At 43.0% G+C, this 51,933-nt stretch overlaps 1 protein-coding gene across 1 annotated transcript; it reads right to left on the bottom strand.

Moving 5' to 3' along the window:
• Positions 1-3,468: 3,468 nt before the first annotated feature.
• LOC310993876 (chloride channel protein 1-like) lies at positions 3,469-46,283 on the bottom strand. The gene is made up of 25 exons (XM_083982359.1): positions 46,089-46,283; positions 35,863-36,157; positions 35,648-35,779; positions 34,766-34,894; positions 34,349-34,482; positions 34,135-34,212; positions 33,882-33,960; positions 33,474-33,599; positions 32,310-32,394; positions 31,835-31,936; positions 31,478-31,562; positions 27,601-27,756; positions 21,984-22,053; positions 20,067-20,177; positions 18,779-18,992; positions 18,083-18,216; positions 17,899-17,990; positions 17,659-17,751; positions 17,428-17,515; positions 15,240-15,322; positions 13,020-13,064; positions 11,187-11,291; positions 7,344-7,430; positions 6,226-6,396; positions 3,469-6,108 (listed from the first exon to the last, which is right to left on the bottom strand). The coding sequence occupies exons 1-25, from the start codon at positions 46,194-46,196 to the stop codon at positions 5,839-5,841; spliced, it is 3,072 nt and encodes a 1,023-aa protein (XP_083838485.1). The 5' UTR covers positions 46,197-46,283; the 3' UTR covers positions 3,469-5,838.
• Positions 46,284-51,933: the final 5,650 nt, after the last annotated feature.

Genomic DNA, 51,933 nt, shown 5'->3' with positions numbered 1-51,933 from the left:
ACAACATTTCCTCTGCGCGCACCGCGGTCTCCGGTCGGTCTGAGCTCCGGTCGGTCCGGTGGACGGCGCCGCCTCGGCAGCTGTTCTCACGGATGAACGTGAACGGAGGAGACTTCAGGCCGTCCTGGCTAGCTGAGCTGCCCGGCTCGTTGACGGAAGCTGCCGTAGCAGAAGAGTTGGTAGCCTAACGTTAACTAGAGTGAAGAAATTACCTATTTTCGGTATAACTTCCTGTGTTTCTGATGTCCTTCTCCTTTTTTAATTTCCGTTCAGCGCTCCCACTTAGTTTCTCCATCTTTGCATTTTTTTGAGTTGCTTGACACTCCCCGCTCAGTGCACGTTGATTTGCGTCACCTTTGACCAGCCTTCACGGGCTGACCAATGAGGAGAGGGTCTCAGCCGTCTCAGCTCATGTCACAGACACAGTCACAGGCAGGTGCAGGGTTTTCTGTGCGGTGCATAGACGGTGCAGCGCAGCGGCTCCGGCGGACAATTTAACAAATAAGCGAGAGATAATCAGATATTTTGCTTATGCCCTCACTGCCCTGGGCCCTTCAGAGGTCGCGGACCCCTGGGCAATTGCCCAATTGGTTAATCCGGCCTTGGCTCCGGTAGCACAGCAGGACGCTGTGCAGCTTCTTCATTAAATCCAAACAGTCCGACACAGCGACGACAGTGTGGCGGCGTTTGGCCTCAGACCGATAATATAATCCATGCCTCAGTGTCTCGGACTTCCAGAGCAGCTACAGCGCAGCGTTGTGACCTCAACCATGGTTGATGAGAGCAGAAATGTTGTTGTTGTTGTTGTGAAAATGGGCGGGCTCGTGAAGACGCGAATTTACACAAAATGGTCACGAGTCAAAACGAGCGTTAAATCGCGTATCTCGCGTTTGGTCGCGCGTCAGAACTCGAGCGAAAAAAAAGCGTTCCTCAAACACGATGAAATAGACGAAGACGCGAGGGTCCCGTCGCCCCAAAAGAATCTTGAAAGAATCGCGTGTATTGCGTCGCAAAAAAAAAAAAGTCGCGTCTACCGCGTCTCGCGCCTAATCGCGTCTTTGCGTCACGGCCTTTTACACCGCGGACGTAACGAATAAACGGTGACGGTGTGAACCAACAACATAGAACAGGACCAGACGTGGCGTTGTTTCCTCTTTTCACCGACAGCTCCACTCTCCCTTACTTACACTAACTACTGTTATTGTTGAGGCCAGAGAATTGTGGGATTTGTAGTTTTTGACCAATCGCAGGTTGTGCTCTTTTTGTGATTTTCCCCGTTCACACATGTTTGTTTTTTTTAGGGGCAAATGCGAGTGAAATGCTCGCCCATGGTGGGCATAAGAAAATGTAAGACCTGTCTAAAATTATTTAAGACTTGAACACAATAATTCAACAAATTTAAGACATTTTAAGACCTAAAATTTAGATTTTCACATTTTAGACTTTTTAAGACCCCGCGGATACCCTGTTATTTCATATAAAAGTTTAAGTGCATACATATTTTATGATGCTGTGTATTATATATTTAAGACCATCTTAGAATTTTCTAATAAATTTAATACTTTTTAAGCCTTAATTTTAGATACATTACACATACATACGAATTTAAGACTTTTTAAGGATCCGCGGATACCCTGAGAAGTTGTGCGCTCGCAGCAGGACAGATAATCAGATGGATAATCGGTAAAGTTAATAATTTCACTTAATGTGGCCATGAATAAATTAATTTCGATGTTTCGCCTAGGTCTCCGCTGTTTTCACATTTAAAAAGGTCTTTGTTGTCTTTGTAGAGACAATATGAGATTTGCTTGTAGCCACAGCACTTAAAAAACCCACTGTAACCTATTTTCATAGGCACACCAGCCTCGCTTTCAATAAAACACACACTCGCGTTCCATAATTCAGTGAAATATATGAAAACAATAAAATACAATTTAAAAATTAGAGAAAAAAATCCAAATTCGACATATTTAAACTTAAAAAAAAGAAAGAAAAAGTAACTTTCCCTGGTAACTAGTTATTATTATAGTGAAGTAGTGGAGTTACTAACTCAGTTACTTTTTGGGAGAAGTAATTAGTAACTATAACTAATTACTTTTTTAAAGTAACGTTCCCAACACTGGTTACGGTTCACTCATAAGATAGTCAGCCAATCAGAACAGCGGCTCAGAGTCTACTATCTTCTGATTGGCTGATACCAACCTTATGTTACAGGAACTTCAGAGAGAGGCTGAGAGAAGTTAGTTTAAAAGGGAACCATGCAAGTTCGGTCACACTCTGTCTTGCTAACCCTCCTCTCGGCCATGTGCATTTGTTTACAATGAAGCTGGCGAGAAATCAATTAATTGAGCACCACATAACGTTATATATCGTAAACGATGTTACGATGTGTATATTTGTGTAGTCTTATCTGTCATAAACAAGAGATTATGGGTTACAGGGCGCATTTGTGTCACGGTGTCGCAGAGACGAGAGCTGGGACACCAGGTCAGAGGCTCTGATCTTGCAAGATGGTTTTCAGCCAAGAGACGCTAGGTGGAAGGCAGAGAGCCTCCATTCTCCCTGGAACAAGTTATTTAACCACCACAGTTACTCCGCAACTGTTTAATATAGTAAGTAAATATCTTGCATAGTTCCTCTGGTTTCCCTGAACTCCAGATTAAGTCAGAGACCCCCCAATCTGAAATCTAAATATCAAACATATTTGGTATTTGCAAAACTTACCTTATATTTGTGGGCTCCAACGATGTGAAACTGATTTGAGCCGAGATAAAGACTGGAAATCTAAAGGATTTCTTTATGTTTCTTTTTTTTTCATTCACCCTGTAACAAGTTACAAGCAATTTATTAAACCAGCACTAGGACTCTGAAGCTGTTTAATTAAGGTACAAATGTAGCGTAGCTAAGCTAAAAATCCTGCATAGATCCTTTTTAAATCTTATTGACGATAATACCCAATATAAAACATCAGAAGTGTAAATATCAAATATACTAAAATGTGTATACTGTACCTGAGTCTCTGAGTTAGTTTATATCAAAAAGTTAAGGTGAAATGAAATAATAAAATCTTTTTATACTGTGTTATTGCCATCTGTGGAAAAATCCTGCAATATTTCTGATGCAAAAATCAATATCTCTACCGTACCTTGACTGAGTTCAGCTCTTGGTCCAAGACGTTGAGTAAAAGAGAAACTGTTCCTCGTGCTGCCTGTAGTTACAGTAAAATGTGCTGCCTGCCTCCTGTCCTGGTCTCTGGCCTCTACATAAAAACATGAGGACGGACAATTCAAGCATTTCACTTAATAAACTTTATTTAACTACACTGTTCACAGTTTTAGAAATTTTTTCGAGATAACATTTGAGGCTACTAAAAGATGAATAAATAAATACATTAACCACAACCACGGACGGACAAAAGAAATCAACATAGACCCTCTCCCCCCCGCCCCCCACACACGCACCCTTTAAGAAAAGACACACATTTTAATTCACCCAGACACAGGAGAAAAAAAAAAAGCTTTTTGTTAAATCTGCAGGTTTAAAGACTTTCAAGGCAGCACCTGAGAAACTGAGTCCAGAAGATGAGGAGGAGATAAGAGTGTAAGAGGAGATGGAGCGATAAAGGGAAAAAAAAAGGACGAGTGCACCACAAAGAGAAAAGTTCAACAACGTATAAATGCAGTTATTAAGATAGAAGATTTAACACGAAGACGCACAGTCTGATCAGCAGTAACCGACTTTAAGAGGGTGGGAAATTTTCTGTTCATTAAATCTGTAGAAAAAAAAAAAAATCAAGAGGACAATCCACTAAAAGTTAAGACATAAACATTAACCAGTCCAGGATGACAGATATCGCATTCAGTGTAAATTATCTAAAATACTCCTAAGTGGTTTTCTTGTTAAATCTGGGAGGCATCCTTGTTGTCAAGGAGACTAAAAAAAACAAAACAAAAAAACAACCACACATACACACCAGATTTCTGCAGTGGGGGTTTGGCTGTCGTCAGCCGCCTTTAGCTTCACCATCTATCAACTTAACCGTGATGAGATGAGCTCTGAGGCTGCATCCACAAGGTCACCACACAATTTGGAGGTCGTTTTGGGGCTTTGGCCAATCTTCCACAGTGGACTGAGCAGCTCCATTAGTCTACCGCTATCCAGATGGTCTGTTGCCAGTTTAAAAAAAAAAAAAAAAAAAAAGAAGAGGAAGAAGAAGAAGAAAAAGAAAATCAATAGCTCCTGCTCTCATCCGATAAAAACCTTTTTTTAAAGACACGTAAACGATCAGGTAATGCAGGAGTGCTGTGCAGGGACACACTGGGTTCACCTGGCTGCTCAGGTCTGTGTGTTACTCCTCCACATAATGTATCACACCAATAAAAACACAAATGATGCAGCCTGTTTACTACTGGAGAGCAGTGAGAGATGGGTCCAATTCACCCAAATCCAAGGAGGAACAACACAAATCAGTGTTATAATCTAAAGTCTGTCCTCAATGTGAAAGGAACACTAGGGCTGGGTTTAGAAAATCGTTTAAAAGATCTGATATTGATTCATAAAGTCCTTAGATTGATCTTTTAACGTATGCCATTTCTTGTTTCCTCTGTTAGATCTGTGCCACCCACAACTGTAGTGAAGAGTTGCACTGTTGAATTCTGTAGTGGTTCACATTAAATAAATGTGCATTAACGTTAACTGCTTTTGGGCCAATTCTTTATGTAAACATTGATATTTTTGATAATGCACCAGGTTAGAGAGTTTCATCTTTCTTAGTTCTGTGCAAATCTCCTTCATAACTGAGCAAAATTGATATAAAACTGAAATATCTCTAAATGAATCAATATCCAATCAGACCTGAAATTGAATTGTATCGGAAGTTTGTGAATCTGAATCAAATTGATATATAAATATAGAGCCACTAGTCTTACATAACAAGACCTCATGTCCACAGTGCTGCGTTAGTGCTGGAGAATGGTCTGGCTGCTTCCATTATCATTCGCTATTTGGGAAAAATTGCCTCGGCTTGCTTGCATTTCTGCAGACCAATCACAATCATATTGCAGTGACCATGATGCTGCGGCAAAATAGCATCAGAGGGGAAATAATTTTGTCATAAAAACAGCGAAGGAAAGGGGAAAAAAAGCAAAAAAAACAGCACATACTACGTGGGTCAGTTGTGTGATTGCACGCCTCAAAATATTTCATTTTCACAGAGTAAGCTGCGGTTGTTTCCTGTATTGGATGGGATGTTGAAACCAGCACCAGACAGGGGAAGTAGAAAGTGAAAACACCAACTAGAAAATAGGCGTTAAAACCTACAGTACAGCCCACATCCGACTTGAGCCACTAACAATGAGATGATTTATTTCAGGTTTCAGCGGCGAGGCTGTTGTTGTCTTTAAGCTGTCTGGGCTGCTCTAACAAGAAGGTAATCCTGGAGTAAACAGTAAATTCTTTGGCCTGAAGATTAAGAAGAGTTTGTGTTTAACCCAAAGTGACTGAACCTGTGAGACTGTACGTGTGGGACTAAAAAAAACAAAACAATGAGAAGCGGAGAGAATGAGGGAGAAAGTGTCGCAAGGACGAGTATGGAGAAATGTACAGATAGAGAGAGCTCATTAAAGAAACAGAGAGGTCGAGGGAGGAGAAAGGTCTGTGACAGGAGGAGCAGACAGAATCAGCAGCGGTGGGATAACGAGGTAAAATGTCCAAAAGACCAGAGCAACAAATTAAAAACAGAAGGAAAAACTCACACCATTAAAAAAGTTTTCATTATAAAAAAAAAAGAAAAAAAAAAGAAAAGAAAACACGACCGTCGCTCTTTTTCATCTGCTCTAACTAAACCATTGGCTCGTCGTCGCTGTCCTCGCCCCCGTCCAGGAGTTGCCTGAGGGTGGAGAGGGGGATGGAGGTAGAGGAGGGAGAAGGAGGTGGAGGTGGAGTGGAGGAAGAAGGTACAGGGGGAGGAGTGGAGGAGGGAGGGAGGTTAAGGTTGCTGTTGTAGCTGCAGCTCCGACTGGCCGAGCCTTCATCCGAGCTGCTGCTGCTGCTGCTGCTGGTGGTGGTCTCCCCCGCCTCCCTCGGCCCGCCCTCGATCCACACCTCCATCTCACTCATGTGGGGATGGGGGTGGTGGTGGTGGTGGTGGTCATGGTGGTGATGGAGGTGAGGAGGAGAGGAGGAGGAGGAGGGGGCAGTGGTGGCGGGTGGTGGCAGCGGAGCAGCCGAGGCCGAAGGAGCAGGGGAGAGGGAGGAGGTGGGGGAGGAGGGAGCAGAGGGAGCAGAGGGAGGAGAAGTGGGCGGAGGAGGTTTGTGGTTGCTGATGTCGCGGAAGCTGGCGAGAGGAGGACGCAGCCGCACGCCGGAGCGGGTGGAGCCCTCGATGGCCTTCTGGAGCTGGAGGAGGAGGAGGAGGAGGAAGAGGAGGAGGAGGGGGAGGAGGAAGAGGAGGAGGAGGAGGAAGAAGAGGAGGAGAGGAGGAGGAGGAGGAGGAGGAGGAGGGGGAGGAGGAAGAAGAGGAGGAGGAGGAGGAGGAGGAGGAGGAGGAGGAGGAAGAGGAGGAGGAGGAGGAAGAAGAGGAGGGGGAGGAGGAGGAGGAGGAGGAGGAGGAGGAGGAGGAGGGGGAGGAGGAGGAAGATGAGGAGGAGGAGGAGGAGGAGGAGGAAGAGGAGGAGGAGGAGGAAGAAGAGGAGGAGGAGGAGGAGGAAGAAGAGGAGGAGAAGGAGAAAGAAGAGGAGGAGAAGGAGAAAGAAGAGGAGGAGGAGGACGAAGAGGAGGAAGAAGAGGAGGAGAAGGAGAAAGAAGAGGAGGAAGAGGAGGGGAAAGAGAAAGAAGAGGAAGAAGAGGGGGAGGAGGAGGAAGAAATAAACGGAGGAAAAGTTGGTTATCATGAAAGTACAGGGACAGGAAGTTTAGATGTTTAGATGAGAGGAGGTAGGAAAGGAAGGAAGGAAGGAAGGAAGGAAGGAAGGAAGGAAGGAAGGAAGGAAGGAAGGAAGGAAGGAAGGAAGGAAGGAAGGAAGGAAGGAAGGAAGGAAGGAAGGAAAGGAGGTTTCAGGGATGATGGAGTGACACAAGAGAAGGAGACAGAGACAGAAACACACAGGTTATTGATCACGTTAACAAACACTCACACACATAATTCAAAAACCAAATTAGGAGCAAAAACTGGATTTTTTACATTTATTTAATTAGAGGGAAGACCTCTGTGTTGAAAATGGAAGAAAAAAAAAAAAAAAAAGCTTTTTTGGCCTCAGATCAATGAGAACGTAATTTATTTACAGCTTAGCTTTTGGTTCTTAGTGACCTCCATTAGACGACAACAACAAATAAAAGTTTCTTACCTCTTTCAGCGCCACCACCCCCACCAGTTTGCCGATACTGGTTACATAAGCATGACTTAGCCCCAGCAGGGAGAATAAGGTGTGAGTCTGTGGAGACAAGAGTGGAAAAAGGTCACGGGCGCGAATGACGATCAACTCCCGCCTCTCTGAACACGACGGGACTCTGTGCTGCTCTGTCTAGATGCAGTGTCACGCGGACGGAGAGAGATGAAAGCCGCCGGGCTGCTGCAGGTGAACCGACCGCACAAAGAACGAGTCCTTGAGTGGGTTTTCCATGCACAAAGTAAATTCTGGTTCATATTGAGGCTGAGGTCACTTTGGATGAGCTCTCTGTATGCACCAGCACACACCTCAATCACCAGGCTCCGCTTTGAGCACATGAATAAGCAGAATATTCTGGATATTATTACCATGAGAATAAAATCACACCGATGATGAGGGAACAAAACAAACAAAAAAAAAAAGAAGAAAAGGAAAAACAACAATAACGGTGAAAAGGAGTTTGCACAGACGTGTGGAAAACCTGGATTCACACGTGTCATAAACAGGCAGAAGGGAGTCACACTGAGGTTAAAATAGAAAAGGAAAGAGTTAATTGCACAAACATGTTGTGTGTTATTATTGATCACAAGCTGTAAACCACACAATACATGGAAGAAAAATCTGTTGCGACTGAGACGCTGCTGTGTCGAGGCTTTGGAGAAATACATTTAACATTTGTGAAAATCAATATTTTCTACCCAACAGAGCTGGAAGAATCATCAACACATGTTCTCGTTTACTCAAACCTCAGATGTTGAATAATCTTACTATAAAACATCTGAGATTTATTCTGAGACTCAGAGGAAATTCAATCTTAAAGGGTCTTTTATGTTGAAATGAAATTGTGAAACAGTTGTATTTCTGGAACAATCTTCAATGAACTAATGTGTAAAACAAACATTGTTTAACCCTTAGAGGTCTGAGACTGTTTTGGTCGCTTTTGAATACTTTTGATTTTGCCTTTATAGACGACATACTTTTTCTTTTTTTACCATGTTCGGTATCTTTTTTCAGGACAACTTCACCTATATGATCAGATTTTTTCACTTAAACCTACTTCATTAACATATTGAGCCCAAAAATACATAAAAATCCATCAGTATTATCGGTAGATTCCACCACTTTTTTTCCTTTTTTGTAAAAAGACACATAAAAATAAGAAAACACAACGCCTGCCCCATCTCAACCAAACCTCTAATATCTCCAATTTTACATGGTCTATCGACATCAAATAAAAACTGACTGAGAGTTTCAAATCTGCACTTTCAAGTGAAGTCGACAGCAGCGCTTCAGGTGACCTAGTTTTTTTTTTTTTTTTATGGCGCTTTGAAAACGTTACGCCGTGATCTGATCCCGACATCGACCCGTGACACTGGTAGAATAACATGTTCTTAATGACGATGATGTAAATGAATGAAAACTTTCTTCATCTGCACTCAACAGAGGACACTCCCACTCCCACACACACACACACACAGACCTGATGACCAGTCCACCCACTCACTACAGTCAATCAGATTCTGTTCTGAGCAGCAGCATCGTTGCCGTGTCTGTCTCCATTTAGTCAGACGACAGTGTGAATAAATCGTCGTCCCCACAGAGTGTTTTTCATGTGCCATTACCCCTCTGTCAAGGTTATCCACATCCCCGGCTGAATGAGATGTTACAGAAGTAAACAACTTAAAGAGGCCGGTGTAGGAACATCAACAAAAGACCTGACAGCAGCTGGAGGCGCTGAACTCCATCTACTCACCTCTCTGCTTGTATAATACAAATACAAATCTGTGACCAAAAAAACATAAAGCTCTTGACCGCGGTGAGTTCACACTTTGTATTAAAAACCGGCTGCAGACCATCCACTCCAGTAATTTCATGCAATTTGTGAAGTAATGAAAAATCATCCTGAGCGAAAATGGAAGAAATCGACAATATTTCTCAGCATCTGAGTCTGTTTTTATGTTCACTTGAGATATTCAGCTTTTTAAATGAAGTCATTTGCAACAAAAGGTGATGGGGATGCTTTGGATGAATGAGAATGAATTGGTTCAGCCTCATATAAAAAGCTGCTGTAATGGTGCACGATGCTTGAAGGAAGACGAGCTTGGAGTCGGTGATTATCGGAGCAGTAACTTTATGCAGCTGGTGCTGGTGAGCGTGCAACAGGTTTTTAAAACGAACAGGTTCAACAACATCTTTACAAACATCACATATTGTATAAAGGTAGATTTCTATGTCTTGTTTTAAGCGATCAGATCCTCCTCTACTGTTTGGCTTATTGACCTGCTTCCACTTTATTATTATGGATCAACACTGGCCTGCACGATATGAGCAAAATCGATGTGTGTGATGACACTGCTGAATATTGCAATGAAGATATGACTTGCAATAAATAAGAAAATATTTAAGTGTGTATATTAACCATACAGTTCCTGAGTCTTTCTGCTTTAATAGCTACCCTGAAACACTGAACAAAACAATAGAAGGAAAGATTTTCACTTGCTATCCATCAATTTAACAGCACATTAATTTAACCCTCTCCTGCCTCCTCTCTTTATTTATAGGCAACCGTTTGCGATGTGTTGATCGTGCATGTTCGTATCACACATGACAAGGAAAATAAGATTAATCGTTCAGTCCTAGTGCACAATATGGGACTTTTAAAGGTTTAGCAAAAAGGCCTGAAATGAAGTCTGCAGCAGGCCGGGTGCTGAGGTGTCTGGTGTGGGTCTGAGGCAGTGACCGTTTCATACACTAAAACATAAATCAATACTAATTTCAGCAGCAAATTCATTAAAGTGACACAAAGGCCGCTGCACACGCCCTGAGAGATTACATCAACCATCAGGTCAATAAGAAAAAATGGGGAGAAAGTACATCTCCAACTTATTGGGATTTTTCCAATTTGACAAACTGCTTTAACGATGAATGATCAAATCTATGAGGAAAAAAAAAGAAAAGAAAAATTAAATCGTTTCTGTGGTGAAAGAATTTGAATCTGTGGATCCCATAATGTTCATCATAATGACTTCATTCCCTGAGTGGACATTAAAGAGGCAATCTCAAAGATTTTCATTTAAATAAGTGTCCTTTAAGTCACTTTCTATCATCAGATGACGTCACACAGCGGTGATGGACCCTGTGACCCGCTGATGGAAACATACAGACGCCCTTTACTTGTATTTTACAGTTTTATGAGTTTGGTGCATCTAACGTATAAAAATGACAATGAACTCAAGTCACTAACAAACCTGCAACTACCACGTTCAGCCATAGGTGGTGCTACAGGTGGCAAAGTGATGAATTTTGATGATTTGTTGCTCTATTAAGAAAAAGAAAGTTTTTATTTTTGTGTAGGAAGCTGAAACACACGCAGGCTGAGTCAACACATACTGTAACAGTGAGTCAGCAAAAAGCGTGATAATAGAGCCTGGTGTAAACAAGGCTATCTTTGTAGTAAGAGCTGTTTCATGGGGAAAAGAAATGCACTCGGCACAAGTCTGAGGGCCTTTTAGTGAGAAACGCTGAATCTAAACAAAAGTCTGAAAGCTCAACGGAGTAAGTTTAAATCGTCGACCACTTAAACTGTCGACCGGTTTCACCATCAAATGAAAAGTGCTTTTCTCGAGCCGCCGGATTCATAAATACAAATAAACCTGAATTCTAAAACGAGCCCTCGTCCTTATCTCACCTGGAAACGTTTCCATCGCAGAATATAAATTACAGTAAGGCAGCAAAGCGTTGCCGTGGGATTTATCTGCCGTCCTCTGTGACGCCTGTTTATCTTTGTCTCTCTGCACTCACCTTGTGTAACGACGTTCTCTCAACCAGCTGGAAAGGGGAAGGGTCCACTCGTATCTCATCGATTTCCATCGGCTTGTCCATCTCTGCCTCTTCCCACGCTTTGATCTGCGGCGGCAAATGAGAAGCAAGGTCACGGAGGTGAACAGGCTGACGTTAGCTCAGAGTCGCTTTCCCCTGAGTTGAGCCAGAGGGGAAACACTTGGGTTTTCATGAGTCGTAACATAAAGAGCGAATCATTAAATATATTTGAGACCAGAAGATTTTACAATTACATAAGTAATGGATACACTGTGCAGTGAGTTTTTGGGTCAAACTGCAGGTGCAAGTGTTTATACACCACAGTCTGTGTGTGGCTGCAGGTGATAGATGGTCGTTAGCCTCCACTAAGGAGAGCTGTGCAGCTGTGAGAAACCTTGAATCCCTGTGTTGCTGCGTCCTTGCGTGTCAGCGAACTCCCCTCGGAGATTTAGGATGTCTGACACCTTTTAGCCTCTCTATGGATTCTACCTGCGAGCCTCGGCCCGCCGTGACAGGGGCAGCAGTCTTGTAGGATTTACAGGGCGAGGTTATGGGGCGTTTTGGTGCGGTGCCAGGGAGAGCAGCGACACGGCAGCCGACAGAACGGGGCTGCAGGCACAATATTGTTTCGGAGCTCTTAACAAGAAAGATGTCTCATTTAAAATTCTGTGTCACCTTGTGGTTTTGAAAAAGTGCCCCAGTTCTGAATCTTCCACCGAAAATGTGGCACGCATCTCAAACACCTGTGACCTACATGTGACAGGGATCTGAATGCAAACACTGAGCTCTGACAACTTCAGCTCCATAGTAAGTGAAGCTTAAAGCGTTCATTTGGATCTGTTTTTACAGGTTTGTTTCTACAGAGCAGAAGTCAAACATGTTGATATCATTATGTGTTTGGTTGATACAGATCAGGTCAAAACTAAGCAGGTTGTGTTGGAACCAAAATGTGCTTGAATCTGCTGAAAAAAAAGAAATTCTAAAGACTTAAAATCTCAACTTAACCTTCATTTATCATCATTGATCACTTGGTAGATGACAAATCAGAATAACAAGAATATATGGACTAATTAGAACTAGCACTGCAAACAAACAAGAACGACATATTTAGGATTTATACTCATAATATAAAAATGTTAAATAGTCTGGGCTGAAATAAAAGGAAATTGTCTGAGATGGAAACAAAAGTTCTGCGGTTGTTAGACGAGGTGTGTCGGAGAATTTATTATCACTCCTGCAGATAATGAAGACACAGCAAATAACATAGGAGACGGATTCATTTTTCTTGTTTGTCTGCAGCTCTGACAGATGCAGAAAAAAAAAAGAAAAAAGAAAATGTGGCACGACATCTTAGAAAATGTTCAAATGAAAATACCAGACGAACAATCCTCTTAATTATACAGCTTCATCATTATAATTATTATTATTACAGAGGTGTTCTCGGCTCTGTTAAAGTCAAAAGAAGATTGCTTAATATTTTTCAGTCTCAAGTTTGAAAAATCAACTTTTAACTTGAGTCTAAAATGTTAAAGAGTTGGTTAAATACAGGTCTGGTATGTAAGAGTTGTGTCACACAGGTAAAATTGAATTCTGATTGCGGTGTGACTTTGTTATCAGCTTCTCATGAGGATAATTTCTGAAGCAGAAAGTGGATCTAACTCGGTCTTGGGCGCCGAGGACGTTGAGACTGAACGTGGACTCAAGGTTTGGAGGCTCAGCACAGGCGTGAAAGTATTTCATCACCATGTTATAAATAATGAAGTAGACATTTCTGCAAAACCTTTTAAATCCATCATTGCTCCATCGTTGCCTTACCTCCTCTGGTGTCATTGTGTCGGACAGGGGCGGAGGACTGGGCTCCTGGAGACAGACCAGAGACGAGACATGTGTGTGAATGATTTAATAAAAAAACACTTGTGTCACCTCCCTCCCTCTGAACCGTGGCTGGACATCACCTCTAAATCTGTCACACCTGCTCTGAATGTTAAACGTAGGGAGTCCTCTGTCTAGGATAATGTGTATAACAAGACAATATTGTATAATGTAGTTAGAATTTTACAAAATACAACAAGTGATTCATCTTTAAAGGGACAGTTCAACATTCTGGCAAATTAGCCCATTGCTATAATACCTATAGTCATAGCAGTAGGTTTGTTACCTTTAATTGTCGGTGCAAGCTATTTTTAGAACGGCAGAGCAGAGCTGCGAGCTGCTCAGAGCTACGCTACGGAGATAGTGGGATTCCTCCAAAAACACTCTGGTGGACAAGTTGTGACCTGCACATTCACCACGCTACGGGATAATAACGGAACAATACGAGACAGAGTTGTTTTTGAGGTAAATTCATGGAAAACCGCTGATGCAGTGTTCCCGTCGGGGGCAGTTTTTCAGCAAGCAGTCTCTGCATTTGCCTCGAAAACAACTCTGTCTGGTAACGTTCTGTTATTATCTCATAGCGTGGTGAATGTGCAGGTCACAACTTGTCCACCAGAGCGTTTTGGAGTTGTTGGATTGTGTATTTGATGAGTTTGATGAGGGAAACCAAGAAATCCCATGAGCCTCCGTAGCGTAGCTCTGAGCAGCTTGTGGCTCTGCTCTGCCGTTCAAAAAATAGCTTGCACCAACAAATAAAGGTAACAAATTTACTGCTAAAACTATAGGGATTATGGGCCAATTTGCCAAAATGTCGAACTTTCCCTTTAAATTAATCTAGAAGTATCTCAAACTGACTTTCGGTCCCTTTCCCAGTTGTTGTGTCACACAGCAGTGACACCTGTCCTGTAGTCACGTTCCTGTCGTCCAGTTCCTCCTGCTCATCTCTCACCTCCAGCGGCTCTGAGGCTCAACTGGATGCAGGTGGAGGTGAAATCCAGGCCAACACCTGCTGTGACCTGTTTTGTGAAGCGAAGCCTCCCTCGTTCATCCGTGCCCTCGCTCTCCGAGCAGGTTCGGCTGCCTCTTGCTCTCGGAGTCACAAAAATATTGTCGACTTCCTAACAGAGATCAACAGGTGTGAGGTTCCTCTGTCTGTCGCAGCGGGCGGCCAACTCGGTTCTGAGCGATTTGTATAGGTCTTATTGTTCTTATTCTTTTTCTCACCTGTTTAAATGATCTTATTTCTTATCACGGTAATTAGACTAAAGTGAGAATGAACAAGATGTTGACACTGTTATTCCAGCCCGATGATACTCTAAAGGTCAGTGTTTGGTTTCCTGCCATCACTCGCTGTTAAGTAGACAAACACCTGATTGTTGGTGGCAATTTCCCCCATTGTGTTTCCATTTGATATCCAAGGTTGCAGCATTGTGGCTCGTAGCCCCCCCCACCCACCCACCCACCCATTGCAGGAGTAGGATCGGGTCCAAAACCATAATAGAGAATCAGACTGGTAATTCACAAGCCGCAGCGGTGGGCACGACAGAAATCAAATTCTAATCTTGCAAAGCTTACAAGCATATGCTTATTTTCAGTGCTGTTTCCATTCCTGCTTGTATAAACAGATGACATGTATTGCTTTCCCTGTGAGCCAGGCTCACCGCCAAGCAGAATAATAACTCTACCTCCGGTCTCTGGCTTCCCCCAATTTCCATATGAGACAAGGTTGAAAGAAAGATGCTCGACTTCGGGGAGTTTGTCTGAGGACGGCGGGGCGGCGGCGTATTCATGTGCCTCTGTCAATCTGATAAGTGTGTACCTCCCCGAATAGAAAGCAAAACCCTCATAATGATAAATTCACTCCACAAAAAAAGAGAAAAGAATAAATATTTATATGCTAGCAGTGCCAGTTTAAACACGGGGGTTTGGGATTGGCATCGCCAAAAAATGATGGGCTGTTATTTGCATTTCAATGGTTGGTAACACAGAGGGGAAATTTCTTGGCGACTGAGTCCGTCCCCAACACCTCGAAATAGTTAGACACAAAGACACAAAGAGGTGGTGATATAATATCACTAACACGACACACAGAGGTGTAAGATAATGCATGTTCACTGTCGACATGAACACACACACTCACACTCACACACAGACACACACCTGTGACTGTCCCTCCATCTGTCTGTTCTTGGGGGTGAAGAGACTCCTGAGTGTTTTCCTCACGGACTGCAGAGGACCTTTGTCTGTGTGGGAGAGAGGGAGAGGGAGGGATGGAGGGATGGAGGGATGGAGAGAGAGGCAGTGGCTGAAGGTCAATAAATTATACAAACTCAGAGCCTTTGGAGCGAATAACCAAACTGCAAATGGAGGTTTTAGAGAGACTGCGGCAACCCCCGGCAACTCCTTATTGTAGTTGCCTGGATACCGTTTCACCGGCAGACTGACTGTTGTTGTGTGTGATAGGCGACTGAGGAGTTTATAGTGCCATAGTAGACACACACGTACACACACACACACACACACACACCAGCTGGTCAGTAGCCGTCACAGAGCTGCCAAACCTTCCCTCACTCCTGTTAGTTCCAGACTTATCAACTCCAACGGTTTAACATCTGTGGACAAACAAACGCTGAACCACATTCGGTGTGAAACAGTGTGAAAGTGAAAGAGTGTTAAACACACATTTCTTAGTGTTTAATATTCTGCGTGTTGCATTTACTATGTTTAGTCCTCTTCATATACATCAACTCAAACCTACAGCCCCAGAGAAAAGAGACTGACAGGAGACCTTCACTTTGAAATAAGGATGTCACCATTATAGATTATCTTGGTACAATTACTGTCAGAGAAATAATCACGGTATTACAATTATCATGATTAATATGCATTCATTTATTTCACAACACTATGAATGTGTAAAATCAAATATAGTATTTACATTACTCATTATTTACACAACATATTAAGTATCTATTATTATAGGACCAATTATTAATCCCCCAGGGGAACCACATGTTTAAGTTAATTTTAATCTTCTTTTTTTTTATTACAAATGACATGCTAACATTTAAATTCCTACCAAATCAATGTTATGTTACTGTAAATGAACCAGCATCTGTGCATTTACCTTTACTTTGGCGACAATGGTTCAGACATATCTTTTTTGGAAAAGAGACAGTATTTAGGAATCTTTTTGATTAATTAATAGTGGTGTTTAATACCGTGACTAATTGTGAAAACAAGTAATTGTGACGTCCCTACTGTGAAATGGACAAAACCACTTCCAGAGGTCACAGTGACCTTGACTTTTGACCATCAAAATCTAATCATTCCATCCTTTGATTTCAAGTGAACGTTTGAGCCAAATGTCAAAGTGTCAGGACGTGTTTTGCAGTGAGAAGATTAAACAAAGCCTTTAAGTTAAGTGCGTGACACATTTACAGAAATAATAATGGTTCATTGAACAGATGAACGTGTGTTTGACCCGTGCACATTCTCCTACAGGTTGTCTCACATCATTTCATACTTCATAAGCACCGACAAGATGTGCTCGTGTCCTCCGGGCTCTGATGTATTTAACACATATGAGAACCTAGTGAGCTCGGTGCACCATCTGCGCTCTGACTAAATGCTTAGTCATAACAGTTGACATTTTTTTTCTGTGTTGGGGACACATAGTAAGCAAAAAAAAAAAAAATCCCATTACATCATCCTTGTGAGCAAAACTTGTCTGAAGGAATCAATATTACTGTGACAAGCCCCATAAGGCTTTTGTTCCCCAGCGCCGACTGCATGCCACACAACTCTCCAAGTGTAACGGAGCTAAGGAGGAGAGATCACAAACTGTGATTGTTCTCCACGCTTTGATTTGTTTCTACATTAAAGTGGACGTTACGTGTGGCGCCAACAGAAACGCCATTTGTGGCGTTGACAAGCAGCAAACTGGAGCGAGTCAAGTCTTTATCCTTCGCTAACCACAGCGAGGACATCCTAGATATTTTTTAGAGACAATATATGAATGTTAAATACAACTAAAACTTTCCGTTATTATTATATTAATCATTGCATGGTTATAATATGAGGAGTTTACATGTACAAATAACACGAAAAACATTTTTTTTAAACTTGTGATACTGTTTTTTAGTTTTTCTCTGGTGTGGCAGCAGAACATGTCGGACGTGTTTTCTTTTTAACATAATTTCCAACTTGCTGCTCATTAAATGAACTGGTAAAGCAACAACTGAACTTTTACTCCACTGTGAATAAAAGCTGTTGTTTTCATCAACAAAATAAATAAATAAATTAGTAAAAAATAAAAACTGTGCTCAGGAATGTGCAGCGCTCTCACCAAGAACAGGAGCCGTGTGGTTTGATGAAGGCTCCGGGGGTTTTGCAGGGGGGAGGGGCCCGTTCCTCTCCTCCTGTACTGGACTCCCCTGCAGACCACGAGCAGAGATGAGTTATTATTATTTTATTAACAAAGCACTTTAAAACCAGATGTAAAAGGAATTGGATATACATTTTTTCAGCTAATAAACAACAAACACTGATGACGCTTGAAACCAAATTGGACGCTGACCTTTTCTCCGTCCTCCTCTTCCTCCTCGTCCACGAAGGCGAAGGACTCCCAGCTCTGCTTCTGAGACTGGTTCTGCTCCTGCAGGCTGCGATCCTGAATCCAGATCCAGACAAAAGAAAATAAAAAAAGATCAATATTCACTGAGACTCCCTTTGGATTCCCGCTGTGCTCTACTTTCCTAAATATGATACAGGCCATAATAAGACACAGAGCATCAGCTGGTAGTCGTGCGGTTCGTACCTGCATGAGGAGCCTCCTCTCCGGCGACAACCACCAATCACAGAGAGCCAGGAGCTCCACTCTGTCGACGCTGCCCAGGAGGATCATCGACTCTGGAGGAAAGAGGGAAAAATGACTTGACTTTGTTTCCATTTTGTTTTTTTCTTTCCGATGGCCACAGTTATGTTCAAAAACATGTAACAACCTTTTGAGTCGACCAGTGGGATGGATTTGAGTGAAAAGGAATCCAGCAGGAGTTTGACTTCTCTGTAGGTCGACTGGGACGATATAAAGTTCACCTTCCTCACCATGATGTCCCCGACAAAGATGTTGTACTGGCTGTGGGACAGACACACAAACAGGAACACACAGTGAAAACACTTTGGTTTCACCCATGCAGGGGTCACACTTTTAAAAAAATAATTTTCCAGGATATTTTCTGCTGCTACAGAATGAGAGACACTAATACATCTGTACATCCATAATACGTCCCATTCATGCTTTGGAGAAGAGTTCTTTCCAACATTTGTACCCTATTATGTTCATTTAAACAGTTTGTTTCTATGTTTATTCTTCTCTCAGCCCCAGAAGTCTGATTTAAAGATGTGCAGTCTGTGGCTCTAACTTATCTATGAAATATTCTCTTGCATGCTTAGAAATTCTGACAAATTTATCATAGAACAACGCAAAAAACATGTTTTTGTTTTTAAACCACATCAAAAACTGCTCTTTGCTCTGTCACAGACAATAGGTTCAATGCTGGTAATACTCATCAACTCAAAGTCTCTAGTTTTCTAGTTTCCAGGACATTTGACTTTTTTTTTCTTATTTTCCCTGCCATGTTTGAAGAATCTATATGTTGGGAAACAAACACGGCCTCCAATCCGACACCAGCACCCACCTCATGTGACCGAAGCCGAGCTCCGGCAGGTACGGCAGCTTCTTGACCTGGATGATGGAGTCGTACAGAGAGGGCTGCAGGCCCTGGGCCACCATGTTGGCCAGGATTACTGCCACCATCATGGGCAGGATGTGGGAGATCTGGCCTGTCAGCTCAAAGCATATAACTGCCGTGGACACCGTGTGAGTCACCGCGCCGGTCAGCGCTGCCGCTCCTGTCAGGGACATGGGATGGGATGGGATGATGATGGAGGGAGGGAGGGAGGGAGGGTGAAGGAAAGAGAAGAAAGAAAAGGTAGGTGGTGGGAATAGCAGGGAGGAGTGGGGAGTAAGAAGGAGGAGGAGAAGAAAGGGAGGATGGAAATAGATCATCGTAGAAGATGAAAGAGGAGGAAGTGAAGATCCAGAACAAAATATAAACAAGAATAAGAAAAAAAGGTAAAAGAGCGAATGTGAAGATAGGAGGACATAGTAAACAAGCAGGGAGTTAAGGAAGCAAGGAAGGAAGGAGGGAAGGAGGGATGGGCTTTGTAGGGCAACGAGATGGGGAATGAAGGAAGGCCAGGTTTCTGGGTCAGTGGCTGTGGAGAGGACAGCAGAGGGAACCGACGGTGACATTTAACTGTCAGAGCAAAGCGACCACATGCTCTGACGGGAGAGGAGGAAGAGGAAGGAGAGGACGACAAAGGAGGAGGGAGATGAAGAAGATCGGGTGGAGGGTAGGAGGTGGGGGGTGGGGGTGGGGGGGGTTGGGACGAGGACTTGACAACGAGTGACAAGTGGAGGGGCAGAGAGGTTGACAGAAGAAAGAGGAGGAGGAGAAGTTAGAGGAGAGCGAAAGACGGGAGAAGTGACAGGAGAGAGGGGAGAGGACGTCGTGGCCGCTGCCGACAAGCTGAGAGCGAAGGAGGGTGACAGTTAAGGAGGAGGAAGAGGAGGAGGAGGAGGAGGAGGAAGAGGAGGGTGGGATGGACAGTTTGACAGTAAAGCTAAAGTGATATTGTGTTTTTAAATTATGCAAAGTTCAGTGATGGTTATTTGCTACGATTGAACCCAGGATTGTGCGTTTATTGCATCACGTTGTTGTTGTCACATCCTCGCTACAGTAATTGCCCCAGCACGTTCGTCTTGCCCTGTCGACAGCGAGTCAGAACTGGAGGTCGGAGAGGGGTGAACACAAGTTTGCAGGTGTAGCTACACTGACAAAACTGTGAGGGAACTAAGCAGACGAAGAGAGAGAGAGAGGGGTGCGGGGGGCGGGGCTAAGAGGAGGAAAAAGGGAGACTAACCAATGACTGCGTACCCTCCGGGGGTGATGCGGTAAAGGATGCCGTCAAACACGATCCCGTGAGGAAACAGCGTGGCCATGATCTCCCCCACCAGCCGGCCGAAAGCTGCTCCTGCATGAGGAAGAGGAGGAGAAGAGAGGAGTCTTCAAAATCCAATCCAATCCAATCCAACTTTATTTGTTGAGCACTTTAAAACATCCACAGAGGACCAAAGTGCTGTACAAGACACAACATCTTACATAAAACATAAAATTACACATATAAAAAACAGGTAAAATAATCTTACAGGCATATAACATGGGTAAAATAATAGCCGTGCAATAAAAGAAACAATAAAATAAGATAAAAATCAAACCAAGTCAAATCAAGCCAATGTCTTACTAAGGAACAAAGGCCAAGGAAAAGAGGTGGGTTTTAAGAAGGGATTTAAAAACCGGCAGAGACGAGGCCATTCTAATGTTTGGAGGGAGATCGTTCCATAGTTTTGGAGCTGCGACAGCAAATGCACGTTCCCCCCTGAGCTAAATAAAAGATGGAAAGGTTTTCAAAGAGCGGCAGCCTACTGTAATTAAATCATAAAGAAAGAAAACACCAGTGGGCCTGAGCCTCTACCGGTCTCTCTCAACGTGATCTTTCTATGTACAGTAATGACACAAGACGTGTTTTAGTGTTTCTAGTGAGAGCAGATGGTGCAAAGGCTCATGACAGAAATCACTTCCAATGTGATTATCCTCTTCGGTAAAGACGCCAGAGTAGAAAACAACAGGCCTTTTCAGAAACACCCTGTACCGTCGCATTTAGTTTCTCCATTTACAGGAAAAAAACTCCTAAAAAAACAAACAAAAAAACTTGCTAATAATTCAGAAAAACAAAAGGTCAAAACATAATCAGCATCAGCGAGTAACAACCGGAGTGAACTGGTGCTTTCATTTTTCATGATGCTCTGAAAAAAAAAAAAAAAGAAAAAAAAAATCTTTGTTAAAATTTCTGCTTGTAGCGCGTGACATTTTAAAACCATCCAGATATGACCCTCCCATCTCTGGGGTTGAAATTATTCATTTGTAGTTGTTTACAGTTGGTACTAATGAATATTTTAAAGTAAACTGCTGCGACAGGTCAGGCTCCAGATGCTGCTCAACACAACAACAAGAGATAACCTGCAAACTGCTGCAAATAAACACTGATTCCTAAAATGTTGTTCTGAATAATAAGAAACTGAAATGTGATATTAAAGATAATGAAATAAAGACGTTTGGGAACATAAATCCAGTCAGACATCATGTCACTGAACAAGCAGGAAAACAACATTTTCTAATCAGAGTTGAGGCAGAATGGTATCTGACACTTGTCCTGTGTTTTATTTGAAGTGTTGATCCACAAGAGGAAACATTTGTAGCTTCAAGAAACAAAAGCTATCTCATTGTAGTTTTTATCTCCTCAGGTCAGGTCTGGACTGTTTTTTGTGGTAATCCAACAAACAGAAACCTTAAAGGGATAGTTCAACATTTGGGCAAATTGGCCCATTGCCATAATCCCTATAGTCATAGCAGTAGGTTTGTTACCTTTATTGTCGGTGCAAGCTATTTTTACAACGGCGGAGCGGAGCTGCCAGCTGTGAGCTGCTCAGAAGCTAATGGGATTTCTTGGTTTCCCTCATCACACACATCAAATACACAATCCAACAACTCCAAAACGCTCTGGTGGACAAGTTGTGACCTGCACATTCACCACGCTATGAGATAATAACGGAACGTTATGAGACGGAGTTGCGTTGAACTATCCCTTTAAAGTACAACAGCAATAGTTAGAAATAGTCAAAACAGGTTCCAAACGAATCACAACAAAGCTCTACACTAAATCAATATTTCCACCAACATCATAAACCAGGATTAAAAGGCTGCTGGTGCGTTTGCTCACCCAGTATGAAGACAGGCATGAAGGCTCCAGATGGGATGGGCATGGTGGTGGCCACTGCAGACATCCAGAACTGCAGGACGACAAACAGGCAACAACAGTCAGACAGGGAGACGCAGGACAGGAAACACTGTGTGTGTGTGTCTGTGTTGACTGCAGAGCAGAACCAGCATCAACACACAGGCCAGAGATCCAGGTCTGGGTCCAGATTATGTGTCATAGGACGTGTTGAGTTAATGAAACTGAAGTTAGTGTCTGTACTTTACATCTCATCTGTTTCAGCGCTGCAGCTCATCAAGATAAAAACTGATGAGCTGCTGTCTCATACGAGCAAACAGGTGAAGAGCTATTTTTCTGTTTTGTGCTTTCACCTTCAATAATATCTCCTCTGTTGTGGCAGGTTACCCACCTAATACTAATTAGATTGCTTCTGAGATGTTGTGTTGCATAGCAACAGGAGCAACGTAAAGTCCCTGCGCCCTTTTGAGCTCTCGTCTCTGTGTTTGTGTTTCAGTAGGAGAGAAATAAAAAATCCTCCTTTTCGGTCGCGGCCTGATGAGTCGCAGAAGTGGAGAATCTGGAAGTGATCTGTGTGTGTGTGTGTGGTGTGGGGAAGGGAAACCCAATCACCCTTGGGTGTCCTTGAGCAAGGCACTTAACCAACAGCTGCTGCAGTGGAGCTGTGACTGGGTGGCGCCCAGCTGGATGTGGGACTGAGTGGGTGAGGAGCGTGTGAACTCCTCTGCACAGAAAATTAAAGCTAAACTCACCGTGCACATGTCTCACACACACACACACACAGACACACACACACTGTTTGTCTCCAAACAATTTGTGTATTTATCAGAATGTAACTTCAAAATAGCTCGTCTAATAATGCGTTTTGTTCTTGGCTGCAGACAGCTCATCAACGATAATGACTACCTTCATACAGGCTCTGGAGCTCTGTGCGCGTGTGTGTGTGTGTGTGTGTGTGTGTGTGTGTGTGTGTGTGTGTGTGTGTGTGTGTGTGTGTGTGTGTGTGTGTGTGTGTGTGTGTAAGAGAAAGAGTGTGTTTTCCTTCCCCGCCGCAGACACCACACGCTGAGCTTTCTCATTCTGATTTTGCAGGGATTGGTGAGAAACACTACATTAGCATTTTAACAGTCCAGATTACCACTGTATACATCATTTGTCATCATTGTTTGAGAACTTAATTACTGTGGTACAAGATAAAAACTCATTAGCATGTCTCTCACAGGGTGGCTGCTATCCTGATGACAGAGAAGGACTGCGCTCACTGTCTTCCTCTCGCTCGTTTAATCCTGACAGTCAAACACAATCAAGAGGAAACACACAACTCTCTCACTCACACACACACACACACACACACACACACACACACACACACACACACACACACACACACACACACACACACACACACAGACAGACAGACATTCAGCACACACTCTGTCATCAGTGTCACAAATCCTGAGACAGATGGGAGTAGAAACACTGCGACACAGAGTTTGATATCGACCAATTTGGAGATGGAGTAAAAATTAAGAGGAAACACGACGGCCTGTTGTTCAGACAGTGGAGAGTTCTGAATTATATTATTGAGTTTCAGGTTTTTTAACAGATAATTATTGTATTCTAACTTTCAGGAAATTGCAATATTCAATTTAACTGAATATGTGTTGTGTTAGAGTCGCCACTGACCAGTTTTTATGTTTTTAATGCATAAAAGTACCACATAAATTTGTTTATTGCATCAAGGCTTTTTGACTTTGTCAGGAAAAAAATAAAACAAAAACATTTTTTTTTACAAAATTCAAAAATGCTCTGGTTAAAATTATGACATTTGTGGTGTTAGAGTCGGTTATAAGAATAAGAACAATAATGAGAGTTAAAACTGAAATCATAAGTGCAAAACCAACCTTTTTATGTATAAGTAAGCCTAGCAACGTAACCAAGAGATGAAAAACAAATGATAAATAACTGTTTTTAGTTTTGTTTGTGTTTTTTAAGACTCGGGTCAAAACTGACCCTAACACAAACAACGGTTGCAGAAAGCAAACACAAGACGATGTTAAAAGCCAGATCGTATAAAAACTTCCTCTATCACTATATAAACATGAAGTGTTTCTAAGCTAAACAAACTTTCATGCTTAACTTTCTGTTCATTTTCAATTTTCACACTTGAGTTTGAGTCTTAATAGAAACGAATCACACAACATCACTTCTCTCTGAATCCTGTTTGTGGTTGTGGGCTTAGTTCTCCGTGTGCATGAACCGCTGCCGACGAGCAGTTTGTTCATTAGCAAACACTGTGAATAATCAACCTACGAATCCCACAGTCTCTCTTCAAGGGGACAGATGTTTACCGCCGTTGCTAGGGAACAATGTCGGTGCTTTAATTTGCCAAATACAGGATCAACTGGAAAAGATGCACAGAGCCACTTGTGAGGAGCCGTTATCCTCCATGTACATAAAACACGGGTAATCTTATCCTACGCAGAAGCAGCAGTGAAAACATTGCAGATTTCAACACGCACTCACACTTTAACTACTTAAGTTGAAACTGCTTCAACATTAGAACTGTACTACCAATCTTCTTTTTTTCAACTGCATTGCCATTAACGCACCTTAACTAAACTTAAATAAACAAAAAAAAAAATCAATTTGAGATTGGGCGTCACCTGTCACGCAGAGATATCACTGTATAAAGGTAGAGCACACATACATTTATCTAGTTCTTAGTAATTTAAAACAACAAATGAATAAGAACTACCAGTGTTAAAGCACCTTTATATTCACAATGACTCTGTGATACAGTGTTTCTGTCTTGCACTTAATTGGACATTTATCGGCCAAGCAGAGAAAAGACAAACAGGTAGCCAGAGCATGAACAAAGCAGCGAGAGAGAGTGAGAGTGTGTGTGTGTTTGAGTGTGTGAAGCTGGCGGCAGCAGGAAAGCAGAGAAACACAGATGTGTTCCTGTGTGTGTGTGTGTTGTGTTGTGTTGTGAGAGGAGTTTACTGGCCAGCTGCTCTCAGTTTTGGTTGAATTAGATTCTCACTACAGGGAGCCACTCTGCTCAACTGAGAAGCTCCATGACTAAACCAATGCAGTGTATGAGTGACAGGCTTTAATGTCCTGGTGAGGAGATTATTTTTGTGGCATTTCTGCCTAATTTGACTTTAGACCGAAAACAGAAAAACAGATCGAGGTTGAATCTTAAAAAGGCAAATGGACTTTGTTGGAGATGATGAAGTCATTTGGAAATCTAATGGATGATCTAGGAAAAATGTTAAAGTGATAGCGTGCCATTTCAAAGTCTTAGGCGTGTTTATTCATTTTCGATTCAATTTCAATTCCTCTGCTCGTAAAGTTTGAGTTAATTCACGTGTGTGTCTGTCTGGTGTGTGAGATCCAGGCAAATCCAGACAAAACCCTGGTTGAGTTGGAGAGCTGAGAACAGTCAGAAATCACAACCTCACGTGGCTGTTGTTCAAGTTTTGATAAACAAATACGAGCACGAACACAAGCATGTGACTTCCATGTAGACTGGGAAGTTAAGATTTTGTATTTGCAGAGAAAGTAATCTGCTTCCCCAGTCCCCCCCCCCCCAACCCACTCCCTCGCTCTTCTCTTCTTAAGCCGCTGAGAAGCTGCAAACAGGAGGCAGCGACAACTCGGTGCTGTTTTCTGCAGCAGTCAACAGACTGTAGGCGTTTCAGGACTCCAGGGTATTTAGAGACCAGACGTGGTCTGTCTGTGTTTCTCATACATGAAACACATGAACTCAGGTCACACTGTGTCTAAATACAGAGCAACACTGGGGGTGGACAGAAAGACAGCACAGATACCACCAGGATGAACAGAAACGGGGCGACTCTCTGTTCACTGAATCCAGTCTTCAGCTCTGTTAAAGGTCCAGTGTGTAATATTTGTCAAGGTTTATTGGCAAAATCTGAATATTCTACCCATGAAAATATTATATATATATATATATAAGTGTATAATAGCTATAAAATAAAATTTGGTTGGTTTTCGTAGCCTTACAATTATAAATACATACAGCAAGGGTCTTGCTTTAGAGAGCGTTGCCATCTTGCGCCGCCATGTTTGTACGGTAGTCCGAAGGGAAAATCCAGCCAGCCAGAGAGCTTTTCAGGAGTTTCATGTTCATAAATAAACCGACAAAAAAGAAGGAGGAAGGAAAAGAGGAGGAGGAAACAGCAGACATATCGTAAAATGGTTTAGATCTTCACCTCATCGCTCTATGCTCCTGAAATACTCCCAGTGTTTGTCCTCGGAGGCCACCGCCACTTTGCCGACAGGAGGGTTGAGCGCGAGCTTGCGCTGCGATCTAGAATCTGAACACTGGATATCACGGTTTTCCTCCCATTTTACACACTGGACCTTTAAGTACAACAGACTTCTGAAGTTTATTCAGGTTAATTGGGTGGTTTGTCGACGCAGGTCTTCCCTCTGTCTGTCAGTTTGTCTCATACCTGAAAGGACCTGAGGAAACTCGTATGCTATAAATTTTTTTTGAAGCATTCAGAGAGCATGAAAAATGTTTGTTTGCGTTTGTTTTGGCGGCTCGTTAACTGTCGGTGCATCAGGCTGCAGCCGGGGGGGGGGAGGCTGCCTCTCTCTCACTCTCCCTTCCTCTCTCTCTGTTCCAGTCTGTTCAGATTTTGGTTTTGGGTGTAATTATTCTCAGCTCTGTTCTGATCCGGTCTGACTGTTGTGAAGTCCTCTGCTGTGACATTGTCTGGATGTTAATGACACCACCACTCGTCGATTTGTATGGGTGGGAGCGATGTCTTTAAAAAAAAAAAACGGCCTTGGATGCTGCTTGGTGAAGCCTCATACGCCGGGTCGGGGGTCTCTCATACATCAGTCCTGCTCCATGAGTCATTAATGTGTCAATAACTCACAGCTTACTACCATCGGTCATGGTCCATGTTGCAGCCGAAGTTTATTTGGGTTGTTCAGAGCTGCTGCTTCACCTCGTTTCTCCCTGTGGGATTATTTTTACACTTTACAGGCAGTTTCATCAACTTTCTGCTGATTCACAGTCAACCCAGCATCCAGACCAGATTTATGTACACACGTCTACGCTCATGAAATATTTAAGTAAACAACTGAGAAGATAGAGAGAATGGTAAATCTCCAGGGTGTGTGAGTGAGTGAGTGAGTGTGTGTGTGTGTCTGTGTGTGCAGCTGCTTTAAAGAAAACATAAGAAAGCTGGAAGTGCTGGCAGCTTTCCAGAACTGTTGACCTTGGACAAGGAGATGAGGAGCAGGACAAAGACACACACACACACACACACACAACACAAACACACACACACACACGCTCCTGTCACCAACACACAACATGAGTGACCTGCAACAAATGAGGAAGAGAGGGATGATGACGAAAATGCTGACGTCAGGTGGAGCCAGCCTCAAACACTCAAACACACACACACACACACACACACACACACACACACGACAGATGCATCACACACTCGCACTCACACAAACAATGAAGCACACTTGACCTGCACACAAAAAACCTATTCAATCCAGCAAACAAACACACACACACACACAGATTTACGAGCAGCAAACAGACCTTCATGACGAAGAAGAGCAGCAGGATGATGAAGACGCTGACGTCGGGGTGCAGCCAGGCGATGGAGCGGCCCAGACCCACCGGAGGAGGAGACCCAGAAATCTTCGTCCACGTGAAGTTGTCAAACAGAGAGTTGATGCACTCCCTGGGCATCAGCTGCAGAGGAGAGGAGAGGGTGAGAGAGGAAGAGGAGGAGGAAGAGAGGAGGAGAGGGTGTGAATGTAGTGGGCACAAGGGGGTGAGGGGGAAAAGGGAATGAAGGTGGGGAAATTGTAGAGAGATGCTCAAGTGGGAGGAAAGGGGGGAGTGAAGGAGAAGAGGTGACATGGGAGAGAAGGAGAAGAGTAGAAGAGAAATAAAGATGGTGGTAAGAGAGGAGGAGCAGAGAGACAAGATGATGGGGTAGAGGGTGGAAAGAGTAAAAGGATGAGGTGAAAGGATGTGAAGAAGAGTCAGGGCTCCCACTCTTTTGTTGAAATCATTTTCCAGGACATTTTCAGCCGCTACAGTCTGACAGACATGTGATCACATCACACACTAATACATCCTCCGTCCCATTCATGATTTGGAGAATTGTTCTTTTTGACAGTTGTACCTAATTTTGTGCATGATTGTGTATTCTTCTCTCACCCCCAGAAGTCTGATTTAAAGATGTACAAAAGTGTCCTGATAGGCAGCGTGACAATTTTATCGCGAGTATATTCTATTAGTTCAGAATCCAAACCAATCAAATTATTGAGAACATACTTCTTGCACTATTTTTAGATTACTGACATTACCTGGTTGCCGTTTTTGACGTCTTGGAGTATTTCTTTTAATTTTATTTCAATGCAATTCTCTTATATTCTCCTCTCTCTGCTAACTAGCTTGTCAACAGGAAGCAGCGTGTACTTTTCAACCAATGAGAAGTGTTTAGGGGCAGGACACGGCCGCGAAATGTCGTCCAGATAGAGACAGAGCGAGTGAGTTTTACAGGGTTGGGCGACATCGCTCATCGCGCATGTCAGGACTTATCTATCAAATAATCTCTTACATGCTGAGAAATTATGACAAATTTATCATAGAACACCGCAAACATGCGGTCCAATACTGGAAACTCAAAGTCTCTAGTTTTCTTGCTATGGGCACTTCTTTGGAAAATAAATCCTTAGTGGGGTCTGAAAAAGTCAAATAGAGCTCTGCTAGCTGATGTCACAATGTGATAAATAATTTTCCAGGACAACTCAAGATTTTCCAGGACATTTGACATTTTTTCCTCCTTCTCCATGTGTTTTCCATGACTGGAAAATTGGTCAACCATTTTCCAGGTTTTCCAGGATACATGCGAACCCTAAAAAAGGGAATGAGAGTGGGGAAACTGTAGAGAGATGCTCAGGTGGGAGAAAGGGGGGAGTGAAGGAGAAGAGGTGACATGGGAGAGAGGGAGAGGACTAGAAGAGAAATAAAGATGGTGGTAAGAGAGGAGGAGCAGAGAGATATGATGACGGGGTAGAGAGAGGGAAAGAGTAAAGGATGAGGTGAAAGGATGTGAAGAAGAGCCAAGTTTTAACAAAGGCAGGGCAAGCAACAAGGAGGAAAATGATAAAGAAACGAAGGAGGAGGAAAGAAGATGGAGACTTCAAAAGAAAGGAAGAGGATTAAAGAAGTGAAAAGAGGAGGAAAGTCTGGTGGGATAAACAGGCAGGAAGTCATCCAGAGCGCTGGGAGCAGACGGGGACTGGTGGCCGCGTCCAATGACTCATTCTCTTTAGATGAGTCATGAATGACTAATTCACTTCAAACATTTTGCTCCATATTTGCATAGATGACTCTGAATCAGCTCACAGGCAACAAATCGCAGCGCCTCCCGCATCTGCATAACGCCGCCACCGCCGCCGCCGCCGGGGGGGAAAACAACACCGGCGGTGTCATTCTGATTTCTCTACTTTTCTACTTTCTGTGCGAGCTGAGGAGTTGAACCGAAGCCCTGAAAAGCATCCGCCTGGTGAGAGGTTTCCACAGAGCTGGATGTAATGAGACTTAATAAGACTTTCCTGTACTTTACCTATTTTCTTTAAGGTCAGGCCTTGTTTAAAACTCACACAGCATTTAATCTCTCACTGGGCTGCTTCTCCGGTCACCAAACGCTGCATATTCACTGTCAGATACAGAGCATTTCATTCTGCATCTTTATTGTTTTACATTATTCATTCATGTACGCATTTTTCCTTTCCTTCTTATATTCACTGTATAATCACCCAGTTGATTGCTTCTTTTCCTACTTATTTTTGTTACCATTTAATTGTTGCTTATTATTTTTGCCTTTGTTTGTAACAGATTATTTTCTTTGTGGGTGAGGTTTTCATATAAGCCCCTTCAGATTTCATACTTTTCCTTTGCACATCCCGATTGTTTATATTATTTTAAAGAGACCCCGAGAAGTTTGGTTTGGTTATAAAAGAGTCTCATATTAATGTGGATGAAGCTACATTACCCACACTTGTTAATATATCGTTTTGTCTTTATAGTTATTTTGATATTATTATTTATTTAATCGGCTCGCCCAGCATTTCCTAGTTTTGGTTTCCCGGACGCTGCCCAGCGGGTCATGGGAATAACGCCACCGGATCGCTAGTTGGCATCGTTTATGGTCGGAACTACGACGGTATCTGATTGTGTTCGTGCTCCGACTTTCGTTTTTGATTCATGAAAACATTCTTGGCAAATGCTTACGCTTTCGTCCATCTTACGCCAGTCCAAGAATTTCACCGTGCACATGGATGGAGGCTCACGGGAAATGTGGTGTGAAAAGACTTTGCTTTCCGAAACTCATCGTAGTCCCTTTAAATGATATGTTAAATTAAAAAAATACTTAGTAAAGTCAAATGATGTAAATTTCGATATCACCTTTGTTGAAAAAGCGCGAGACGTTTCTACAATGCGGGTGTGAAGGATAAACGCTGAGGTAACAAAAAAGAAAAAAAAACATGTTAAGGTGTTGCTGACTGACATATGCACACAGACAGATGATGCACATGGACTTGTAACACACACACACACACACCTGGTTCACACTCGGGGATCTATTCTGAGCATCTGTGAAACACATGATTAGCTCTTAGCTGTAGGTGGCTGAGGTTCTGATACATGGCGGTCTGAGCTTTCACCTTAAAACTCCCGTTGTAGGGGCCACGAGGTGCACGGCTTCCATTCATGTAGAAACACGCACACACTGACAACACAACACGGCCACTGATGCACATTAACATGCCGATGCTGTTCAGAGTATTCAAGTAAACACGTTTCGGACCGAAGCAGCTCGTATCTCGAATGTTTCTCCCCCAATTATTAAAAAGGTGAGAGTGTCCCACTTTGTGTAACCTGCTGCACACGAGGCGAGAGCTGGTGTCGGTGGCTCAGTGTGACAGTAACGGGTCACAGTTTACTTCAATACCAAAAAAGCCTGTGATGTGGCATCAGTGGAGGGAAAAGCAGCAGGCTGGTATTTATCAGCTCCACTCTGTGATGCTGTTTTAACCCAGAGGAAACCGAGGAAACCAAAGATCTGAGAGGTTGGTTGGTGAGTCCAGCTCTAAGCCGCCTGTTCAGATTTAGCCTTTAGGTCATGATACTGCCCATCGCGGCCTGTGTGGACGGACACTGGACGACGCAGCCTTGTTCTGTGTTGTTTGGGAGCAGGTGTACCTTTTACATAAATACGCTGCCTCATGAAGTTTTACAACATGTAAATTAGTTACGGCTGTTTGTTTTTGTGTGGGGGTGGCATTTACTGCTGGTTTTTGTTTATTAGCTCCCCGCTGCTGCCTGCATAACACATCTCACTGTCCTGAGGTGTCCTCTGTTTACACGAGGAGGAGGACAAGGTTTGAACTCTGACCTCTCCTGCCATGAACTGTCCGAACCCGGGTGGAAAGGTCAAGGTGGCGATGACCAGCGTCACTACGGCGGGAAACACCAGCCGACTGGGAGGGAACACAGAGGACAGGAAAGTAAACAAACATCGGTAATTAACTAAAATTATTCATTATTCACTAATTAAACCTGCGTGTTGCAACTATTAACAAAACAACTGGGCTGCAAGGGGTGAAAATCTGGACAAATATTGGATCTTAAACAGGAAATATAATTTTAGCAATTCAGATTTTGTGTCCTTTCCATGTAATTCAACCCCTTAACCTTTAAACATCAAAGCAAATATTCACATTATCTGTGCAGCTGACGCACAGAGACTCACTGCTTGATCAAGAAGCGGGTCATAGCGTTGGGTCGTCTCATGAACAGCACCACCTGTCTGTTGAGGTAGACGAAGAACGCCCCCAGGAAGCCACAGGAAATCCTGCACAGACAAACACACTTCGCGTTAGACAACTTGAGTCATATGACAGGGTTGTTTGAGGTGAGATTGACAGGTAAGATCAGCAGCAAGCATGAGGGAATGTTACTTACTGAAGGATCACACTCTTTTTTTTTTTACACTGAATTCAGTTACACATTTAAAGCTACTGTAGGACCGGTTTGGTAAATGAAGGAGTCTCCTGTCAGTGTCTCTGTGTCTCCTCTGAGGTCAATAACAAACTAGTAAATTGGACTCTCTGTGTATTAAATGCTACATTTGCATAAAGTCTGACTTATTAACCTCCACATATTGCTGTAGGACATTGATTGGTCACACACACACATACACACAGTAAATGTGTCCATTGGCTCACCCAATGATGGCAAACGCCGGCAGCTCCTGCAGGTCAAAGGGGAAATCCATTCGAAAGTTTGTCCTGAACAGAGCAGTGATGGTGACTGAAAGATGAAGAGAGGGCGAGGAGGTGAAATTCACACGGTTCGGTTCGGTTCGGTTTATTAAGATCCACATTAGCTTTTGCAAAGCAGCAGCTATTCTTCCTGGGGTCTTAGATAGATGCCATGAGCCAAAACTGAAACCAAATATTTACGACAGACCATTTTACAAATTATGAGTTGAATAATAATCTTTCAATTTTGTTTTCAAACTGACCATATTTCTTTGTTGTGTAGATTAGATTAATTTATTTTGTCCTTTTCAGGAAAATTGTTTCCACCTTCCATACAGCCTCAAGAGTACAAACGTGACATCAAAAAGGACCACAGGAGTGTATTCTCAACCATACATGCACATACATTCCCACATTTATACAACCACAAAGAAAACCCGACACCTTACCTAGTTTCCCACATTTACATATGTATGCATTACCCATGATTACATTCTTTTCATTTTCTTATTCAGTTCTGTTATGGCATATGGGATGAAGCTTTTGTTGAATTTTATTTTCTTCCAAGCCAGCGTTCTGTACCGTTGGCCAGAGGGAAGGAGTGTGAAGTGTGGGTTGAGTGGGTGACTGGGTTGAGTGGGTTTGTGGCTGTGCTGTTGAGGTCTAACATAATTAGGAAGGGCTTTCCACTCCTTCATAGCTCAGGTAACAGTGATCAGACCGTATGGGGCGCGTCTTTTAAACATCTTAAAAAACAGGGTTCAGTCTAACAATAAACATGTGATTTATGTTTTACAGAACCAGATAACGAGGTGTGAACACAACTTCTGTGTATGTCAGGTCTCTGTTTGTTTTGCAGCCACATGGGACACAGTGACACGGTGAAATCAGAATATATTTCTTGGTTTGTCTATAAATGGATTCATGGGGGAGTTTGATTGGACACCTCAGTAACCTCAGTCAGGTTGTGTTGCTACACGGTGGAGGAGGACACCATCTAGTGGAACATGCATGACATGTCCACAGAACATATACAGCTTATCAAATCAGTGTCACTGAAAATATAACACAACGGTCTTGGTGCAATGACTGCTGTGACGTCACAAACACTTTCCCTCTCGTCCGTACCTGCGTCTTTGTTGAACACCGATAACACTCTGAATATGAAGGCGCTGAACGTAGCAGCAAAGTATCCTCTCCAGTAGTTCCTCACAGCAAAGTAGGTGGAAGTTACCTCGATACTGAAGAGCACACCTGGTGGACAGAGACAAGACAACCCAGTCACACTTTATGTAGATGTGTCGTTTGAATGCATGCAGCCTGTATCCAGGAGCTGAGCCTTAAAACCAGTCGTCAGGACTTCCTGTTACTTTGTGATGTCACAACAAAGCCCTGTGATGTATAATAATTACTATCTTACATGCACTGCAGGGTAGGGCTGGGCGATTATGGCAAAAATCATAAAAATCGTAATCAAAATTTGATTAATGGCCCAGCCCTACTCCAGGGGAAGATGAAAAGGTAAAGGCAGCGTACCTCCAAGTGGAGTACCGAAGCAGCAGCCCACTCCCACAGCACAGCCCACTGTTAGGATGTCTGTATAACAGTATGGATTCTACTGATCCAGACAGGATGAGGAGGAACGTTTGAGACAATAAAAACAAAACAAAAAAAACAATATATAAATGAGGAATGTCTCATCTACTGTATTGATTTATTTATTTATTATTTCAAAACCTCTTATTGAAAAGTGAATATGAATGAAAAATGGTTCCTGACATCAACTTACCTGATAAACTCCTGAAAAGAAGGACATGAACCTGCTGAGAACGGCAGCACAGATACTGGCAATGTGAACAAATGGGCCCTGAGTGGACGAGGACGAGGACAACACAACACAACAGGGGAGTGAAACTGATCATGTTATCAAGCACCAGACACACTGTTATGTACAAGACACTTTTAATTAATCTACAGTGTTTAAAAGCCTTTTGTTCACCCACCTCTTTGCCTACAGGCATGCCGCTTCCCAGCGCTGCAGTCAGACCGATGACTTTAGCAACAAACGCCTTGAGAGTCAAATATTCCTTCAACACCACTCCTCTCAGGATGGTCTTCAACTCTGGGATACCAGAACCTGGGACAGAAGGTGACACATGGTTTGTTTAGAACTGGAAAAGGGGGGAAATTCTATATTTAAATTACAGAAATATACTAGTAAAATGTTGTTGTTTTTTATGTTTTTCACTACTGGCTGTGAAACAAATTGCCCCTAGGGCATAATAAAGATTCTTGAACTTGAACTTGAAAGTTCATTGTTGAATATGCAGTGGATTACACTTGATTACACTTGAGTCATCACTGTGAAAACTAGAGACGACAGGAGGACAGAGAAGCATGAGGAGGGCGGGGGTACAGACCGATAGCTTGAGGAGAAACCAGGTGACAGAAGAGCGAGGAGAACAGGATGAAGATCAGGGGATATGAGACCCAGGCCAGGTACTGCAGAGGGATGTTCCCCCTCAGCTCCCCATGAATCCATTTATAGGCTGAAGAAGGATGAATGGGAGGAAGGAGCGGGACAAGAGAGGTGAAAGTGTCGAGTAAAGTCAACAGAAAGAAAGTTACACCGTCCACACGAATACGGATTTTATGAATCTGGATAAGTATTTTATCGTTTCTGCATTTCCGGGGGTGAAAACGGGATTTTTTGGAAACGGGTCCCAGAGTGGATAGATCTCAAAACGCCGACCCAGCATTTTCGTGTAGACGTCGAAAACGGATCTTTTGTGAAACGATGATATCATACCCCCCACTGCTCTCAACACCGCTAGACGTTACAGTCTATGGACGTAACATAACGACGGCCAGCGATTGTCGGTCTCTCGGACACTGCAGCTGAATCCTGAGTCCGGCTGAGTCCGTTAAATCATTATTGATCACCATATTTGCTCCGACACGACTCCCAGGCAACATTTAATCCACTTATAGTGTTTGGAGTTTGAATAGAGCACTTCTTCTCTGTTTTTTCTCTGTTATGTGGCAGCGTTACAGCAACACACGCTCCACAGGCCTGGAGGATGTACTACAGCGTGTTGAGTCCTTTTCAGTGGATCCGTGTGGATGCAGATATTTCTGGAAACGAAGCCGTGTTTACAGAGATTTTTTTCAAAACGAACAAGAAAAAGATGGTTTTGGGTGACGCTCCGTTTTCGTGTGGACGAGGCCTGAGGAAGGGAGGAAGGGAGGGAGAAAAACTTTCCAAACATGTGATCAGAGCGTGGTGGGACGTGTGATCTTACCTTGCAGGCTCTTAGCGCTGGCGTAGTCCATCGTCCAGCTGACCAGCGCCATGGTGATGCCCAGCAGGACCAGGAAGATCCAGTCCTCTCCCAGCCGGGTCACGAGGAACCGCTGCACCCGCGCTATGCAGTCTGACACAAACCACAGACGCTCACACACACAGGACAAACAGAGCCTCAATCTGGTGACTCTATGTTTCCTCGGGGTCGCTCACCTCGACACTTGGAGTAGGAGCGCCTCTTCTTCGAGGACGATGTGAGGTCAGGGTCGGCTGTTTGGTCGTCGCCGGCTTCGGCCTCGGCCTCGGCCTCCATGTTGGACGGGCCCCTGCTCCGCTGCCTGCCGTGGCGCCCATGGAATCCGTTTTGGCCTCGGCGGCCGTGTCCGTGCCGCGTCCTCGCATGGCAGCGGTGATCTTTGCCGTGTTTCTTGATCTGTCGTTCTGTCAGCAGGCGTGTGGCCTCCCGTCTGCCGGAGCCTCCTTGGTGCTCCTGGTACTCCCCATAGAGCTGCCAACCAATCAATCAATCAATCAATCCATCATTAAAGCAGCTTTTTAATGTTTAAATACAGAAGTCAAGTCACCCTTATCGATCAGACGTGAACTAATACAGGTGGTTCCTCAGCAAGTGAGTGAGTGGAGTGTGACTCTCCTCTTGGCAAGCTGGCAGAGAAGAGTCCATTTTAAAAATAGAGCGGACCACGTGTCGACCCAAACAGCTCTAATGGAAACGGAAACATGGGCTCTGCCTCCAGATTTATCACCTCCACACAGACCTCATGAAAACCGCCCGGGACATCTGGGGAAGAGATTGATCTCATCTCTCTCTCTCACTTACACAAACATCTCAGTAGGAGATCCCTCTTTCATCTGTTTGTCCTGTCTCCCTCTAACACAGGAGCTCTCAACACCTCAAACATCGGCTCTTTTGATTAAAGACATGGCAGCCACGCTTTGGGTTGCTGTTCAATAATATCAATAATTCAGTTAACATCACAATATTTCCTGCAATTTCTGTGTTTTTTTTTTTTATAATGTACCATATTTTCCCCCCCAATTTTTTTTAGCCTGTCCATGCTGATGATTTCACCACTTTGCTTACTGTACCTGGCATCTGTCCAATAAACCTCTGAACTGCATATTGTGATATTATTGTATATCTCTTGGGTTACATCCAAAATGTAATATCTTGATATTAAAGGGATAGTTCAACATTTTGGCAAATTGGCCCATTGCCATAATCCCTATAGTTTTAGGAGTAGGTTTGTTACCTTTAATTGTCGGTGCAAGCTATTTTTAGAACAGCGGAGCAGAGCCGCGAGCTGCTCAGAGCTACGCTACGGAAGCTAATGGGATTTCTTGGTTTCCCTCATCAAACTCATCAAATACACAATCCGACAACTCCCATTAGCCTCCGTAGAACTGCTCCGCCGTTCTAAAAATAGCCTGCACCGACAATTAAAGGTAACAAACCTACTCCTAAAACTATAGGGATTATGGCAATGGGCCAATTTGCCAAAATGTTGAACTATCCCACATTAGATTTTAGGTATCACTTTCCACATTAAAAGTACTCTAGCTATGAAATATAATGTAATATACTGTATAGATGGTGAAGAGCACAGGTGAGGTTGATGGTTATATTTCATTCTTTTACATGTTTTTTCCCACCTGAAGCTTTAACTGTTTGCAGCTCAACAGAATCGCCAACAGAGTTAAAGAAACAGAAGGTAAGACGCTTATTGCAACCAACATGTTGGATGTGTGTCATTTTCTGCTTCACTAAAAACAAGAAATTATATTCTAGTAATTAAAGGAGTACTAACCTTCACTAATCACTTTCTCTTTTTAGTTAGTTAGTTAGTTAGTTAGTTTTATTTGTCCACGATGTGGAAATTTGTCTTTGGTCTCATAAAAAAAACAACAAGAAGCAGGACAATAACAGCAACAACAAGCAGGACAACAACAGCAACAACAACACTTACACACAGACATCTTCATGGCAAAAAGCAGGACAGCAGTGGCAGTTACATTACAACACATCGCATCAACGCATCAACGGGGCATGGTGTTCAGTGCCCCAATTGCATTAGGAATAAAAGAATTTTTAAAAATATTACGATTTGCCCTTGGTACTTTATAACGTCTACCAGAGGGAAGAAGTTCAAACTCCCTATTGAGTGGATGAGAGGGATCATTTGCTATTTTGACAGCTTTTTTCCTAAGCACTTCATCGTACATACAACTTAATTGTTTCTGTCTTGTCCCTATGATTTTTGAGGCAAGGTTTACTATTCTCTGCAGCTTGCTTCTTCCTTTACTATTTAGATTACCGTACCACATTGCCATGTTGAAAGTTAGAATGCCCTCTATCAGGTTCTTATAAACTGTTTCCATAATGTGCTTACTCACTCTAAAGGAGTTGAGCTTGCGCAGTAGATGGAGACGTTGGTTACAGATTTTAAAAATATGGTCTGTGTTTTCACTGAAATTTAGGTTACAATCAATATATGTACCTAGATATTTGAACTTGTCTACTACCTCTACAATTTGTCCCCTAATTATAAGGGGCTGCACAGGGTCCTTTTCATGAAAGACAAGTTCCTGAGTTTTAAGTAAACAGTAACCGTGTGAGTGTAATAGCTTCACCTTTTTTACATGCCTACATGCAGATTCCTTTTAGTTCAAAATCCCTCCTCCAGAGGTCACCAAAGTCTTATATCCACTAAAAATATATGGATTCCAATTATGCCCTAGCTGTCAATCATCCACCTCATTTTCACTGCCCAGAAAGCTTTTATTGATCTACACCACTCAAGCACTGTGTAATATTCTAGCACTGTACTGCAAGCATTCAACTGGGGCCTACATACATACATATAAATATATATATAAATCTATTCTTGGTACATCAACAGCAGACAATAGCACTCCAGGAATACAAGTGACAAGCTGGGAAGTTGTGTCTGGTGCTGACACTTTGAACGTCCATGCAGTAACCTTTCAACAGCTTCTAATTTAGCAGGTTCACGGACAGACAGATTGATGGATGGATGGATTTAGACAGACACACGCACACACACACGTTTGCAAGGTACTGGGGGAAGCTGTGTGGGCACAGATGCCAGTCAATGCACAGTGAAATGTGAGGAGCATAATACACAATGTACTGTAACTGAATGCCAACACACAATAGAAGCCGCAGACGCCTCGACTCACTGGGCGTCGCTCGCCTGTTTCATGTTGAGTATATAAACCACAACTTCATTGTTCAGCTGATCTAAGCAACAGTGCGTTAAGGTGAGACACACCTACAGTTTCAATGAAAAGCACAAGAGGCTTAACAACCGCTCCCAGCGTTTAAAGGTTATTCTTTGAAGAATGTCATTTTTTATTTGAAATGAGAACTACAGTCATGTCAGAAAAAAAAAAAACTTTAAAAAGTCCCATTAATTATCTTTAAAAATGCACTTACTGAATAATCTCAAGGTCCATTTACCAGCTTTATTGCATTTTATGATCAATAACAGACGCCCAAGGTCAAACGCAACAGGTGGAGCCTTCAGCAAGGTTCATCAAACCGGTTCACATTAAACTACATGTGTTTAAATTAGTTCAAATCATTGACATGTCTGTTCTCATTAGCTCAAACTGAATTTCTGGAGGAAGTGACAGCTTACTTTGTTTACAACATACTTTGTGGTTCTGTCAAAATGCTCACTGGAGAACCATCTGTGCATAAGTTATGACTAAATATGTAATAACCTAAGGAAAATGATGCTTAATTCAGCACATATTAATAAAAGGATATTTGTTTTCATATTACAGTTCTGCAAAAAGAAACTAAACAGATTCCATGAAGAAATGTTTCCATATTTAGCAAAATAAAATGCTGCAGGTTTGCCAGATTCATGTTTTGGGTATTATTCATATTAAATATCCAACAGATGAAGGTAAAATTACATAATAATTATAAGTTATTTGAATTTTAAGGCCTGATTGTATGTTATTAACTGAATATTTCATATGTATTCTTGTATGTGTGTGCATGCGTGCATTTTTTACTGCATATAAACAGTAAAATAAATCATATAACATGCATCAGTAATGAGCCCAAATTATTCTACAGAAATATTTGCACAAGTGAAACTAGATATGACATTTCTATTTTATTTGGTTGGGACACACACTCACCAACCCCTTGTTCACCCCTCCCCTCTTTCCTTACCTCTTTCCACCTCTCCTTCCTGTTTTCCCTTTGGACCAGTGAAACTCTACTCTTCACTAATCACTTGTACCCCTTTACCCCCTTCTTTCATTGCCCTCTACTCCGCTTCCTTTCTTTCCCTCTCTCTCTCTCTCTCTCTCGGCCGCTGAAACACAACTCGGAGCTAAATTTAGTATCAGTGTGATCCAATATACCTCATTACACTTCCCACACCTCTCTCCCTCTCTCTCACCATCAGTGTACCTTTCAGTGCCTCATCATATTCCTCCATTTCTTCTATGTCTCACCCTCTCTTTCACTCTCCGTCTCCGTGACCTTTCAGACGTCTCCCGGTCCCACAAGGACGTATGGACAAGAAGTGTGAACTGATAAAGTTACTACAAACAGCTGATTTTCCCAGAACTCTGAAAACGGTAAGCTCAAAAATAATCAAAAAATGTTAAAAAGAAAAAAAAGTAGGAGACAAAAACACATCTGCCCGTCACGCACACACACATCAGGGGAACATTTGTACAAAAACTTATGCAGGTAACACAACAGGCCAGAGCGGATTGAGACACAAGACCAAACCAAAGTGCAAAAAGCACAGCAGCTGGCAGATGACTTGGTTTCAGATTTGGTTTCCTACCTTAGTGATCTCTATAAAATCAGACTGTATAAACTGAGAGCAATGGAAACGACACACAGGACTGTAACCCTCGGCTGTTAAGTGTGACCATCGTCATCTACACAGTATAATGTGTGTATTAGGGATGCACGATTAAATGATTGGCTGTTTGCCTGTCAGTCATAGCATTCAGGATGTTTCTTTCAATGTCCGACATCCTTGAGTTTTACACTGCTGACTTGTATCATCATACAGACATGTCCTGTGTGGCAACATAAAAAATTGAGGATGTGATGCCTCGAGATGCGTAATTATAATCACAGTGTTTCCTCTAGATTTTTTTTAAGGAGTGGCGGCGCAGCGCGGCACCCCCCACCCCCACCCCCTGGCCCACAGGTTTGCAAGGAGACTGTGGCGGGTGGTCGGATCGGACCATATAAGTTTTGCTTTTACCGTGCACTGCTGTCATGCATGCGCACTTCGGGTGGAGACATGGGGCAGTGTGTATTTGCAACAATTAAAAGAGAAAAAAAAGGAAATTTGAAGGAGCGGGAGCTAGGATTTAGGAACGGCGGCCTGCCACTCCTAAATGAATGTAGAGGAAACACTGATAATCGTAATTTAATCGAATCGTGAGGCCAGTGAAGATGCACACCACTACTCCAGTGTTTCCCATACATTAATTATTTCCGCCACTATTAGATTTTTCTGTTTTTGACAAGAGACGGCTCCAAATGTTTGTTTTTTTCCTGCAACCAATACAATTTTGGTCGACTAAATGTGACCACTTAGTTTGTGTTTATATCAACAAACAGTGATGTTGACCAGTTGAATCCTCTACATTTATTGATGCTGGATCGAATCACATTGTGCGAATGAACTAAGCAGCTCTGTGATGTTCACATACCTCTGTGCAGAGCTACATGTGTGCATGCCGTTATAAGCCGTCATCTGAAGTCAAACCTACAGCATATGAAGGTCTTCTAAAATAGAGAAGGGTTTAACTCCATACATTCTCCACATGACTGCAGCTCCCTGCTGAGGGCTCCTGTCTTTGTCACAAGTTCACTGATTGTATATGTATATTGTGTTTTTACTTATGAGTTGTTTTTTGATGCTTTGAGTTTAGCCCGGTCAGTGGTCCAGCCTGCAGGATCTTCAAGGGACAAATACAATAACGAAACCACACACACACACACACACACACACACACACCACTTCTGTTTGGGCCGTGCCCCGGGGTGACAGTGTAAACATAAGGGTTACCGCAGCCGGCAGTATTCAAACGCAAACACACGCAACACAGGTTAGATGACTTTGCACTCTTCGCACTACACCGAGGAGTTGGGTTTCAGCATCCATTAAATTCTATAGGTCACCATGATCACCGGCCGTCACATACCAGCCAATCAACACCACAGAGGCTCCGCAGCTGCATGAGTTAGTCTCCCAGCACAGAGGAGTCAAACACCTCTGTACAGCTCAGGGTTTGGGGGATAAAAACTTTGGTTCAGTGTTTATTAACATTTATTTTGCCGGATTACAAAATGCAAAACTTTTCTTCTCAAGTGTCAGAGACATTAAACAAACGTGTACTACGTTACACTTGTGGCTTCATGGAGTTTCCAGACCCTTTAGCTTTATCTAAACAGATAAAGGTATTATAAAGTTATAGTCTACATTAGATTAGATTAGAAAAACTTGATTGATCCTGATAAGGAAACTGGTTTACCACCAGAGCAAACATACATATAGACATGCAGACGTAGCATGCACACGGCCAGTGAAACATGATTAACTCATTGAGTGCTGCGCTGTTTTCCAAAGCTTTAATCCTGGTGCCAGCAATTTACACCATTGTTGACAAGAGCCATAGCATATTCTATATTATGTGGACACTAGAGATGCACCGATCAATCGGCCGCTGATTAAAAACGTCGGTTTTATCAGGGATGCAAACGGGTCAATTTTGGAGATACTGAATTTTAGGTCTTCACTGAATGTTAGTCATAATTATTACGGTAGCGCTTGTCGACTATTATAATTATTTCTTAGATAGAAAATCTGCTTCCTATGGGGACGAACCGTTTATTTCTACATGCCTTTGTTCCTGAGCAATCTCAAGCTAAACAGTGGCCAATTTTCATCAAAATCCCTGTTTGTTTGAAGCGTCTTTTATGAAATATGCGCTGTGCCTGTTGCTCTTCTGACACTTACATTTCTGGGTCAAAGGGCTCGTGTAAGATAAATATTGTTGTTCTATTCACGACCAAAATGAGCATAAACCAGTCGCCCCGCTCTCATCCGCGGTGCAAGAGACACACACAGTGTCATGCCACAGCCACCCGCCGCGGAGTGTCCGTCCGCCGAGGCAGACGAGGCTCTGGCTGACCTGGAGCACCAGGACCGTGGAGGACAGCGAGTCTGCTGCGGCCGTGACGGCCGTCCGCGGCACAACATCAGTTAAACAGACTGTCGCTTCCTTCTTTTTCTTTAGTTTTTGGTCAGTGTTCTTTGATCTTTTGATCCCAGTCTGGAATGAGAGCAGAGCGGAGCATGTTTTGTTTTGATATGAGACGCGACCGGCGCGATGACGTGGCGTCACGTAACGCTCAGCGTCATCACGTAAATTAGCGGGTTGACCCGGGTCTGGCGTTCCCACTGCAAGCCGATCGGAGCCGAGCCGATTAAAAGCGATTTTAACCCGCGTCGCTTGCCGAGTCGTTTGACCCCCGTCGACGCGGCTCGGTGCGCCTTTCCCACTGCCACCAAAAGCCGATTGTTAGCAGGTTTAAACGGGTTTTTTGACCAGTGGGAAAGGGGTATTACACAACTTCTGCTAGACCGGGCAGGACTGAGACCCCTTCCTGTTCAGCTCCGAGCTGTGGAGCGGCTGTGATCCAGTCAAACACTTTTGTCTCAGATGTTTTGAATAAAAACACACACACAGACACACACGACATCAGGATTGAAGCTTAAAGCAGAAGTGAGTGATCCGGTCGTTTTCGCTAATGCTGCGTTCCAGGCAGGCTTTTGAAATCGTAAATTACAGCTTCAAGTCACAACTTACGACTTTGTAGCGTTCCAGGCAACCCACTCGTGTTTTTCCGACCTGTTTTACCGGTAAAAGTCACTATAACGGCCACTCGTAACTTCCGACCGGTGAACTCGTACCAGATCGAACTGGTACCACTTCACGGTCGGAAAAATACGAGTTTCCTTGAACGCACCATAACAGTCCTCATCCCTACGTCACCACATTCACGGCGTTCCTTGGCTGCACACACAGCCCTGCATGCCGTTCTCTCTCCTCATTGGATAAAAACTGTAGGATACGATAAATGTTTTCTCTTCGGCTCAGAGCAGAGCAGAGGGACTGAGAGACCTGTGTTTCAGTCCAAACACTCTATGTAAGTGATTGCTGTCGGAAGATATAACTATTTAAGACTTATATTAACACAAATATATCACTCACTTCTGCTTTAACGTGTTCGCTAACTAGTGGTACCAGGTCGTAACAGTAGATTTAAAGATATGGGCTGTTTTATTCAGCAATGTTTGGTGCAGAGGGTTGCAGGCGCCAGTGATTCGACCCAATGCAGCAACCATCAAAAGCTGAATTATGATAAAATGTCCAGATCATAAGTTCTTGAGTTTTTGATCATCATCTATTTCAGTTCCGTTCATCATAGAATTCCCAAATTCACACATGAGGTGTGTTAGAGTGTCTATTTTCGTACTTCAAAAAAAAAAAAAAAAAAAAAATTAAAAAACGTAAAATTACATTTATGGCACTCAACGCATGGGAACAAAAAATTTAAAATTATGTTTTTGGCACTCAATGAGTTAAAAGGCATTAAAAAAAACAATGCAAAACAAGAGAAGAGACATATAAATAAATGAATGAATAGATAAATACCCCAGCAAAGCTGTATCAACAGTACAGGTACATGGGATGAAAGAGTCTTTAACTGGCACGTTCAGATCTGTCTGATCATTGGTTGCTGTTGTAACTGTGTTGACTGCATCCACCCTCCCTTCAAATCTAGATTAAATTCCCTCTAATCTCTTACTGCCCGTAGGAATGAGTCTCATGAGCAGTAGTTGACAGTATGCTAAAACATACTGGAGAACACAGAAAGTTGTTATATACATTTTACTCTGCACAGGATAACTGGAGCTCTGTCACACTGGCCACATCTCTGACTGATCCTTCGCTCTTTCCCACTGAACCCCTCTCATCTCTCATAGTTACTGGGTTAGTTACTGCCACTGTGTTCCTGGAAACACTGCACAGAGAGTTCCTCAGACTCTCACAGCAAAGAGAAATCACAGATTGGGTAGTTTGGTTTGTGAAAAAGAAAAAAAAAACATTTTCTTTGTCATATGGATTATTGAATGTTAACTATGTGCAAAAGGAACAGTTACACTACACCACAATGGATATACACATCCTTCTGTATCCCTTGACAGATTGTTTTAAAATAAAAAAGACAAAATAAATGTTTAATTGAAATTGGAAAACAAACACACAAAAAGAAAAATGCGTAATCTAAAGCATGTTGTTGTCGTTTCTCCCAGACGTCTAGAAGAAATGCATTTTGTGCACTAGAGGAAACTAACAACAAAGAATTATTTTAGAGATTTGTATCACACAACCTACAAGTAGTAAATCTCACACAATGGAGAACAATCAGGATTCTCCAACAGAATGTCCTTAAAACCCTGGTGAAAATCCTCCAAGATGTTTAAGGAGCACCCTTCACGCCACCGTGTCCCAAAACACACATGTAACCAATAACCATGCACATGCATCAACGGTGCAGATTAGCACCGCTGCAAATACGTGATCAGGTTTCCTCTCTTTGGGACACACATGGACAACACAGTCACACAAACCGAAGCAACAACACCAGAATATGAACGCACTCATTGTGGGTAGATGAACACCGATGTGCAGGGACAAATGTTGGACATGAGTTTTCACACACACAAGCATGTAAACACAGTGTTGGACAGATCAAATAGGTCGACTCTGCATGTTCAAACCATCCAGGGCTCAGGAAACGAGGCGCAGAGAGGGGAGCAAACAGGTGGCTGGCACAGAAAGTAGGAAACGGCAGGACGAGCGACAAAGTGTGTGTGTGTGTGTGTCTGTGCATGTGTGTGTATGTGTATATGCGCATGCCAAGATCAAGGGTGAAGGAGGTGCACAGTGTCTAAGCACCTGTTGCGCGAACATGTGCGTAAGCCTGTTGTTATACAGCAGCTAATTGGTCTTCAGCACGTCCAGAACTCACACACACACACACACACACACACACACACACACAGTTTGTAGTTCATTCACAAGCTCACACACACACACACAAGTTAGGCTCTGTCCACCCAGACGTAGTTTGCACTTCCAATACAGGTGCGTCATGCAAGAGTGACACGAGTGATTCAGGGAAACGCCAGACACACACAACAACAGAGGGACATAAATCAGACGGAGCGGCTGACGTGGAGACGGACAGATGGACAGATGGACGGAGGACAAGAGGTGCAGCGACAGAAAGAGAGAGGGAAGAAGAAGAAGAAGAACAAGAGAGGGACACTGACCAGGGTTTGCTTGTATCTCAGAGCCTTCCTTTCCGACGCATCTGCGGCCATTGACACACTGTCACTGACCCAAAAATAAACCCAGCCGCTCACCGTCTGTCTCAGCATTACCAGGACTGAGCTGGACGCCCAGCCAGGACGCTGGCACACACACACACACACACACACACGATTTGTCTCGCTCGCTCTTACGCACACACACATATTCTGACATGGTGTAAACTAGCTCCAGCTGGGGTTACCCACCACCCGCTCCCCCCTCACCCCACACTTCCCCGTGCTAACTGTCCTCCCCTGTGCAGCTCAGTCGGGAGGGAACACGACTAAATGCCAGAAATTTCAGCAGAACTGGACCAAATAGTTGTCGCTCAACATTTAAAGAGACACGGGACTCCTGAGCGGTGGAGTAGAAAGTTTAGAAACCCCCCCAACGCTGCAAAGAGCTGGATCAAAGCTCGGCAGCACGGCCGCTCCGGCTTCATCCAACACAACTACTGTGTCTGCACCAGGGAAACAGGTCAAGTGTGACTTCCTTGTAGCTGCAATAACAGACTCACCTGTGTGTTACTCTACATCCACACACTGAAGACACCAACAGGGAGTTTCTTGACCACTTTGAGTGGAGTGACATTATATTTTGCTGGACTGCATTACGGTTGTGTGTTACTTTGCATTATATCAGCTAGCAAGCCGGCACATAACAGCCATAACAGTGTTTCCGCTAGGATTTTTTTAAGGAGTGGCGGCACGGTGAAAATATTCCCTCTAAGCACAATTTTAGTTTTATTAAAATAGGCAATTTCGGGGCGGTGCGTGAAAGCAGCCACCCCATGTAGAGGCTGCAGTCCTCACCGCAGGCGGCCCCGGTTCAAATCCCACGTCGGGCAGCCCTTTCCTGCATGTCATTTCCCTCTCTCTGCCTCCCCCTTTCCTGTCTATCTCTACTGTGTGCTATCGAATTAAGGCAAAAAGCCCCACAAAAAACAAAAAACTACTAAAATAGGCAATTTCCACATGTCATTTTATTTAAAAAACAAAAAAACAAACAGATTCTTATTTTTTAATGAACGTGCAGGCCAGGCCTATGTGGAACAAAACATTTTCTTTTTTCAAGCGGAACTAAACTTGTCGCATTTGATTCACTGACTCTGACACAGCTGCACCGCGCAGTACAACAACAATAACGGGAGAGGTCGGACATGTCCAAACAAGCAAATCTTAAAAACTATTTTCTGAAACCAAACAGGTCTAAGTAGAAGGATTATTCTGAGACTCAGATTTAATCTGAAATCATGAGACAGAGGGGTTAATAGTCTTGACATGACATAGACATGTTGATAGAACGAACAATTTCGTTGTTGTCGTGTGTGTGACGTACAGCTGCTGATACGAGCAGAGTTTTTTTAATTGCCCCTTTATTCAGTTGCGGCGGAGCGCAAAAGTGTTCTAAACGCACAACCTTTTTTTCAACCGATCCGCGGACCACTTGCGTGCCGATCCGTGGAGAGCGATCCAAACGGATCACAGATCAACAACGATCCATTGCACCACTAAAAAAGATTATGAATTGACATGCCTTGATATCATTCTTATAGCCTGTATGTCATCTATCATTTTAAGCTCATTCGGATATTTGAAAACCTGCCGCTCACGTTGCCCGGTTCCAATTTTTTCTAGCGTAAACCCTGGTCTTCAGGCAGCTACAGTACGTTGTGTGCGTGTTTGTGATGATGACACCAGCAGCAAACTTCAGACACAGTGAAACCCAATCCAGTATCGGTAGCATTTCTGATAACTGCATCAGTATTGATTTTAAATGACCCCCCCCCCCCCCCCCCCCCCAAAAGAAAAGCAAAAAACCTAAAAAACAAACATGTATCAAATATTTCAATCACTCATGGAGGCCAGAAAGATTATACACAACAACACAGATTTAGCTTTAACCACAGAAACCTCAGAGAAATTTAAAAAGACAAATCACTGATACACAACAACTGGCATGTACGTGGGAATTAAATCTGTGATCTTTGTAGGACGTATTACACTAAAATATTAGATCAAAGTCTCCAACTATATGACTGAGTGAATCTTAAAGTCAGTTTCCTTGTGAAAACATTTCATTTCAAGACTTCTACACAGATCTAAGATCAGAGTGGCAGCTAAGGGAAAACCAGAGCGAGGTGCTAACAGTGTGTGTGGGTGTGTCCACAACACACACCAGCTCGGTTTTGAAGGGAGGAGGGAGTTGTCCAGCAAGTGGAGAGTCATGATTATTCAAAACAGGTATTGACACAGTCACACCTTACAGTTCAAATACAAGGTAGAAGTTCAATTGAATCTATTATCTCTTTAATATCTTGGCAGCGTGAACTCAGTAAATAAACCACTGAACACCAGCAGCTTCAGTGCTGAGTTATCTGCGGTATATTTGTAATCAGAGGGAGCGGATTAGACAACAGTCTGACACCATTTGGCTTTTTTCCATCAGGTTATTTGATGAATTACACACTGAGCACGAGGGAGAAAATCAAACCTAGAGGCCACTGAGTAAAATGCGCAGTATCACTCTTACTGTGTGTTGTCAAACACACTGTAAGCAGACAGACAGGTCTAACACTCCTGATGATTTTTGGAAATATTTCCTTTGGCTACGTCAGTAATATTTTCCATACTCAGCTGCCATGGGGCAAAGACACACAACCAAGTGTTTCTGAGCCACTTCTACACTTCTGGATCCTACAGCTGCTGGTCAATTAATCTATCATTTTTTGACACAGAAATAATCTGCAAAAATAATTTTTAAAGAACAGGATGATCTCTGGGAAACTGTGAGCCTGATGTTTTAACATTTTTTGACAAAAGCATTAATAATCCAAGCAGCCCGGTAGAAGAAGTAGTAAACATTATTGCACGTACTGTAGTGTCCCCACATCTGTTTCGTTGACAAACACACAACAACACGCACAAAGCAAATACAACACAGACTCCAAACTGTTTGCAGGTGATAAGGGGACAAGCAAAGGAGTGGGTGTGGCCAACCTGAGAGAGAGAGAGAGACAGAGAGAGAGAGAGACAAAGAGAGAGAGAGAGAGAGAGATGAGGAAAGACACGGGTGTGTGGACACACTAAGCTGGAGACAGTAAATCATCGGTGTCCACAGTGGAAATGTGTTTTCCTGTGGATATCACCGTCTGCTGCCGGCTGCTCAGGGACACTGAGACTTGGACTTGATCTCGTCTCTGTGTGGTTTTATGGATCACAGGGACGGCTCTCTACATGTTTTGGATACGAGGAACTCGCACAGTTTGACACCTGAACGCTCCCACAGAGTCAGACAGGTAAGACTAAAAAAGACTGAGACAAACTAAACTGTGGGTGTGTCGCTGAAATAAACCATTCATGCATCATGTGGTTTCATCACATTTACACCAACAGGTCCTCCTTCAAGTCTGTACACATTTATAACCACAGTTCTTCATGCAAATATGATGGTGTCACTGTGTAACTATAATATTTCTTGCATCAAATGTGCAAATGTGTGTGTTTAGACCGAACTTTAACAGCATACATCCAGAGTCTGTGTGTGTGTGTGTTGTGAGACCGGCTGACTTTCTGTTGTGCATGCAGGTATGTGTTGTTGTGGGTGAGTTACTGGTGCATGTCGGTGTGAGAACGATGCAGACAAACCAGTTCAGTCACATCCTGCAGAGTGAAGGAAGATTTCTGCTCTGTAGAGAAAAATGCTCACTACATACCAGCGTGAATGTGAAAGGAGTGTCAAAGTGAACATGTCACACTGAGAGTGCACTCCATAATTACATTTCTTTTTTCTATCTTTGAGAGGCGTCATTATCACACAACGCATCGTGTCACATGTACCTGTGAATTTGTCATCTTCGCTCTGTTGCTAATGAAACCACTGTTACGTCACCACGGTGGCCAGTAGTGTACTTTACACTCGTTTAGCTGTTTGGTGAAACAGACCTTCGAATGACAGAGAAGCACAAGGTAGGACTGAGAACAATCTATAAGTATTATTGAACCGACAACTTATTATCTCTCTCTCTCAAAGAACTGGTTTCACCCGAAACTCATTTAACACTTGCTAAATAACCAAACAGCTCAGTGGAACAAAGGAAGAAATCATCCTAAAATAAAAAAATAGCCAATTCAATGTTTAATCCTGAAACAACAGTTGACTAATTACAATTCAATAGTCAACAAAAGTTGAACTTCAATTTTAAATCAGGGTTTTCACTTTACTTGGATAATAAAATATAATAGGTGGAGGAGGCTTCTTACAGCCTGGTCCTGTGACCTCAGGTATCAGGGTTTTCATGCTACCAGGCCAACAGCAATATCACACGTTGGTGTATTTGTTAAACAAATGAGACGGACAGGAGGACGACCGCATGTGTGGCTCCACTCAGGCAGTGTTTTCCCGTGGCATCCAGGAAGCAGCGAGCGGTGTTTGTCGGTCCTAGACGAGCGTCTCTGCTTTGAAACCCCTGATTTGAATATGGGATCCACTCGCTGCGTAAAGACATGGGCTCGTTTGAAAAGTAGAAATTGCACAAGTTTAAAATCTGCTCTGAGGAAGTTAGCGCCCACTTCCCCTGTGGTTTCTCCATGGGTGACATTTTAATCCATGCCACTTCCCTTTATTATTATTATAATGTCCTGTCTCTGAGTTATTGCCTTTCTCTCATCTTCTCCTTTGTTACATCACCAACAGGCATGAGCGATATCCAAATTATAGCACCACACACAGCCATAGTGCAGCTGAATCGCCGAGATACACAGTGTGACAGTGTAGCGTGGGTTACAAAAATCTGAAATACACAGTTGTTTTTCTGTTTCAGGTTTAAGTAACGCTGCCAATAAAAAGCTGTTTGAGACTATGACACTTCATTTGTTTCCCTCTGAGCTGAGGGACTTTTCCAGGAACATGTGCTGCAGGTTTAATGTAGCTGTCATGACTCAGCCTTTTTAAAAGAAAGACTCTAAAACTTTCACTACACATCAGCAACTCCCTATCAAGGTTATTATAGTTTTAAAATGTCCATTAGTTTTTTTTGTTTTTTTTAGTTTTTCAGTTTGCTTTTCTTTTTCAGTTTAGTTTTAATTTTTGAGGAATTGACTGGTTTTTACTTAGTCTTAGTTTTTCAGGTATTAGGAGAAAGCCTCTGAAGATGAACTTCCAAATTTGTGGGATTTTTCCCGTTTAGTTGCATCCCATAAATGTTCCCATCAGTCCTCATCACGTTACATTCACTCTTATCTACCTGTGGGTCGTACTTCAAGTCGTCCCATATTGAGCTGTGTTGTGTTCTTCCTGCAACTTTAGACATCTCTAAGAAAACTAAAAATAAGCTGGTGTTATCTGCAATTCAGTTCAGTTTTGGAAAACATTGTAATTTTTGTTTTTATATCAGTTTACTAAATTATTTTTTCCACTTCTAGTTTTAGTTTTATTTAAAGCAGAAGTGAGTGATCCGGTCGGTTTCGCTAATGCTGCGTTCCAGGCAGGCTTTTGAAATCATAAATTACAGCTTCAAGTCACAACTTACGACTTTGTAGCGTTCCAGGCAACCCACTCGTGTTTTTCCGACCTGTGTTACCGGTGAAAGTCACTATAACGGCCACTCGTAACTTCCGACCCGTGAACTCGTACCAGTACGTCTTTTTGTACAGTCTATGTACCAGATCGAACTGGTACGACTTCACGGGTCGGAAAAATACGAGTTTCCTTGAACGCACCATAACAGTCCTCGTCCCTACGTCGCCACATTCACGGCGTCCCTTGGCTGCACACACAGCCCTGCATGCCGTTCTCTCTCCTCAT

This window comes from Trachurus trachurus (genome assembly GCF_905171665.1).
Source record: "Trachurus trachurus genome assembly, chromosome: 11".
In the NCBI taxonomy this organism is placed as follows: domain Eukaryota; kingdom Metazoa; phylum Chordata; class Actinopteri; order Carangiformes; family Carangidae; genus Trachurus; species Trachurus trachurus.
This window is presented reverse-complemented; position numbering and strand designations above follow the sequence as displayed.

Bases quoted from the DNA above. Each gene is read 5' to 3' on its own strand.
- LOC310993876 (XM_083982359.1), bottom strand. From the start codon at position 46,196: ATGCTGAGACAGACGGTGAGCGGCTGGGTTTATTTTTGGGTCAGTGAC. The intron at 34,895-35,647 runs GTAAGATCACAC...ATCCTTCTTCAG, and splicing joins CAGCGCTAAGAGCCTGCAAG to CCTATAAATGGATTCATGGG. The intron at 20,178-21,983 runs GTGAGCAAACGC...TTCCTCATGCAG, and splicing joins CATGCCTGTCTTCATACTGG to GAGCAGCTTTCGGCCGGCTG.